The sequence below is a fragment of the Grampus griseus genome (assembly GCF_964374135.1).
Source record: "Grampus griseus genome assembly, chromosome: 2".
NCBI classification, from domain to species: domain Eukaryota; kingdom Metazoa; phylum Chordata; class Mammalia; order Artiodactyla; family Delphinidae; genus Grampus; species Grampus griseus.
The window spans coordinates 114,790,705-114,862,388 of NC_139018.1; the positions used below are offsets into that span (position 1 = coordinate 114,790,705).

The 71,684-nt window shown below is 43.8% G+C and overlaps 2 protein-coding genes, 1 long non-coding RNA gene and 1 pseudogene across 7 annotated transcripts; 2 read left to right on the forward strand and 2 right to left on the reverse strand.

Annotated features, from left to right (window-relative positions):
* Window positions 1-6,898: 6,898 nt before the first annotated feature.
* Window positions 6,899-46,094, reverse strand: HEXA (hexosaminidase subunit alpha). Of its 4 annotated transcripts, none has more exons than XM_082649201.1 (14): window positions 45,904-46,094; window positions 18,354-18,446; window positions 16,587-16,652; window positions 14,928-14,974; window positions 14,163-14,273; window positions 13,195-13,296; window positions 12,576-12,708; window positions 11,484-11,664; window positions 10,468-10,554; window positions 10,137-10,209; window positions 9,290-9,473; window positions 9,032-9,122; window positions 8,231-8,335; window positions 6,899-7,144 (listed from the first exon to the last, which is right to left on the reverse strand). In XM_082649201.1, exons 1-14 carry the CDS (start codon window positions 45,992-45,994, stop codon window positions 7,081-7,083), a joined length of 1,428 nt encoding a protein of 475 aa, XP_082505327.1. In that variant the 5' UTR covers window positions 45,995-46,094; the 3' UTR covers window positions 6,899-7,080. The 4 variants fall into 4 exon arrangements, 3 of the variants coding, with proteins under 3 accessions (XP_082505327.1, XP_082505326.1, XP_082505328.1); XM_082649200.1 differs by having other exon boundaries at window positions 45,816-46,094; XM_082649202.1 differs by lacking the exons at window positions 18,354-18,446; window positions 45,904-46,094 and adding an exon at window positions 17,911-17,928.
* A 103-nt stretch (window positions 46,095-46,197) lies between these two features.
* Window positions 46,198-53,661, forward strand: LOC309819117. The gene is made up of 3 exons (XR_014296419.1): window positions 46,198-46,776; window positions 48,657-48,727; window positions 53,322-53,661. It is a non-coding gene; the product is annotated as an uncharacterized lncRNA (long non-coding RNA).
* A 1,612-nt stretch (window positions 53,662-55,273) lies between these two features.
* LOC309819304 (NADH dehydrogenase (ubiquinone) complex I, assembly factor 6-like) lies at window positions 55,274-56,101 on the reverse strand (annotated as a pseudogene). The gene is made up of 3 exons: window positions 55,957-56,101; window positions 55,437-55,876; window positions 55,274-55,387 (listed from the first exon to the last, which is right to left on the reverse strand). The product of its transcript is annotated as an NADH dehydrogenase (ubiquinone) complex I, assembly factor 6-like (transcript).
* A 2,124-nt stretch (window positions 56,102-58,225) lies between these two features.
* Window positions 58,226-65,779, forward strand: TMEM202 (transmembrane protein 202; the record flags this gene model as incomplete). Its single annotated transcript, XM_082649414.1, has 5 exons — window positions 58,226-58,306; window positions 58,557-58,812; window positions 64,130-64,279; window positions 64,846-64,977; window positions 65,583-65,779. 5 exons carry the CDS (start codon window positions 58,226-58,228, stop codon window positions 65,777-65,779), a joined length of 816 nt encoding a protein of 271 aa, XP_082505540.1.
* Window positions 65,780-71,684: the final 5,905 nt, after the last annotated feature.

Genomic DNA, 71,684 nt, shown 5'->3' on the forward strand with positions numbered 1-71,684 from the left:
AAGCCTTTGCTGGTCACATCTTTTGCAAATATTTTCTCCCATTTCATAGGTTGTCTTTTCATTTTGTTTATGGTTTTCTTTGCTCTGCAAAAGCTTCTGAGTTTGATTAGGTCCCATTTGTTTTTGCTTTTATTTCTATTGCTTTAGGAGACTGACCTAAGGAAACATTGCTACGATTTATGTCAGAGAAAGTTTTGCCTATTTTCTCTTCTAGTTTTATGGTGTCATGCCTTTTATTTACATCTTTAAGCCATTTTGAGTTTATTTTTGTGTATGGTGTGAGGGAGTGTTCTAACTTCATTTATTTACATGTGGCTTTCCAGCTTTCCCAACACCACTTGCTGATTTTCTGCATTGTATATTCTTGCCTACTCTGTCAAAGATTAATGGACCATAGGTGTGTGGGTTTATTTCTGGGCTCTCTATTCAGTTCCATTGATCTATATGTCTTGTTTTTGTGCCAATACCACATTGTTTTGATTGGTATTGTCTTTGTAGTATTGTCTGAAGTCTGGGAGGGTTATGCCTCCAGCTTTTTCCTTTTCCCTCAGGATTGCTTTGGCAATTCTGGATCTTTTGCGAGCCATATCAATTTTAGGATTATTTGTTCTAGTCATGCATAATTTAATGGGGATCACAGTAAATCTGTACATTGCTTTGGGTAGTATGTGTAATGTCCCTTTTTTTCCCTTGACAATTTTCCTTGAAGTTGGCTCTATCTGAAATATAGCTATGCCAGCTTTCTTTAGATTAGTGTAACATGAAACATCTTTCTCCATCCCTTTACTTGTAATCCCTCTGTGTCTTATTGTTTAAAGTGGGTTTCTTGTAGACATGTAGTTGGGTCTTGCTTTTTTATCCACTCTGACAATCTGTCTTTCAGTTGTTTTATTGAGACCATTCATGTTTAAAGTGATTATTGATAAAGTTGGATTATTATCTGATGTATTTGTTATTCTTTTCTATTTGTTGCCCTTGTTTGTTGTTTCCATTTTTGTCTTCTAGTCTTTTTTTTTTTGCCTTTTATGGTTTTAATTGAGCATTTTTAATGATTCCATCTTCTTTCCTTTCTTATCATATCAGTTATACTTCTTTTTTCACTTTAGTGGTTGCCCTAAGGTTTGTAAAATACATTTACAACTTATCCAAGTCCACTTTCAAATAACACTGTACTGCTTCATGAGTAGTACAAGAACCTTATAATAGAGTATTTCCAATTTCCCCCTCCCATCCTTCACAACATTGCTGTCATTTATTTCACTTATCCATAAGGTATCATAATCAATAACATCGCTGTTATTATTTTGAACTGTTATTCATTACATTAAGAATAAAAATAAAATTTGGTTTTAACTGGGATCCCAATGAATCTATAAATAATTTTAAAATCTTTACTATATTGGGTCATCTCATTTTTGAACATGTTACATATCTATATTTGGGTCTTCTTTCCAAAGACATCTGGGTGTTTTTGAAAATTTTAATAATTTACTCTATAAAGTTCTTACATGTCTTTCATTAGATTTATTCCTAGGATCATATAATTGTTGACTCTTGCTACATGAGGCATGCAGTTACATGAGGCAATGTTATTTTTTATTTGTTCATTATTTTTGCTTAAGCCAATTTGAGTTGTTTCCCTGCAACTAAAGAAGTCTTGACTAATGCAGGTAGCGTCAGGAAATGATGATGGAGAGCTCAAGAGACACATCATCTTGAAGTCGGAGACTAACATACCTTGCTAAGTGAATTAGACGAGGGGGCAATTTGGAAAAATTAAAATCAGGAAATTGACATAACCTGACTTGCAGCTTAAAAAGATGACTTGAGGCAGGTGCATCAGGATCCTCTTCCAAGTTCAGGGTAGATGTTATGTGCTTATAAAAAGATGGTGACAGTGCAGATGGAGGGGAGTAAATGGCTCTAAGATTTATTGATACAGAGTGGGCGTGACTTGGCGACAGATTAGGAGGCAATTTTGACAGATAGGGAGCAATTAAGGATGATTCCCAGATTTTGGCTCAAATGAGTGGCAGAAGAGTGGTATAGGAGTAGAGTAGGGAGCTATGAAGAAAGGTGATGAATTCTGTCTGGCACATGAGCTTCGGGTGATATGAAGTGGATGAGTTTGGGGCTCAGAGGATATAGATATAGATATAGATATATACATATAGTTAAAGATTTGGTTGTATGTAAACGAGATCACTGAGAAGAAAGTATAGAAGAGGAAAGAGGACAGACCCTTAAAAACATGGTTGGTTGTGGGATGTGAGTTTGCTGGAAGAGTCAGTGATGCAGGTTGAGAAACAATCATGAAAGATGTAGGAGATGCAGGTTGAGAATCATGAAAGATGTAGGAGAAAACTCAGGGAAGGATGGTGTCAGAGAATTCTGGGAAGAATGAATATCAAAGGAGTGATCAAAATCTCAAAATACAAGGAAAGGTCAAGTAATGTTTTCATTATTAGTGAGAAATGTCCCTTGACTCGGCAACATGTAGGTTATTGTTGGCCTCAGTGAGAGCAGCCTTCATGAGGACTGAATGAGAAGTGGAGAAATGGAGCCAAACTTGCAGTTGGTTCAGGCAACCTGACTGAGAAAAAGCAGGCCGGAGAGTTTTTGTTTAAAGACAAAGGAGATGGGGCTTCCCTGGTGGCGCAGTGGTTAAGAACCTGCCTGCCAATGCAGGGGGACACGGGTTTGAGCCCTGGTCCGGGAAGATCCCACATGCCGCGGAGCAACTAAGCCCGTGTGCCACAACTACTGAGCCTGTGCTCTAGAGCCCGCAAGCCACAACTACTGAGCCTGTGTGCCACAACTACTGACGCCCGCGTGCCTAGAGCCTGTGCTCCGCTACAAGAGAAGCCACCACAATGAGAAGCCCGCGCACCGCAACCAAGAGTAGCCCCCTCTCACCACAACTAGAGAAAGCCTGCGTGCAGCAACGAAGACCCAACGCAGCCAAAAAAAAAATTAAAAAAAAAAAAAAGACAAGGGAGATTGTGCACGTGTGTGTGCTGAAAGGAACCATTTGTAAGGAAGAGTTTGAAAAGTGGGAGGAAATTGAGCCCAGACATAGTTGAGTACCCAGCTTTATCTGTGTGTCTGTCTGAACGTGGAGCTCAAGAGCAGGAAGATGTCTGGTTCAGTTTGGGGCTGTGGCTGATGGCAGGCCGCAGCACAGGCTAGAATTAACTAGGCGAGCTTGGATCCATAGTCCCTGAGCACAAATTCCGACTCAGCCTAGCTATCTAACCATGAACAAATCATTTAAACTGTCTATGTCTGTTTCCTTATCTGTCAGGTGAGGATAATATTGATACCTACCTCACTGGTTGGGATGAGGATTAAATAAACTAACATCCAATCGAGTGCTTATAACAGCGCCTGACACAGCAAGCACATAAAAATGACAAAGCAGGGACTTCCCTGGTGGTCCAATGGGTAAGACTCTGCGCTCTCAATGCAGGGGGCCCGGGTTCGATCCCTGGTCTGGGAAGTAGATCCCGCATGCATGCCACGACTAAGAGTTGGCATGCCACAACGAAAAGATCCTGCGTGCCGCAACAAAGACCGGGCACAGCCAAAATAAATAAATAAATAATATATATATTTTTTAAAAATGACAAAGCATTTTTGTTCCCCTGGATGGATTTCCCCAAATATCTTCACTCAGATTTCTGACTTATGTGAGTATAGACAAACATTTGCATAGTTTTCTCTGAATATTTTCCTCTTAAATATCTTCTTTTATAATAAATAATTATCCAGATGCCCCCAACATCCTCTCTTAAGTCCAGCAGCACATCAGCACAGCACAGATGTCCCTCTTCCCATGTCTGCCTGCCAGCTGGTCTATCTATACACACACACACACACACACCCCTTTTCTGAGTGGCTTCCCAAAACATCCCTTCCTAATTTGCTATGAAGTGAGCCATAAAGAATTTATTAACAATGAAGAAAAATCATAGCTAAGTATCAGATATTCCAGAGGAAGTAAGATTTGAAATAAAAGCTAGGAAGTGGTTATTTTGAGAAGCAAGAGAATGGAACCGGGAAGGGGGACATATATAATGTTTCATCTCTTAAAAAGAAAAATCTGAAGCAAATACAACTACTGAGATGTGATAAAGCTGAGTGGTGGTTATACTGTGTGTATTATTTTATTCTCTACAGTATTCTGTTTGAAACATTTGAAATCATTAAATAAAAGTTCTTACTGTGGCAGGGAAGACCTAACATGGATGTGGATAGAATATGGCTATTACTGTGAAAATAAGCAAGGTTCATGGACATTTCCATTTTTAAAAACCTCACTGAAAAATGCAGGAAAATACACACACACACACACACACACACACACACACACACAGGGCTACTTCAAAAAGGATTTTAAAAAACAACTGTGAAGATTCATATATAGTTAGAGTCAACAGTATTGAAAAAAAATCAACAAGTAAATGTTTCACTGAAGGTAGTTAATATGTATTTATATTATTTATATATTTATTAACAGTATAAAGGGACACTGATTTTCAAACTTTCAGTGTTTATTTATAAAGGAAAAAATACAGAATGATTTTAAGACAAAGACAATTCCTACTTATTTTCTTTCTTAGTGGGAAAAAAAAAGCACATGATACACAATTGTCACAGCCTGTACTGATTAATCTTGCAAGTGATATTGACAAAAACTATAAAAATCTCAACTTTAGAGTGCTAGCAATGTTGCCACTAGGCGTGTACATCTACACTGATATCAGTTAAATTCAATCTATATCATAGAATCCTTTTTTCACCTTTCCCTTGGAAAGCCAAGTATCATTTGGCTTTCCTCACCCCTTGCTGTGTCCCCCATCACTAGTGCTATGGAGCACCTGTGCTCCCAAGTCCTCTGCTATCCTATCCCTATGCTAATCCACGGAGGTGCACCTCAAAACATCAGGTTTCCAAGAAGGGAGGGGTACCTGGCTCACTGCCTCAACTCCTACCAAGGAGGTGAATGTCCTCCCAGCCTCCATTCACTCCTTTACTTATATTCCCGTTAAGGCTGCTTTGCATCCTTAGGAGATTCAGAGGAAAGCAGGGGCGGACCCTTTGTGCCCAAAGATAACTAGAGCCAGGAAATCAGTCCAGGCACTTCCCCGCCCCCTGGTGGTGAACAGAGAACACAAGCAGGCCAGAGGAGCCTGGCCCAGCGCAGGGTGGGACAGGTTACGGGAGATGAGGTGGGGAAGCAGTGATTCTGTGCATCGGAACCGACTGGGCGGTTGCTACGGGCACTGTCTCTGACCTGTCAGCAGTTCAAGGTCTGATGATGACCTTCAGGTAAATGCTGTCATGATCAGTGGGCCCAGAGATGCAGTGGTGGAGGCTGGGAATCAGCACATCCCACCACTTGATCAGGCCACACTGATTTTTTTAATTGTAAAAATAACATTAAAGAAAATGTTTACGAGACGAGTAAGAAATCATAGACCTTTACTGCTTTAATACAAGTGTTTTCATGGTCTCTTCCTTCATTGACTTGAGACTTACAACTTAGTGTCTGATCTTTTTATCCCAAACAATAGCAATATTCCAGTTATGATCAGAAAGGAAGCAGGGGCACTTGAAGTATAGCAGCATTTCTGCAGGTCCTTGCCTGGGACTACCCCAAAGGCTTCTCCAGGTAATAGAGAGTAAGGGTGCTGCTTTGGTGGGTACAGATGGTAGAGCCTTAGCTCATGTCTCTCCAGGCCAGAGCCCTGGGCTCGGCTTATCTGGGCTGTGTGAATACCCCTTCCCTAGAGGATTCTGCAGGTAGAAGGTGCCCAACCTGCCCCTATGGTAACAGTGCAAGAAGGCCAGGCTGGTGTATGTCCAACCAAGTCCCCAAAGGAGCATGATCAAGGGACTGAAGGATGCTATTTAAGGACCACATTTTACTGAGATCCCTTCTCAGGCCTGCCTTCCCCAAGTTTCTGTATCCACTAGATTGGAAACTTTCTGAAAGAAATGCCTGGGACCTCTCCTTTGTCCTTGCAGCCCAGGACCAGGTAGAAGAAAAAAACAATGGTCAAAGAAATCCTCATCTAAAACAGCTGCTGTCCACTACTGCCCAGCCTCTGGGCTGCACTGTCACTGGTGAACATGAAACCACTAGGGGGAAGTCTGGGTCCACGATGAGCCAGTTCCTCCTACGGAAAACTGGTCAACTTGTGCAAAGACACTCTTCCAGAGCCACATGCCCACCTCTTGGTCCCCCAGGGGCTTCCCTGTCATGGTCTCAGCTGCGCCATCAATTCTCTGAGAAGATGCTACTGGACTGAAAATGGGCGGGAGGAGGGGTGGAAGTTGCTGCCATTTTGGGGAGTTGAACAGGGCCTCTGGGGACTAAGTTCTTCAAATTCTTGGCACCTACCACAGTGCCAAGACCATAGTATGTGTTCAATCTTTAATAATGGTTGCATGCAGTTGAAGTAACAAGAAACGCAAAGCAGAAGAGAAGCTCTAGGGGAGGGAAGTTTGTGAGTATGCATTGGGGAGGGGCTATTCTGTGACCAGGTTGGGGCTGGAGCCCCTGCTGCTTCCCAGAACTTCTTTGGTCCCCTATGGTGTCTTCTGTCTACAGAAGCCTTGGAGGTCTAAGTGATGAGTCTAAGGATGGGGTATGTGTCTGGACTATGTGTGGGGTTGGAGAGGCATCATAACTCAGGTGGAGCAGGACAGCATAAAGGCTACAGGTTTCATTCCCAGCCCTCAACTTATAAGATCCCTCCAGGGGCAGATACTGAGCCCAACCTGGCTGGGGCCCTGCTGAGCCCTATCACCCTCAGGGGCAGAAGGCCAGTTCTGGCAGCTCCCTTACCCGAGGGCCACTCACATTTTTTTTCACACAGGTAATCCACATTCATTATAGAAAAACGCCACATCACTCTTTATTGGACACCAGCACCAACACCAGCCCCCTTGTCTCCAGGCACACAGGCACGTAGGCAAGGGGCCCCGTCCCCTGGGGGGGGCGGTACAGTGGAAGCCTGGCCCCGCTACCGCTCTCCTAGGGCCAGCACCCTCCTCGGTGCCTGGGGTACTTGCTCAGGTTTGTTCAAACTCCACGTCACAGTAGCCTACGCTGAGGGGCTGGGCCTGGACACCCCGCCTGCAAGAGGACGTAAAGAAACAGGGCGAGATGAGCCCCTCGGAAGGGGGTCGGTCTTGGGCCCCAGCAACACCTTCTCTACCACAACCAATGGTCTCCCCTTCCCCCAGTTCAGTGGATTTCAATCTGCCACTAGATACCAACATTCCTTGGGGGGGGGGTCTCACTTCCAGAGATTCTTGCTTGGGGTGGGGCCGTGTGTTGGCAAGAATCTGCAATCTGAACAGGTGCCCCAGGTGATTCTGATACAGGGACACCCCGGAACCTTGAGGAACACCTCTGTATTTCTAACTTGCCTGTTTCTGTGCCCCAGCTCCAAATAACTCAGTCTCTTTAGAAAAAAGCTGGATGCCTAAGGGGTGCCCAGTGCTCCTGGCCCACGGAGGCCCCATTAATGGCTCTAAAACTCTGTAAATGTGGTGAGGGGGGGAACCGAGGCACTGTCCAGCCCACGCACTGGGTGTGGACATGAAATCCCATCCTTAGGTCTCAGCCTCACAAGTTCCAGGACCTGACCAATCTCCTTAGGGTACCTCTAGGCATGCCTCCTTTATTACCCAAATAAGTTATGTGCTCAGAGATGGTAAGGAACTAGCTCAAAGTCGCCCAGTAAATTACAGACAGTTGAGGTTTAGACCCCACCATGCTTGGCTCTCAGCCTGGGACTCCCCTCTCTACTAGGCTGTTTCCCCTAGGGCCTCAAGACCTAGTAAGTGAATGAATCAGGGAAATGACCATCTTACGCAGGCCCATCCTAACAGGGGCACAGGTGTCATGAGAACCCATAAAATCATGGCCATGGCTACGAGCGCAGACTCTGAAGTCAGCCTGGTTCATATCGTGGTTCTGAGCAACTTTGGGCAAGTTACTTAACTGCTCTGTGCGTCAGCTGCCTACCTCTGAAATGAGGATAAAACTACATCCCCCTCATAGGGTTATGGTAAAGATTCAATGAAGCAATGCTGGCAGAGGGCTGAGCGCACGGCTTGCCCCACACAGTATGCCCCTGCAAGTGTTAGCTATTATCAGTATTCTTTTCCTGTCAGTAGGGGTCCTCAGCCCCCAACCTGCCCATGGCCTGCGTACCTCAGCAGCTCACAGCGGAAGTGTGCCAAACGTTTATAGGCAAAGTCCAGGTTGGTCAGCATCTTGTTGCTCCACAGCCTCTCGGCAACAGCCCCTGCTCTAGGCCTGCAGGAAAGGGGACATGCACCAGGTTGGGCCCTGGATCCCTGGCAAGGGTGCTGGACACCCACAGCCTCTTGTTTAGGTACCCTGGACTAGCTCGGGGCCAAGGGACGTGATCAACACCTTAATCAGAGTGACAGCCGGCTGGAGGGCTCACAGGGACTTCTAGGGCCCAGCTCCATCTTCAGCAAAATGGGGATCGTGATCCCATCTCCTCCTCTCCCAAACACATGGGAAGCAGAGTACGTCTTAAAGGCGTCGTGAACACGGATACAACAGTGGCCGAGCAGCTGTTCTCAAAATGTAAACTCTATACACCCAACCAGACTTGGTGAGGGGCTGCAGCCTCTGAGGAGACAGCATAGAGGAGTCTTATCACAGGGCCATGCACTTCAGGGTTGGATCCTGGGCAAGCCATCCCGAAAGCAACATTCTTTCAACATGTTCTCCAGGACTCCTTATCTCTATCTGTGAAATGGGGACAACAGTCTCCATCCGACACATCTATGGGCTGGAGAAGTAAATACGCAAGTCAGGCGGGAGGTGACTTACATACAAACAGGGGCAACACTGCGATGCCCCTTCTCTCCCAGGCCTGAAAGGAGGGTGCTCAGCTGGGCGAGGCTGGACGGGATTGAGCCTGTGAGGGAGAACCCACGCCCACAGGCCCAACCCTCCACGTCCCCAGGTAGCCCTTACCAGAGCCTGGGGACCAGGTTTGTGCTGTCCACATACTCTCCCCACATACAGGCCTCTCCGCCGATCACCAGAGCCTTCTGCTCAGGGCTACCTGAGGGAAAACAAGCAACCACAGGCCTCTACCGCCTTCCCAACATGGCCCACTCCTCAGATAGGTCATTTCGTCTCTTGACCTGCAATGTCCAGCCCAGAATCTCCTGCCTCCCGCCCTGTACCCCATTCAACCGCCTTTGGCAGCAAGGAGAGCTCCCTGTTTACCTTCAAATGCCAGTGGCTCCACCATGTAGATATTCTTCCAGTCAGGGCCATAAGTTATGCGGTTCAGGTACCAGGGGGCAGAGAGCAGGGCCCGGAAGCCGGCACTGGTGACCAGTTCCATCTCCTTCGTGTACCTTACAGGCATCTTTTCTCGCCATACCTGGATGACTGTGTCTGGCTGAACCTGTCAGGAAAGGTCAAAGGGCAGTAGGAGATTCCCAGGCCACAGTGTTATGCAAGCAACCCAGGCCAAGGGGTGTGTATTCCCTCTGCTCCCCAGCAGCAAAGCATTTCTCTGTGACTCCTAACAACTGAGTTTCTAGCCCAGTGCAGAGGCCGAGGGTCCCACAGGCCCTAGGAGAGCTCCCTGCTGCCTCTCCCCCAGTCCTTCTGCAGCTTCCCTGTCTACACTGAGATAGTAACACCAGCTGTGAGCTAAGGGAGAAAAGCAGTGGGGCCCAGGAGACTCAACAGATCAGGAGCTACCATGTCCAAGCATCTCCAGATGCTTCTGAGGACGGGACGAGGTTCCTGCAGAGCCCCTGACGTGGCAGGAAGCTGGGATCTTAGTGCTCAACAATGAAGGAGAAGGTAGCCCCGCTCGCAGACCTGGAAGATCCTAGTCTATGACACAGGCAGGAAAACCCAACCCATCATGCCAGTCTCAGGAATCCCAAGTAACCTAGCAGCAGAAATAACTCGTTCAGTTCACAGTGAGGGAAGACAGATGGAGGCCCTGACACCCACACCCAGGGCTCAGACCTCTGTACCCGCACAGGAGCAGGGAAGGGATGGGAGACCATGGGGAGGCACCGAGGGTGGCCCCTTCTCTCTGCCCCTGGCTCACCTTTACTTTATTATCAAACACCTCCTGCCACACCACGTAGCCCTTGCCATAGGCAGAGACGATGTCCAGCAGCCTTAGAGAGTAAAGGGAATGTCTGCTCAGTTCAGACAGGCTCTGTGCTACAGGTGCCAGTGCCCTGGGGGCTGAGCCTGCTTAGGGGCCCATTCCTGACTGACCAGGTGGGAATCAACCACTCCAACGAAAGGACATGACAAAGGACCCCTTCAGGGGCCCAGAGAGTGGTCCAGCAGGTCCTGGTCCTGCTATGGAAAGTGAGGACTTCACAGGAGTTGACCCCCAGGGACCCTGCCCTCCCTCCCTCCTTCCTCACGTCTGGATGTAGAAGGACTCCAGCTTCTTGAAGTCCTCACCAAAGCCTTTCTTCTTCATAAAGGCCTGGATATCTGGGTTGGACTTCCTGAATCCCAAAAGAAAATGAAGATTAATTCTTTTGACATCCTCAAAGCCCAGAGCTTGGGGATGTATCACCTGGCCTCCCACAACTCCTTTTTTTCACCTGAAAAACCAATCGACTGAGGATCTCAAGAGGCCACAAATTTGGGAGGTGTGGCTAAACAAAATTAAATGAAGAGGGCCACTGACATAGGCTGAGTCTGGATCTGAAGAGCTTCAAGTTCACCCTCAAAGAGAACACATATCAATCTCTCTGGGCTATGACACGTGGTTCTGAGGTCTAGGCTTGGGGCTCCGGCACACTGGATTCTGTCTTCTGTCTCTTACCTCCCACACCCTGGGCACAGTCTGCTTTTCCCTTAGTATTTATTCTTTATTCCAGTTGGATACAAGCATTGCTGTCTGTCACCCATTGCAGCTCCCTTACCCCACAAGGTCTACATTTTGTTTTTTCCCTCCTCCACCCTTTCTCAGATCCAGTGCTAGTGCCCACTTCGCCAAGAAGCCCCTGAGCCTCTTTTGAGCTAAGCAGATCTGAGGGTTGGAAGCTTACAATGTAATACTAACTAGACACTGTCATATATTAGCCTCGAATTCATATGTGTCCTGTCTCTTCAACCAGACTATTTTAAGCTGCCAAAAGCAGGGATTGTTTTTCTCTATCCTGATTTTCCCAAGACAATCTGTGCCCAGAGCTGATTTTTCTGTAAATATCTCAAGGCTATGACAGGAGGAAAGGAGAGTTTCACATTCACAGCCTTGCCAAAATCAGGTAGGGCCTCTCTGTAGGTGGAGAGAGAAAAGGCGGAAGACCTGAGCCATCAGGATGGAGACAGATGAGGAACACCTGAGACAGGTAGCTTCTCACGGGCTAACCTCTACTCTGAGTAGGCAGTTCATCAGGCCAGGATGGGAAGGTCACAGGGCTCATACCAGCAGGTGAAGTCAACCTCATCTCCTCCAAGGTGAAGATAAAAATCTGGGAAGACGGAGCTGATCTCCAAGAAGAACGCGCTCATGAACTCATAGGTATTGTTGAGAGCGGGATTCACTGGCCCAAAGGTGCCAGAAGGGTGAGACCCAGAGTAGCAAGGAGTTAATAATCCAGGGACACCTAAGGCAATAGAGAACCTCACACTAGTGTCACAAATACACAGACCCCACATACAGTCATATACATGATGACAATCACGTTCAGACATTACATGCACACAGACGGGAACACTCAGGCATTCACAGACACTGGTAATTATGAGCATTTAGTGACAATCAAAGAAATACAAGTATGTCCACAATCCTACACAGACAACTGGCACACACATACTCCTGCCTTGACACACTCTTCCAGCAGGGGTCACCCTTGGTCCCAAAGTTTGCCCTCACGTAGCCTATGGGCAGAAAAGCAGAGAGCCTGATCCAGCAAAACTGGCAAAATCTTTCTTCCACGCTAGGGCACAACAACCTACAAGGGCATCATGAGGCAAGGACGTCTGAGAAGAATTTGCCCTTTTTATTTATTTATTTATTTGGCTGCATTGGGTCTTTGTTGCTGTGCACAGCCTTTCTCTAGTTGCAGAGAACAGGGGCTACTCTTTGTTGCGGTGCATGGGCTTCTCATTACGGTGGCTTCTCTTGTTGCAGAGCACAGGCTCTAGGTGCACGGGCTTCAGCAGTTGTGGCTCGCGGGCTCTAGGGCACAGGCTCAGTAGTTGTGGCGCACGGGCTTAGTTGCTCCGCGGCATGTGGGATCTTCCTGGACCAGGGCTCGAACCCGTGTCCCCTGCATCGGCAGGCGGATTCTTAACCACTGAGCCACAAGGGAAGTCCCCGCCCATATTTTAATAGTAAGAAGCGGCCTCCTTCGCCCAAAGTAAATTCTGCCTATCTAAATTCCCAGTGGAAAAAGTTGATGGAAACCATTCTTCCAGAGACCAGGCTAAGGCATGCTACATCCAAGAGCCGACATCCTAAAGTCCCGTTGAGGGGAATCAGTAGCCTCCCTCCACCTCCAGACATTATTCTTACCTGGTCCCCATGACAGAGTGTGGCCGGGAGTGTCGAACTCTGCCAACACACGGATACCCCGAAGCCGCGCATATTCAATCACCTCCTTCACATCCTGTGCTGTGTAGATGTGGGTGGCAGGGTTGTAGGACCCCTGGAAGGTACAAAACACCATTCAGGACCTCATTTCCTGAAGGCTGGCAGAGGAAAGGATACTCAAAATGCCTTCTGGACTCCCCTGGATATCAGAAAATCTACCAAGAGCCCTTTGGTATCAGGGGTCTTCAAGGAACTTTATCATAATTTCCCACAAGCTGTCACATCTACTGTCTTATCTCAGTGCCGTGATGCCAGTGAGGTGAGTAAGGTAGTCATTATGCCCAGCTAACCAAATATAGATAAATAAAAAGAAGATGGGGCCAGGAGAGATTCTCTCCTGAAGGTCACAGAGCAAATTAATGGTGTAGTTTGGACCTGAACTCAGGTCTCCTGACTCCAAATCCAGTGCCCGCCCCCTATATGTCAGTGTGTCCCTAAAACTGGCTGGTTAGGAGGAGAGCTGGTGTCCTTGCCAGCAGGGCGCCATAGCCAGGTTCGGACTTCAAGCCATCAACTTGGTCTGGGCGAAATTAAGGCATACCTTTTTGGTGAGGTTTGGAAAAGTGAAGCTCTCATATGGGAAGGAAGGGTCATCGACCAGATGCCAGTGGAACACGTTGAATTTATTGTACGCCATGACATCCTGTAGGTCAGAGCACGCACAGTTAACTCAGCACAACTTCTCCGGCTGCAGCCCCAAGCTTGGCAGGCTGCTCCACACACGTTAACAGGCTCAACCCGCCCAGCTTCCTGCTAAGTGTTCACGGGTTCTCCCTATCAAACCTTCGCATCGGGTTGCGCCTGGCGTGGAGGGAAGGGGAAGACCCTGCACATGCAAAGATGGCCGACAGAAGTAGTATCTCCTCTTTGGGGGATGAGTTATGGTCACATCGAGAGGAGGGCTGCAGCTCCGTGGTACCCTGGGGTCTTCAGAAAGCCCCACAATACCCTGAAAACTAATATTTCCTCCTGCCATTTGTTTTGGGTTGTCTGACTAGTGTTTATCCAGACGGTGAGGTCTGTTGTGAATTTAGTAGCCCCATGATCCATAAATCTCAGATGCCAAAACTGGTGGATGTGTCCACGTCTTTGGTTCCATCAGGAGAGCAAAGGAAAAGTTAGACACGTGAGCTAGATCAGCAACTGTCAGGTCAGACTGCCCATCAACTTCAAGACAGTGAGGACCATCCCCAGCTAAGACTTTTGGACATCTCTTTCCTATGACTTTGTACTAACTAAAGTTAGCTCTGCTTAGTCAATTCCCCAAACCACTTCCTGCATCGCTGGAGATAGCCTGGACATTGGTCCTCAGTAGCCAAATGGGGTAGGTTTAAATCACTCTTGTTATTTTTTTGAATCTTGGAGCAGGTCATCTTTTACATTTTTCCCGGGAGCTCACTAAGTTATGCACATTCTCTCTGTAACTCTTTAAGAATATGGCACCTGATCTATCTGTTGTCCCATTACCCCAGAACCCTGAGGGCAAAGAAGGCCTTAAGGCCTGGTTACCAGAGTGTCCAGGATGCTAGCCAGTGGCAGGTAATGGCGAGACGTATCCAACAACAAGCCCCGGTGAGGGAAGCGGGGGAAGTCCTCAATCTCCGTCTTGTTGATATAGAACTGTGTGGACCAAACACTGAACATGTTAAGATTCAAAGGAAATTCACCAGTGGGGTGGAGGGGGATGAGAAAAGTCTTCCAAGATCCCTGAAAAGCCAACCTGTGACTATTCTGCAGGGTAACTGTCTCCACAAACACTGCACACCTCTACCTCAATGACCATAAGCAGGTACCTGTCCAGAGAGCAACTGTCCCATGCCAGCCAAATACAGGTGTCCCACATACCACTCAGCCCACACATTCCAAATTTTCACTGACTGTTAATATTTTCTTCAAAGCAGTGTGGTCTCAAGGTCATGTCTAAACAATGACTCAGGGGAACTAAGTTATACTCCAACTGGCAAAATCTACCAAACCAGTTTCCATCCATATCTCCTTGAATACTCTTTTTTGGGGCCATCTCAAGCCACCAGGACTCTGTTTAAGGTAAAATAAGATATTTCCAGGACTCTCAACATTGGGAGCAAACCCCAGAGATTGTGTGTGTGTGTGTGTGTGTGTGTGTGTGTGTGTGTGTGTGTGTGTGTGTGTGTGTGTGTGTGTGTGTGTGTGTGTGTGTGTGTGTGTGTGTGTGTGTGTGTGTGTGTGTGTGTGTGTGTGTGTGTGTGTGTCCCAGAGATTTAAAAGGAGCCCTTTTTGAGGGCCCACACTCACCGTGCCCTCAGGAGATCTCCAAATAAGCTGGCTAAAAGTCTCCAGACCTGCAGGGAAGTAGAGAGGCAGATGGAAAGACTTAGGGAGGTGGGTAAAGAGTTGGAACCATTTGGAAGGTTCCCATGTGGCACGGCACAGTGCTTGGGCACACGGCGAGAGGGGATCTAGTGTAGGCTTGATGGTTCTCAACAGTTACGAAAAGGGGATAGTAGGAAGCCAGTCTCTATTTTTACTCTGTATTTTATTTGGGGAGGTGGCAGCGTGAGGGGTTTTTGTGCCCCTCCTAGCAATACACTAACCCACATGCCTCTTATCTATACTTCCTAAGCCTTGAATTTACAAAGATATTAAGAAGAGAGGCCAAGATGTGTGCCCATGAGGACAGACGCAGGGACAGGCCAGCTCACAAGGGGTTAAAGCTTTCCATGGATAATACCCATCAGGAGCTAAGGGAGCTGAGAAAAAGGGGCCCCCAATCTGCTGCCCCTTCACTTCTCCCAGACTGAATTGTGAGAATGTGATCATTGACTTGAGTTTCATAAACTCAGTCAGAAACTTGTGGGTCCACAGCTGGACTTAGAAGACAAAGAAGCCTCCACTTTTCCTCTTCAGAGCCTGAGAAGAGAAGCAGCTATAGGGAGCTGAGGTGTGGCAGGCAGCAACTGCCCCAGAAGACTGGACACAGACTCCTAGATTCCAGCAAAGCCCAAGGGCAGGCATGCTGAGTCCAGAGCACTAGATGTTCTCAACAGCTGGGGCCTCACTTCTGAAAATCCAGCAGAAGCCCTGTGAAGGATTCCCAGAACCCTAAGTTTTCAGAATTTAAGAATTTGTGAGACTTTCATGGTCACTCAGTAGCTCATTTGAGGCAGACTTCCAGTGTACCATCTGGGCTTGTCTCCAGTCTGACTCTGACGCCTAGCACTCGGGGTCCCAGATCTCCCCTACCTTAACCTGCCTAATAGTTAACACCCACACAAAAGCTACAAGAGGTAGAAAGGGGAGTTGGCATGCTGTTTCTCCAAAACACGGGGGAGGGGAGGAGAAGCTGGGGAACAAAGACAAACCAAAACAATGTTTGGAGTTCAGTGAGAATCTCTCATCGTTCACCAGCAGACCTTTTACCAAAAGCGGTCGAGTTGTTTGGCTAAGTCTGTATCTAGGGACCGAATACATTTTCAGTAAGCCAAGAAGAAGGGCAGGGGGGCCTATCACCCGTTAGCTAGCAAAGTTCTCATTTTCTCCCCCAATAATAGAGTTCTACATATTTTACCACTCTTTACCTCTTTTTTGACATTTATCTATTCCTTTTGATCTAGTTTTTAAAGAACCTTTCCGATCACGTGTCTGAAAGGAGAGCTGAACAAGCAGTGCTTGTGGCAGAGTGGGCCTCTCTCCCCAGCTGCCTGCCCCCTGCTTCCCCAGAGCACCTGCCCAGGGGAGTGGCTGCCCCCGCACAGGCTGACACCTGTCAACTTCTGGAGACAGCGGTAAGAATACTCCCTTCAGGGAGCTGGGGAAATACTCCAACTGGTCCATAAAGCAAGCTTCCTAAGGTGGGGGTGTTCGCTGGGCCCCTAGTCCTGCCCCCTACCCGACCAGGGTCGACCTTCCCACATCATCCTTCTCTCTCTCCCAGTGTCAGCCCCATCTTGTTACCTCGGAGGGCGCCCCAGACAGTCTCTGAGAGGAGGAAACACTGCTCGTCATTTACGGTCAGGGTGTCTGAAATGACAGAAATGACCCCATTTGGTTAAGGATTTCTACCCTCAGATTACAATCACATGTTCTGTGCAAATCCTTGGATTAGAAAATAACAAAAAGAGAACAGTATGGAGGTTCCTTAAAAAACTAAAAATAGAATTACCATATGATCCAGCAATCCCACTACTGGGCATATACCCAGAGAAAACCATAATTCAAAAAGACACATGCACCCCAATGTTCACTGCAGCACTATTTACAATACCCAGGTCATGGAAGCAACCTAAGTGTCCATCGACAGATGAATGGATAAAGAAGATGTGGTACATATATACAATGGAATATTACTCAGCCATAAAAAGAACGAAATTGGGTCATTTGTAGAGATATGAATGGACCTAGAGACTGTCATACAGAGTGAAGTAAGTCAGAAAGAGAAAAAACAAATATCGTATATTGACACATATATGTGGAATCTAGAAAAATGGTACAGATGAACCGGTTTGCAAGGCAGAAATAGAGACACAGATGTAGAGAACAAATGTATGGACACCAAGGGGGGAAAGCAGGGAGGGGTGGTGGTGGTGGTGGTGGGATGAACTGGGAGATTGGGATTGACATATATACACTTATACGTATAAAACAGATGAATAAGAACCTGCTGTATAAAAAAATAAAATAAAATTCAAAAAAAAAAGAAAAGCTGTCACCCATGTGGATTTTTCCGTTATATATGGATAGTTCTCTTTCATTTAGGAATAAAAATGCAATATATTATAAAACAAAAAATAACAGCAAGGGACTTCCCTGGTGGTCCAGTGGTTAAGATTCCACACTTCCACTGCAGGGGGCGTGGGTCTGATCCCCGGTCGGGGAACTAAGATCCCTTAGGCCGCACGGCGCGGCCAAAAAAAAAAAAAAAGCTACCATTTTTTTTTTCTTTCAAAGGGGAGGCGTTCCCTGAGCAAGCAAGGCTGCACTCAGGCCTGGGGCCACAGTGGGAGGGTGGTCACCCAGTGGCTCCGAGGCCCTGGAAGACAGTGTGTGAGGAGGGGCAGGCGGGTACAGATTCCTCTACAAAGCACACCCCCCCGTGGGTCAGTTTCCCCACCGGAAACATAATTCCTGCCAGGTTTTAGCTCCAAGTATGAAGGGGAGAGGGATGCTTGGAAGGGTGAGTCCAGGTTACGACATTCCCAGAGCCTTTGAAATCACCCTCCTGTCCTTTTGTCTCCAAGCTTCAGCTACTCCATCAGGAATGTAAGGAAGAAGCCAAGACCTGAATGTTCGCTTTGCAGACTGAGACGTCCCCAAATGCCGCTGCTCAGGGAAGTCGGGTGGCAGCCACAGAACCAACGCCTTGACTTCATCTTGGTTCAAACGGCCGAAAACTCCTTCTCTTCCCAGGGTAGGGTCTCTTAGAGAAAATCAGCAAAGTGTACAAGTTCCCAAAATGCCAGTGGGATTATATTCAGTCCAGAAGGCAGGTGTCCTGTGGGACTCAGTGAATAGCCAGTGTGATGTTCACAGCCAACTGTCAGATGCTGGTTAGACTGCGTAGGAAAAATTCACCTTTGACCGCTCTGGGCACTTGGTGAGCCCTGGTCCCCACACTCATGGAGGGCTCCAGGCGTAGCATCCGCAACTTAGGCCAGGCCATCTGGAGTTACAGCTCCAGACAAGTGCTTTCTCTTCTCGAACAGGGAACAAGGCGGTACTTACAATTCTCCACAGACTCCAAAGAAGGAAACTGGTCACATCCAGGAGTGACAACAAGGATAACCAACGAATTCTTCTCTGACATATGCCATTTTCCTGCAAGGACAGGATGAACTCAGTGAGGCTGACCTGCCACCAGAAACAACAGGCAAAATTAAGGCCCTACAGAAGGGTTGCTGGCTCTGGTCTTTTCAGCTTGTGTGCCTGTGGTAAGGGAGAGGGGACGGATCTGCCCTTGGCACTGCCTAGTCATCTGTTCAACTTGGTCACTTTGGTCGTGCTCCGCTCTCCCCAGTAACCCGCCTGGCCCGTGTATGACTGACCTGGCAGCAGCTCTCTGTAACCGGGCTCTCTGTTTCTGACTTGTAGAGGCCAAGCACATGATTCGAAGACCTCAACAACTGCTTCTGAACTAAAGGTGGCTCTAGAGTACTGCTAGTCAAAGTGTGGTCTGCAGATTAGCTGCTGATCTGCAGACGGTGTTACTGGTGGGTCACCACATAGGAAGCTTACATGACTCCAGAATGTGAGGCAACTATGTCAGAGCAAACTCACTGTTTAGGTCTAACAATTTTTCATAACAAGGCTATCTTGTTGAAGGGAACAGTTTTACGTTCTGGTGCGTATGCTTCTCATCTCATTGCAGACGGGCACTTGAAGTAGCACTGCTCTGGAGGGCTCCAGATGAAAGCTTCCAACTTTGTAAAGGCTCAGGAGCTAATGTGAGCAGATGAAGCAGATGACAGGAGGATCTCCTATGCAAAGGAGGCCTGAGATGACCTAGCGGGCACTCCAGCAAAGGCACGTGGCCACCAGCCCATCCTGCTTCCTTCCTTCCTCTTCCCAAACAGGTTCTCTGTCCAAGGCAGACTTCTTCCCAACAGCGGAAAGCCACCCAGTAGGAGACAACTATATACTATCTAATATCGTTTAACAGATCCCAGTCTATGCAGGAAAAAAAAAAAAAAAAAAGCCAAAACACGAATGTACTGTCTCTTCCCACCCTCCCACTGGTGCTTCTCCATGACCTTCAGGGTGGCTCTGATGGTACCACTCCAAGCCCGAGCCTCAGTGAACCCCCACTCTCTTATTCTTTTTCTGGAGCCACATTCATCCCCACTGGCGCCACAACATCCCTGACTTCCTATGGAACTATAAAGTCAGGGGTAGGATGGCCTGGCAAAAAAGCAGGGAGAGAGGATTCAAAACCAAACTGGCAGAAGGGACCCGGGAGCCTTGAACCATCTCAAGGAAGCCTGCTCAAATCTCCTGATCACGACACCACGTGGCTGCATCTTGGCTTTCAGGCCGGCCAGGAAGCAAGCCAACCAGGGGCCCTTTCCCACCATAATGAGCAAACACGTGCTTTCCCCTGCCTGTAAATACCCTGTTGCCCCACACCAATACCTGCTGAAACCCTGGAGGCAGAAGAGAATTTGAGGCTATTCTGGGACGGGCCAATTCACAGCTCCATTCTAAACCCTGGAGACTCATCCCCACAACACAGTGAAGACTCATCCCCACAACACAGGAGGACAACCAGACTTTCAGGGCAGAGAGCAAGCTCAGAGCAGAATGTGCAGGGCCATCCCAAGCTCTCTAAGCAGACAGGCCATCTCTACAAACCCCAAAGACCAAGGAGGACTTCACTGAGAGGCAGGCGTGAAGAAAACTATAAAAGAATATCCCCTCCTTCAACCACGGCCTCATCCCTTGTCTCCTTATCCCCACCTGACCCCACACATTGTGGAGCCCCAATATCATTGTGTGGAGAGCTCATGTGCACATCTACCCAGGCGGGCATGCAAAAGAGGACAAAAGTCCTGAGCTGTACAGTCTTAATCCTCTGGACCTCAGTCTACCAAACTGAAGAGAAATCACAACTATTCATATGCAACTGCCACGGTCACTGTCCTGATGACGAGAGAGGCTGCACAAACACCAGGTTTATCTGAACTTACTTAGAAGACAAGAAGACAAGAAACAAGAAAACATCTAACAGCAGGTGTTTTTCTAAAACACACCTATACTCCATTCTCTAAATCCATGGTCTTTTAGTGGGGAAGGTCCCAGACTCCTTTGAAGATCTGACAAAAATGAAAGGATTTTTCCCCTAGAACAATGCCCTTAATTTAAGGGCTCATCCCTCCACCCCTGACCACCAATCTCATGGTGAAGAAGCCCCGTCCTAAGTGCTCTCAGTGACTCATGTGGGTTTGGGCTGATAAAGAAGACACAGAGTCATGGCTGCTGCTTAAACAAGCTCTGAGGAGGAAGGACCAGGGGACGCAGTGATGTGAGAGCTGACAAAACAGGAGGGACACTGGGTCATTTAAAGGATGTAAATAGAGATCATCATTGTGGTTTTCCGCCTCCAAGTTGCCACTCTGAAGAGAACAGGAAATAGGCAGGGGACAAGCCAGCCGCCTCTACAAACACCCACACACCCTGCGCTGGGAAGAACTGAGATGTGGGAAGCAGGGTCTGGCAAAGAGCCTGCTCACCAGCGATCGCATGGGAACGCTCGCAATGAGCCCGGGCGGGACAGCAGGAAATTCTGAAGCCTCAAGTGCTCAGGAAGCAGCATGGAAAACAGAGCACTGAGCTGGGAGATCAGGAAGGGTTAGTTCTGGTTCTGCCCCTGCTGCTGCCAAGCAGAGCGAGTCTCGGGGCTCCCACTTCCTCCCTGATAAACAATGGCAGGGTGGGACCAGGTCCCAGCTGCTCCTCAGAGCCAGTACTTCGTGATTCCACAGACAGATCACATACTCCGGGGTCCCATTCTAGACCACTGCTCCCATCTCTGCAGCTCCCTCATCCCCCATGCTTTCATGGAAGCCTGCTCTTTTCTTTGGGTTCACTGAAAAGTTTGTATTTTTTTAAATTTAAGAAGTTAAAAAAATTCAAACAGCCCAGAAGTGTTTACAGCAAAAAGAAAAAAAAGGTTATCTTTGGCACCCCTCTTGTTCTCTGAAGAGATAACCACGGTTAGTCTTCTACCCTTGTGCCCCCCTTTTAGCACAATTTAGCCTTATTCATCACAGGTCAGCTCTGGATGTGGAACTCGAGAACAAGGGAATCCTAGACCCTTTTACTACCAAAATCCCGCTGTTGAACTTTGTCCAGATGCCAGTACTATGATCCTTCCATTCCCTTTCTGTTCTCAATCCTCTCCCATCCTCACTTCCTTCACTGCTGCCCTAGATGTGGTGACCCATCACCTCAAACCCAATCTAGGCAATACTCTCAACAGCCTGTCCCTGTCTTCGGTTGCACACAGTGGGCAAAACCCTCAACCTGGATCAATCTAACATCTGCCTTCCGTGCACCTATCCTGGTCTCTCATCTTGGCTGGGCCCTTGATGCCAATCGTGAAAATCTGCTTCTCCACCACTGCTTTTTTCTATTCTCTGCAACAGCTATTTCAGACTGGTACCACTTTCTTCGAGTCCATAACTGGATCACAACCTCCTTTACTCTCAGCTGACAATCAGCAATCATCCACCTCTACCTTCCCTGCTCCTCCCTGACAAAAATACCTGCAACTCACACCTGGTCTTTACCTTCTCCTTTTCCTACCTTGGTGGAAGGGGCTTCCCTTCACCTGTGCTCTGCAACTCTCCTCAGGCTCCTCTTGTATAAGTTATCTCCCTTTCCCCCCAGATCTTCAAATTATTTCTTTTCGCTGATTCTCTCCCATCAGCATTAAAATCTTGGCAAGTCTTCCTAGTCTTGACTCCAGGTCATCTCAAACAGTCACTCTTTCTCTCTCCTTCCAGTTACAAAAAAACTCTAGAGGAAATGGAGCCTGAGCAGTTCAGTGCTGAATTTCAAAGTCAGACAGATCTGGGTTCAAATCTGGGTTCTAACACTTCCTAGCTGTGGGACCCTGAGCAAGTTATTTCCCCTCTGAGCTGGAGGTTCCTCATCTGGTGATCATGACAGTACCTACCCCATTGAGCTGTTGAGAAGATTAAATGAGTTAAAGCGTGTGAAGTGCTTAGCTCAGTGCCCGGCACACGAGAGGTGCTCATGAAGTTGGCCATCCTTAGTCCTCTCTTTGTAGCCACTTCCTGACCTCCTTTCTACTCCTCAGTCCACTATAATCTGGCTTCCTTCACCATCACTCCTTTGAAAATGCCTTCACCAAGGGCCTGTAGTTCTGCAGCTAAATTCAAGGGATCCTTTTCAACAAATTCATTCATTCATTCAAGTTATTTACTGAGCGCTTACTATGAGCCAGGCTATTCTGTGCTGGGGACACAACAGTGATCAAAACAGACAAAAATCCCTGCTGTACAGAGGCAGCATAGTACTAACACTTTCAGGACCTCTTGGCAGCATCAGACAGCAGACAGCCCTGACCGTCTTGAAACTAAACTCCCTTAGCTTAAGGGACACGGCTCTGTCTTGGTTTTCCTTCTAACTCCTTGAACATGCTTCCTTTCTCCTTTTCCTTCACCCACCCCTACGTTGTGGTATCCCCAGGGTTCCAGACTTCTCTTTTTCTCCTCACTTTATACGCTCTCCAGACAATGTCACCCACTCCCACGGTAGACTGATGATTCTCAGATCTACCTTTCCATGCCAACTCTTCTGGAGCTCTAGAGTCATACAGTACCTCCACTCAAATGTCTCAAAAGCACTTCAAATCTTAAATACGGAATTGAACTAACTCTTCATTCCTCTTCCTGGCTGACCTTCTCTCTCAGTTTGATAACAGCACCATCTACTGATTTACCCAGACCAGAAACCTCTTCCTTCTCCCATCCTTCTGAGTAGAGCGCAAGTTTATTCACTCATACTTATTGACTGTCTATGTGCCAAACCCTGTGCTAAGCACTGAGATTACAGCAGTTAAAAAGAAAGACCCAACTAAGTGTTATAACTACAGAATCCTTCCTGGCTCTTGACGTCACCACCATCTTCCCACCCACATTGGGTCAATGCCTTAATTTAGCCTCTTGTGAATTTTCACCTGGACTGTAAAAAAATCTCCCAGTTGCTCTCCCTGCCTCCATATATATCCCATTTCCATCTCTTATCCTTTGTGATCTTTTAATATGAAAATCAGATTATGAAAATCTCTGCTCAAAAGCCTACAATGGTTCCCCACAGCTCTCAGGATAAAGTGCAGAATCTGCTGGATGATTATACGAACTCGACCCTCATCTTTCTCTGCTCCTGTGGGGGAACTCTCACAGGAGCACGATGAACTCTTTACAGAACTCTGAAAATGCCACATTTTCTCCCTCTTTTTCTCTGCATGTATTGCTTCCTCCAATTGAAACAAACTTTTCGTTGCCTCCACATCTCACCTGATTAAGAAACAGCTCTGCTTTTCCTTTTCTAAAACTTTCTATCAGTCCCCCACCCTTTCCTAAGAGACCTTCCTATGTGATCATGAAGCAACATATACATACATTTTTCATAAAAGATATCTTAATATAGGCTGTTTATTTGTCTGTCTCCTCCCCAAGGCTGTGAGTTCCTCAACAGCAGGGACCAATCTCAGTGTCTTTGTATTCCCAGTGCCTGACACACGGTAGTCATTCAATAAATGTTTGCTGGAAAAAAAATGAATGACGCTAGAATTTTTTAAATGCATATTTAGTGCTACATATCATAATGATTGTGCTATACAATAATCAGGTATAAATGGCAAACAGTTAATGTAGAGATTACTTTTATACACCCAAACCTAGTATTTCTGAAGTTCTGGGACTGGGGTGGGGAATAGTAAAAAGACACCCAGACATCCAGAAAGAGCCTTTTCAGACACTGCTCTGAAGACTCCTAGGTCCACAAATCCGAAGATTCAGGTCTTTCTACTTCTCTGGAAGGGAGAACTCATTCCTGCAACAGGGTACCCAGGAGCCATGTCTTTACCTCAGTGCATAATAGCCTGTCCCTCGACCCACCCTGCTCCTCTGTGAATCAAAACATTTCCACCATATCAGTGTGTTTAATTCACAGAATCTCAGCAGCATAAAGAAAACACCACTCACTTTGGTTATAAAGTGGCATGTGGTTTGGCTTCTGGAGTGGAAACTAGGGAAGTCAACCCAGCCTTTGGCACATCCCACTCTTTCAGGTCTATCCTGCCCCGCAGTCCTGGCACTCTCCTCACTGGGGCCAACGCTGGTTCTCCACGCCCACTTTGCCCCCACCCCCCACCCTCCCCCTCCCCGCCACTCCCAGCTTCATATGCGTGGTCTCCAGGCTTCCTCTCCCTGTACTTGGCCTAATGAGAGCCCTTGGAATCATTCATTTCCCACTCATTCCAACCACGATACATGGAGCACTTACTGTGCATCAGGACCTGTTCTAGGTGCTGGGGCAGTTAAAAGGAAAAACAAGCCCTGGTCCCTGCCCTTGAGGAGCTCACAGTCTACTGGGAGAGACGAATATAAACAACAATTACAAAACACTGTGATAAAGGCTACAGTAGATATTATAGCTGCCTCTTTCCGGAGGCAGAGAGGGAGGCTTAACCTTGGAAGGGGACCTACGAGCAGGACCTTGAACGCTGAGTTGGTGTTTGCCAGCTACCAAGAGGGGAAAAGGTATTCCAAGCCTGGGAAGCAGCTGATACACAAGAGCATTGGTGTGTCTAGGGAAGAGGCAAGACCACCCCTGTCAGACTTCTCCCTGTAGAGTGGGAGTCTGAGAATCCAACTGCCCTGAGCCTGGAGCCTCTCCATAGTGCTGCTGGATTCAGTCTGGACCGTGGTGCCTCTTCCCACAAGTCCTAAGATTCTTCACCCACCAGAGACTACTAATACCTACTCAGAAATATTGATACAATCCGTCTAGCCCATAGGTGAATCCTGAATATTCTCCTTTCTGTCTTCTTTTGTAAAAGTTGTAGTTAAAAGTTTTCTTTTTTCCTTTACTTTTAAAACTTAATCTGGGGGACTTCCCTGGTGGAGCAGAGGTTAAGAATCTGCCTGCCAATGCAGGGAACACGGGTTCGAGCCCTGGTCCGGGAAGATGCCACATGCTGTGGAGCAACTAAGCCTGTGTGCCACAACTACTGAGCCTGCGCTCTAGAGCCTTTGAGCCACAGCTACTGAGCTCATGTGCCACAATTACTGAGCCTGCGCTCTAGAGTCTTCGAGTCACAGCTACTGAGCTCATGTGCCACAACTACTGAAGCCCGCGTGCCTAGAGCCCGTGCTCCGCAGCTAGAGAAGCTACGACAATGAGAAGCCCGCGCACCGCAACGAAGAGTAGCCCCCACTCACCGCAACTAGAGAAAGCCCATGCGCAGCAACGAAGACCCAATGCAGCCAAAAATAAAAATAAATAAATAAATAAATTTATTTTTTTAAAAAAGGTGAAAATCCTAACTTCTCTCCTCTTTGTGGACATTTGGGAATGCTTCTAAGTTTTCAATATTATAAACAATGCTCTAGTAAATATTCATATATATATTCTAGTAAATATTCATATATATATTCTTTGTTAAAGCAGTTGTGAGAGATTTTGGTAGGAAAATTCCTAGAGGTGGAAATTCTAGGCCAAAAATATTAAAGTTTTTAGTTTTGATGCTGCCAATTACTCTTCCAAATTACTGTACTAGTTTATCTGAGCCAAAATATATGGGCCCATCTTTTCATCCTTCCAAAACTAGACTACGTCACTTCTGTTTCATCTGTGCCAGCCTGATTGATAAAGAAATACAGCATTGTTTTAATTTGTATTTCTTTAATAATGATTGAATTTGAGCATTGCTTTGTATTTACTGGTCATATTCTTTGTACTTTTTTTTTCCAACAGAAACATTTTTTTTATTGAAGTACAGTTGATTTACAATGTGCTAATTTCTGCTGTACATCAAAATGACTCAGTTATACACATATATATATACATTCTTTTTTTTACATTCTTTCCCATTATGGTTTATCCCAAGAGATTGGATATAGTTCCCTGTGCTATACAGTAGAACCTTGTTTATCCATTCCATACATAATATCCAAACATATGTAATAGTTTGCATCTACCAATCCCAAACTCCCAGTCCATCCCTCTCTCCACCCACTCCAATTGGCAACCACAAGTCTGTTCTCTATGTCTATGAGTCTGTTTCTGTTTTGTAGATAAGTTCATTTGTCTTTGCACTTTTTTTTTGCGGTACGCAGGCCTCTCACTGTTGTGGCCTCTCCCGTTGTGGAGCACAGGCTCCGGACGCGCAGGCTCAGAGGCCATGGCTCACGGGCCTAGCCACTCCGCGGCATGTGGGATCTTCCCGGACCGGGGCACGAACCCGTGTCCCCTGCATCGGCAGGCGGACTCTCAACCACTGCACCACCAGGGAAGCCCCTTTGCACTTTTTTTAAAGGTAATTTTCTTTTATTGATTTGCAGAGTTGTTTCTAGATTTTATCCTTGTCTTTTAAGGTTGCAAATGTTTGCCTCATTTTGTCTTTAACCTATGGGTTCTTTTGCTTTAATCTGTATGTAGTCAAATCTGTTAGTCTTCTCCTTTATGGTTTCCTTTATTGGCTTGCTTAGAAAGGCCTCCTCTACCCTGGGACTACGTGAATCACTCCTTTGATTCCTTCTAATAGTTTTACGGCATATCCTTAGATCTTTAATACACCTGGAATTTACTTCTGTGCTTGACATGAGGTAAAGATTTAAAAATTTTCCAAATGGATAACCAGTCACCCCTACATATTTATTGACTAATACATCTTTTCACTTTTGATTGGAAATGCTTCCTTTGTCATCTAGTAAATTCTCACGTATATATATACACGTACATACACATACATACATGAACTTTTGCTTGCCTCTGGAACTTGTTTCCTTGGCATGGTTTTATAGTCATGGAAGTCTACTGTGTCATATTGCTATCATCCTTTGTCACTCTGCCCAGTACATAAACACCTCTGCTCATTTCTGGGTCGACACTCCCATCTCTCTAAGGGTTGTTTCCTCTTCCCCACCAAGCCACCTGTACTACACATCGTCCATCCCTGCCAACCCTCTGGAGCCTTACTCCATGGTTATTCAATTACCAACACCCACAGCCTTTTCTACTTCCTCCTTAACAGAAGCCTGGCTCTCCCCAGGATACTGCTGCCCCTACCACTTGCTCTGAGCGGCAGCTCCTCTCACATTCTGGGGTTGAGCTATGGGGCTGCTTCCAGGCCATCCACCCTCTACAATCAAGGGCAGCAACAACAACCACCACCTCTCTTCTGTGGCTCATGACATTCAGCTGTAAAATCTTGAGCCTCTCCTTGTCACGACACTCTGCAACTTCCTGTCACTTCTTTATTTACCCAAGACTTTGGATTCTGGTTTCCAGTCTTTCTCTCCATCCGGAGGCTAGCTATTATCCTAGGTGACTTTTGGACTCGGAAATGTCCCAACTCATTCTCTCAAGCTTCAGTACCATATAGCTAACTGTCTGCTAGAAAACAGACACCTCACACTCAACAGGTCCAAAATCAAACTGACTTTTAATCATTCCCATCGCCTCTAAAGCTCTTAATCAATCTCTCTGTCTGTCTCTCTTTTCACTCCTTCCCTCCTTCCCTTGCTCTCCTACTGTTTTCCCTATCCTTGTGAATGGCAGCTGAACACATTCAAATTACTAAGTCACAAATCTGGAGCCATGCTCACACCCCCTCTCCATCATAACCCCCACCTTCAAGCATTCCACTTCCTGAATTTTTTTTCTTTTAAAAATTTTTTTTATTTTATATTGGAGTATAGTTGATTTACAATGTTGTGGTAGTTTCAGGTGTACAACAAAATGATTCAGTTATACATATACATGTATCAATCTATTCTTTTTCAGATTCTTTTCCTTTATAGGTTATTACAGAGTATTGAATAGAGTTCCCTGTGCTATACAGCAGGTCCATGTTGATTATCAATTTTATATATAGTAGTGTGTATATGTTAATCCCAACCTCCTAATTTATCCCTCCCCCCACCTTTCCCCTTTGGTAACCATAAGTTTGTTTTCTATGTCTGTGAGTCTGTTTCTGTCTTATAAATAAGTTCATTTGTATCATTTCTTAAGATTCCACATATAAGTGATATCATATATGATATTTGTCTTTCTCTGTCTGATTTACTTCACTTAGTATGATAATCTCTAGGTCCATCCAGGTTGCTGCAAATGGCATTATTTCATTCTTTTTTGTGCCTGAGTAATATTCCATTGTGTATATATACCACATCTTCTTTATCCATTTATCTGTCAATGGACATCCACTTGCTAAGTTTTTCTTCAATCCTTCTAGCTTTCTTTGTCTGTACAGCCGTCAACCCACTTCAGCCACTCTTATCTCTTATCTAGACCACTATAAGAGCCTTTTAACTGGGTTTCCTGCCTCTAGTCCCATTCCCCACCAATCCCCAATGCAGCCAGAGTTTAGTCACATCACTTATCCTGCTTAATGGCTTTTATTGGCCTTCCTTGATCTTAGGATAAAGTTCATATTTTCATCAGGGCTCACCAGGCCATTTCATGACCTTGCATCTACCACCTCACTAGCTTCAGAACTTGCTGATCCATCAAGTTCAGTGCATGCTTCACACTGACCACACTGACCTTGAGTTTCTTGAATATGTCACGGAAGCTTCTTCCTAAAGGCCTTTCCTACATGCATTTCTTTCTGTGTGGATTAATAACTCCACCTCCATTAACTCCTTTCAGATCTCATTAGACAGCTCTTACTGGAAGTCTTCTCAAAATGTACCCCCTGTACACACACACGTCAGGTGTTCCCAAAGCACCTGTACCTCAGTTATCAGCAAAATCACACTTTACCATATGTCTGTGTTTCCACTTCCAGAGACTGTAAATTCTTTTAAGTCTTTTAAAAAATTAATTTAGGGCTTCCCTGGTGGCACAGTGGTTGAGAGTCCGCCTGCCAATGCAGGGGGCACGGGTTTGTGCCCCGGTCCAGGAAGATCCCACATGCCTTGGAGCGGCTGGGTCCGTGAGCCATGGCCACTGAGCCTGCGCGTCTGGAGCCTATGCTCTGCAACGGGAGAGGCCACAACAGTGATAGGCCCGCGTACGGCAAAAAAAAAAAAAAAAAAAATTAATTTAAAAAATTTTATACTTTTAAAGGTTACTTTCCATTTAAGGTTATTACAAAATAATAATGTAACCTGGCTACATTCCCTGTGTTGTACAATACACCCTTGAGCCTGTCTTATACCCAATAGTTTGTACCTCCCACTCCCCAAACCCTATTCTGCCCCTCCCCCTTCCCCACTACTAACCACTAGTTTGTTCTCTGTATCTGAGTCTGCTTCTTTTTTGTTGTATTCACTGTTCATTGTATTTTTTAGATTCTGCATATAAGTGATATCATACAGTACTTGTCTTTCTCTGTCTGACTTACTTCACTTAGCATAATGCCCTCCAAGTCCATCTATGTTGCTACAAATCACAAAATTTCATTCTTTTGTATGGCTGAGTAGCATTCCACTGTGTGTGTGTGTACACACACACACACACACACACACACACCATCTTCTTTAGCCATTCAACTGTTGATGGACACTTAGGTTGCTTTCATATCTTGGCAATTGCAAATGATGCCGCTATGAACACTGGGTTGCATGTATCTTTTCTAATTAGTGTTTTTGGTTTTTTTCAGATGTATACCCAGGAGTGGAACATGCTGGGTCATATGGTAGCTCTATTTTTAGAGAAATAGAAATTTTTGAGAAACCTCCACACTGTTTTTCACAGTGGCTGCACCAATTTACATTCCCACCAACAGTGTAGAAGCGTTCCCTTTTCTCCACATCCTTGCCAACATTTGTTATTTGTGTTCTTTTTGATGACAGCCATCCTGACAGGTGTGAGGTAATACTTCATTATGGTTTTGATTTGCATTTCCCTGATGACTAGCAATATTGAGCATCTTTTCATGTGTCTGTTGGCTATCTGCATTTCCTCTTTGGAAAAATGTCTATTCATTTCTTCTGCCCATTTTTTTATTGGGTTGTTTTTTGATGTTGAGTTGTATGAGCTGTTTACGTATGTTGGGTATTAATCCCTTATCGGTCATTATCATTTGCAAATATTTTCTCCCATTCAATAGTATCCAGTCTTACATTTAGGTCTTTAATTCCTTTCTGAGTTTATTTTTGTGTATGGTGTTAGAGAATGTTGTAATTTCGTTCTTTTACATGGAGCTGTCCAGTTTTCCCAGCACCACTTTTTGAAAAGACTGTCTTTTCTCCATTGTATATTCTTGCCTCCTTTGTCATAGATTAATTGACCATAAGTGCGCCTGTTTATTTCTGGGCTCTGTATCCTGTTCCATTCAAATGTGTTTGTTTTTGTACCAGTACCATACTGTTTTGATTACTGTAGCTTTCTGGTATGAGACTGTAAATTCTTTAAGGACAGGGGCAGCTCATTAATATTCCTTGAACCAGTGCTACTGACAAATTATTGTTCCTTAATAAAAACTGCTTGTACTAAGGATGAATGGAAGGGAGGAAGCCAGCTAGAAATACTACTGGAATCTGAAAACAATGGGCCAGGGATCAAAGTATTTAGAATTTGAGTGCTAATGATTAAAGCAATTAGATGTCAGAAGTTACTGATCAGGGTTTAATCCTACCAGAGGCCAGTAGTTTTCCAAATGGTTAATTGGTATAACGCTTGGTAAAAGTATTTATGAGTAGACTGCCCTAAAATTGCACAGTGAAAAGAGCAAAATCTTGGTAGACAAAGAGACCAGACTGGAATTTCTGCTCCACCACTACTAGCTGTGTAACCCTGGACATGTTACTTAACCTCTTTTGAGTCTTAGTTCTGAAAGATGAGTATAACACTAATCTCACAGAGCTGTTATGAAGATTAGATGGCATAACATACAGCAAGTGCCAGATAATAAATGCTAGTTTCCTTCCATTTTCTACTTCCCTTTTCTTTTTCTTTATTTTTCAAAATTTATTTATTTATTTATTTATTGGCTGTGTTGGGTGTTCGTTGCTGCGCACGGGCTTTCTCTAGTTGCGGCGAGCGGGGGCCACTCTTTGTTGCAGTGTGCGGGCTTCTCATTGCGGTGGCTTCTCTTGTTGCAGAGCATGGGCTCTAGGCGCGTGGGCTCAGTAGTTGTGGCTTGCGGGCTCTAGAGCACAGGCTCGGTAGTTGTGGCGCATGGGCTTAGTTGCTCCATGGCATGTGGGATCTTCCCGGACCAGGGCTCGAACCTGTGTCCCATGCTTTGGCAGGCAGATTCTTAACCACTGTGCCCCAGGGAAGTCCTACTTCCCTTTTCTTAAAAAGTCATGTTTGCCACTTGGCTGGAGGAGCCCAGGGGCAGGGTGCCTTGTGGGATAACCACACCATAAGAGCAGCTTCCCTGAGGGCTTTTCATGAGCTTCTTACAGAAGCCTGAGGGCTCCACTACTGTGTGATGCCACCCTGTATGGCAAACAGGCTGACACTCCAACATATAAAAGGGACATGGGCTTGGAACTCTGAATCTTCCTCATACTAGGATTGTGGCCCTAGTCAAAAGACCAAAGCCACAAATGTGGGTTCCTAGTTATTACTTACTACCAGGACAAAGTTGAATAGGACAGCAGTTAAACTTTTCATCCAGGACACAGTGTACCTGGTGAGCCATCTCCCTTGCTCCCAACCCAAAGCTTTACAAAAGAAAGGGAGGCTACTTACTGACACCCGAGCTGACAAGCACCCTGCCATCTGAGCATACACTTCCAGAGGAGAGAGCTCCACACCAGACCCAAGCCGCAGCCAACCTCAAGATGTGGACACAGCGATAGCACCCCACTGCTGGCTAGAGATCAGGGTTGAGTGCATGGCCAGAGAGCTTAAGCAATAACAGCAGCTTAAAAGGGATGCAGGGGAAATAAAAGAGAGAAGTTCCTGACCCAGTAAAAGGTCTTATTCACTACAACCAGGGATAGAGAAGAAAAGCAAACCCATTTCTCTATTACAACAGATTACAGAACCATAAGCCTTGAGGAAGATCATAGAATATCCTTCACATATACACCTCTCACCTCTACAGACCCAACCTCCTCCTTTTCCCAGAGCACAGACTGCCTCATTCCAGATCTCTGCCCTGAACTCCTATCAGGGTGTGTTGAGAAGGTCAGCGACTGCAGTGGCTAATCACCCAATCCTTGTAGAGCTGGAGGGCGAGTGACATTCTTTAGGTAACAATTATACGGCTGACCTTGTGTTCAGTGGCCCCACAAAGGTGGGAGAAAGCTTCTCATCCGATTGGTTACACCTCTAGGTGATGCACATTGACTCTAATCTTGTCACTTGTTTCTAGGGCCAGCAGAAGAAATTTTGGAAAATGCAGAAACATAAGAGTAACCTCTTTCATTTCTAAAAGAAGTATTGGTTGGGCAGCAAAACTCCTTTCCTTCTGTATAATTGTTACCTGAAGAATGTCACTCACCATCCAGCTCTACAAGAATTGGGTGATTAGCCAATGCAGTTGCTGACCTTCAACACACCCTGACAGGAGTTCAGAGCAGAGATCAGGAATGAGGCACTCTGGGCTCTGGGAAAACTGGCAGAACACGGCTTCAGATAGTTAGATATTTTCAGGAGAAAATTTTATAAATCCAATTTCTTGCATCTTTCCATACTTAGAAAAGCACTAAAATCATTAAGATATCTGTTCCTCGTGACCAACAGCAACCTTCTACCGAGATGTGTGCTTGACTGCATGTACCCCTTTCTCCAAAATCACATATATGCTTGCTGATCTCCCCGGCTACCTCTTTGGAGCAGTTCCTCAGAGCTATTAGAGAGGCTGTCTCCTGGGCTTCAGTCCTCAGTAAGTCCCCAAATAAAACGGAAACTCACAGCTCTCACGTTGTGCATTTTTATTTCAGTTGACAAATCATTAGGAAAAGGACTGAGGTTTATGCCTTCAACAGGCTAAGAAATCGACAACATGCCCCAGAAAGACTGAGTAGCTATAAGGAGGAAAAAAAAATCCCACACCTGCTGTTGAAAACAAAAACAAATCAAAAAAGAAGGTATCAACTGGAAAAAGCTGCCCTGCTTCACTCTTCTGTGTGGAGGTAAGGAAGTGGAGTGGAAGGAGATGGGAGGAAGGGCAGCTCTGTGGCTTAGACGTTTTATTTGTATTTTGTTTCATTTTTAAAATCACCAAGTTCTTCCTTGTGCTGTGTATCCTCCAGCAAAGTTTGTAAAAACACTCATCATTATCTCCTTGTTATCCTCAGAAATGCTTGGAATGTAGGCACGTTAAAAAAAAAAAAAAAAAGCAGCAGTAGGTGCTTGCAAGTTAGGCGATTTGCCAAGGGCACATAGTTAAAGAAGTGATTAATAAACATTCTCTGGCTGACTCCTGAATAAATCATGTTTCAGACCCTGAGTCCTCTACTGAGATAGGTCTTCAAGCAGGGTGAGGGGGAAGCAACGATAGCTCAAGGAAATAAGACTGGAATTTTTCATAAACCAGGCCCAGACTACCCACACACATCTTGACCAAGCTGAGCTTCTTGGGTTCAGCAGTGAGAAGAGAGGCTGGTTGAGGACTGCAGGCCTAGCTAATCTAGGCCCAGGAATTCAAAATGGAACACAATTATTTTGCCCCTCACTAAAAACGATGCTCCTGCAACCTATTCTTCCCAAATCACTGTATTTTTCCTCTTTACGTATCCCTCCATCCTCCGCATACCCCTTCACAAGAAAAATAATTCTACTACAAAACTCTCTTCCTGCATTGTATTCTTCCTCTTTGCTTTTAAGACAATATATGTAAGGCTTCTGCAGGACTATGCCTTGTCCTTGTCATGGGAAAGGTTAAAGTGTACAACAGCCACTAGTCCAATTAGAGCGGAGAAAACTAATCAGCATTACTCTTCTCCCCAGCCGGGCTGCCCCTTATCGGTTTTCTTCCTACACTCTCTAGATGCATTTCCAATGCATCTCCAATTCTGTGATGGGTTAAGGGCAGCTTGAGTTAGGACCACAGCATAGTGTGATCCTCCTTTCCGTGGAGTCACATGCTAATATTCCAAATTTGAAACTTGAAAGGAAAGACAATCAATTCTAAATGAAACCTGCAAATCATCTCCTTTTTGATGATCTTAGAAATAAACAAAAACCATGACGCATTTTTACAAACTTTTATACAAAGCAGCCCTTTTAAGTTAATTTTAATATATCCAACAAATAATTAAGTATCTATTATGTTCCGGGCGTCAGTATAGAAGGAATGGCCAAAGGAGGTATTTTAAGAGATTCAAATTATAATGAGTTATGCCACTTATTAACTTGGTCACTTAATATCTGAGGATGAGCAAATCAAATATTGATAATGGCTGCAGAAGGATACAGATACTCATACAATAATCTTCCTTCCATTCTAGAATAAAAGGGCTGGGGAAGGGTGGTGGGAATTATTTTGTTCAGGGACAATGGCATCCTAAGTAACTCATATGGATGTGCGTGTGAACATCAGAACAGGATTGGAACTTTATAATAACCATTAAGGACTATGGATTCAATCAACTAGTTTCAGGAAAAGCAAAGAAGAATGCAGTCATATGACATAATCAGATTTAGTCACTTTACCTGGGCTTTATCAACTCCATCAAGCACCCCAAAAAGTATTTGGGGCAACATTAGTTGGGTGCAATCCCAAATAATCAGGTCTTTGATTTGCAAACATGATGTGGCTTAATAATCAAAACAGAGAACTAGGCTTATTCAAATATCTAAAATAATTCCATTTAACAGGTTTAAAAACATGCAACACACACCCTCCAGTTGGCAGAAACACCTGTGAATTACAAAACAGGTAGCAAATACTAAACACTTCCACAAATCATTTACAATTAATGACTACAGCTAACCCTTGGAGGAAAACTCAGAATGGAGTTGAACCTCAACACTAGACTTGGTTTTTAGAAAATGTTAAGTATGAACTTCACTGAATTCCAGGATCAGATCAAAACCAGAAGCTGTGCTGAATTAAGAAAGACACTGGCCCATGGAACTTCCCTGGTGGTGCAGTGGTTAAGAATCCGCCTGCCAATGCAGAGGACACGGCTTCGAGCCCTGGTCCGGGAAGATCCCACATGCCACAGAGCAACTAAGCCCGGGCGCCACAACTACTGAGCCTGCGCTCTAGAGCCCGTGAGCCACAACTACTGAGCCCATGTGCCACAGCTACTGAACCCCATGGGCCTACAGCCCGTGCTCTGCAACAAGAGAAGCCACCGCAATGAGAAGCCTGCACACCACAATGAAGAGTAGCCCCCGCTTGCTGCAACTAGAGAAAGCCCGCACGCCACAATGAAGACCCCATGCGGCCAAAAAGAAAAAAAAAAAAAGAAAAGACACTGGCCCATGGGACTTCCCTGGTGGCACAGTGGTTAAGAATCTGCCTGCCAATGCAGAGGACACAGGTTTGGGCCCTGGTCCGGGAAGATACCACATGCTGTGGAGCAACTAGGCCCATGCACCACAACTACTGAAGCCCGCGCGCCTACAGCCCATGCTCCGCAAAAAGAGAAGCCACTGCAATGAGAAGCCCACGCACTGCAACAAAGAGTAGCCCCTGCTCACAGCAACTACAGAAAGCCCATGTGCAGCAACGAAGACCCAACACAGCCAAAAAATAAATAAAATTTTTAAAAAAAACAGACACTGGAGGAGAGATTCGTTCAAGATAGCAGAGTAGAAGGACGTGCACTCACTCCCTCTAGCGAGAGCACCAGAATCACAACTAACTGCTGAACAATCATCAACAGGAAGACACTGGAACTCACCAAAAAAGATACCCCACATCCAAAGACAAAGGAGAAGCCACAATGAGATGGTAGGGGGGCACAATCACAATAAAATCAAATCCTGTAACTGCTGGGTGGATGACTCACAAACTGGAGAACACTTATACCACAGAAGTCCACCCACTGTAGTGAAGGTTCTGGGTCCCATGTCAGCCTGCCCAACCTGGGGGTCTGGCAACCGGAGGAGGAATTCCTAGAGAATCAGACTTTGAAGGCTAGTGGGACTTGACTGCAGGACTTCAACAGGACTGGGGGAAACAGAGACTCCACTCTTGGAGGGCACACACAAAGCAGTGTGCACATCAGGACCCAAGGGAAGGAGCAGTGACCCCATAGGAGACTGAACCAGACCTACTTGCTAGTGTTGGAGGGTCTCCTGCAGAGGTGGGAGGGTGGCTGTGGATCACCATGGGGACAAGGACACTGGCAGCAGAAGTTCTGGGAAGTACTCCTTGGTGTGAGCCCTCCCAGAGTCTGCCATTAGCCCCACCAAAGAGCTGGGCAGGCTCCAATGTTGGGCTGCCTCAGGCCAAAGAACCAACAGGGAGGAAACCCAGCCCCACCCATCAGCAGACAAGCAGATTAAAGTTTTACTGAGCTCTGCCCACAAGAGCAACACCCAGCTCTACCCACCACCAGTCCCTCCCATCAGGAAGCTTGCACAAGCCTCTTGGATAGCCTCATCCACCAGAGGGCAGACAGCAGAAGCAAGAAGAACTACAATTCTGCTGCCTGTGGAAGGAAAACCACATTCACAGAAAGATAGACAAAATGAAAAGGCAGAGGACTTTTATACCAGATGAAGGAACAAGATAAAACCCCAGAAAACAACTAAATGAAGTGCAGATAGGCAACCTTCCAGAAAAAGAATTCAGAATAATGATAGTGAAGATGATCCAGGAACTCGGAAAAAGAATGGAGGCAAAATCAAGAAGATGTAACAAATGTTTAATAAAGACCTAGAAGAATTAAAGAACAAACAAACAGAGATGAGCAATACAATAACTAAAATGAAAAATACACTAGAAGGAATCAATAGCAGAATAAGTGAGGCAGAAGAATGGATAAGTGACCTGGAAGACAGAATGGTGGAATTCACTGCCATGGAACAGAATAAAGAAAAAAGAATGAAAAAAAAATGAAGACAGGGCTTCCCTGGTGGCGCAGTGGTTGAGAGTCCGCCTGCCGATGCAGGGGACACGGGTTCGTGCCCCGGTCCGGGAAGATCCCACATGCCGCGGAGCGGCTGAGCCAGTGAGCCATGGCCGCTGAGCCTGCACGTCCGGAACCTGTGCTCCGCAACAGGAGAGGTCACAACAGTGAGAGGCCCACGTACCGCAAAAAAAAAAAAAAAAAAAAAAAGAAGACAGCCTAAGAGACCTCTGGGACAACATTATACACAACAACATTCACATTATAGGGGTCCCAGAAGGTGAAGAGAGAGAGAAATGACCCAAGAAATTATTTGAAGAGATTATAGTTGAAAACTCCCCTAACATGGGAAAGGAAATAGCCACCCAAGTCCAGGAAGCGCAGACAGTCCCAGGCAGGATAAACCAAAGGAGAAACATGCCAAAACACATAGTAATCAAAGTGACAAAAATTAAAGACAAAGAACAATTATCAAAAGCAACAAGGGAAAAACGACAAATAACATACAGAGGAACTCCCATAAGGTTAACAGGTGATTTCTCAGCAGAAACTCTACAAGCCAGAAGGGAGTGGCACAATATATCTAAAGTGATGGAAGGGAAGAACCTACAACCAAGATTACACTACCCAGCAAGGATCTCATTCAGATTCGATGGAGAAATCAAAGACTTTACAGACAAGCAAAAGCTAAGGGAATTCAGCACCACCAAACCAGCTCTACAACAAATGCTACAGGGACTTCTCTAAGTGGGAAACACAAGAGAAGAAAAGGACCTACAAAAACAAACCCAAAACAATTAAGAAAATGGTCATAGAAACATACATATCGATAATTACCTTAAACGTGAATGGATTAAATGCTCCAACCAAAAGACACAGGCTCGCTGAATGGATACAAAAACAAGACCCATATATACGCTGTCTACAAGAGACCTACTTCAGACCTAGGGATACATACAGACTGAAAGTGAGGGGATGGAAAAAGATATTCCATGCAAATGGAAATCAAAAGAAAGCTGGAGGGGTTTTCCTGGTGGCACAGTGGTTAAGAATCTGCCTGCCAATGATAGGGACATGGGTTCGAGCCCTGGCCCAGGAAGATCCCACATGCCACGGAGCAACTAAGCCCGTGCTCCACAACTACTGAGCCTGCGCTCTACAGCCCGCGAGAAACAGCTACTGAGCCTGCATGCCACAACTACTGAAGCCCGTGCGCCTAGAGCCCGTACTCCACAACAAGAGAAACCACCACAATGAGAAGCCCGTACACCACAACGAAGAGTAGCCCCTGCTTGCTGAAACCAGAGAAAAGCCTGTGCACAACAACAAAGACCCAATGCAGCCAAAAATTAAAAATAAATAAATTAGAAAAAAAAAGAAAGCTGGAGTAGCAATACTCATATCAGATAAAATAGACTTTAAAATAAAGAATGTTACAAGAGAAAAGGAAGGACACTAAGTAATGATCAAGGGATCAATCTGAGAAGAAGATATAACAATCATAAATATATATGCACCCAACAAGGAGCACCTCAATACATAAGGCAACTGCTAACAGCTATAAAAGAGGAAATTGACAGTAACATGATAATAGTGGGGGACTTTAACAGCTCACTTACACCAACGGACAGATCATCCAAACAAAATTAATAAGGAAACACAATCTTTAAATGACACAATAGACCAGATAGATTTAATTGATATTTATAGGATATTCCATCCAAAAACAGCAGATTACATTTTCTTCTCAAGTGCACATGGAACATTCTCCAGGATAGATCACATCTTGGGTCACAAATCAAGCCTCAGTAAATTTAAGAAAACTGAAATCATTTCAAGCATCTTTTCTGACCACAACGCTATGAGATTAGAAATCAGTTACAGGGAAAAAAACTTAAAAAACACAAACACATGGAGGCTAAATAATACGTTACTAAATAACCAAGAGATCACTGAAGAAATCAAAGAGGAAATCAAAAAATACCTAGAGACAAATGACAATGAAAACACAATGATCCAAAACCTATGGGATGCAGCAAAAGCAGTTCTAAGAGGGAAGTTTATAGCTATACAAGCCTACCTCAAGAAACGAGAAAAATCTCAAATAAACAATCTAACCTGACACCTAAAGGAACTAGAGAAAGAAAAACAAACAAAACCCAAAGTTAGCAGAAGGAAAGAAATCATAAAGATCAGAGCAGAAATAAATGAAATAGAAACAAAGAAAACAATAGCAAAGATCAATAAAACTACAAGCTGGTTCTTTGAGAAGATAAACAAAATTGATAAACCATTAGCCAGACTCATCAAGAGGGAGAGGACTCAAATCAATAAAATTAAAAATGAAAATGGAGAGGGGCTTCCCTGGTGGCGCAGTGGTTGAGAGTCCACCTGCCTATGCAGGGGACACGGGTTCATGCCCCGGTCCGGGAAGATCTCACATGCCACAGAGCGGCTGGGCCCGTGAGCCATTGCCGCTGAGCCTGCGCATCCAGAGCCTGTGCTCCGCAACGGGAGAGGCTGCAACAGTGAAGAGGCCCGCATACCGCAAAAAAAAAAAAAAAAAAAGAAAAAGGAGAAATTACAACGGACACCGTAGAAACACAAAGCATCTTAAGGAACTACTACAAGCCACTCTATGCTAATAAAATGGACAACCTGGAAGAAATGGACAAATTTGTAGAAAGGTATAACCTTTCAAGACTGAACCAGGAAGAAACAGAAAATATGAACAGACCAATTACAAGTAATGAAATTGAAACTGTGATTAAAAATCTTCCAACAAAGAAAAGTCCAGAACAAGGTGGCTTCACAGGTGAATTCTATCAAACATCTACAGAAGAGCTAACACCCATCCTTCTCAAAGTCTTCCCAAAAATTGTAGAGGAAGGAACACTCCCAAACTCATTCTTTGAGGCCACCATCACCCTGATACCAAAACCAGACAAAGATACTACAAAAAAAGAAAATTACAGACCAATATCACTGATGAATATAGATGTAGAAATCCTCAACAAAATATTAGCAAACAGAATCCAACAACACATTAAAAGGATCATACACCATGATCAAATGGGATTTATCCCAGGGATGCAAGGATTCTTCAATATATGCAAATCAATCAATGTGATACACCATATTAACAAATTGAAGAATAAAAACCATATGATCATCTCAATAGATGCAGAAAAAGCTTTTGACAAAATTCAACACCCATTTATGATAAAAACTTTGCGGAAAGTGGGCAGAGAAGCAACCTACCTCAACATAATGAAGGCCGTATACGACACACCCACAGCAAACATCATTCTCAATGGTGAAAAACTGAAAGCATTTCCTCAAAGATCAGGAACAAGACAAGGATGTCCGCTCTCGCCACTATGTTCAACATAGTTTTGGAAGTCCTAGCCATGGCAATCAGAGAAGAAAAAGAAATAAAAGAATACAAATTGGAAAAGAAGAAGTAAAACTGTCACTGTGTGCAGATGACATGATACTATACATAGAGAATCCTAAAGATGCCACCAGAAAACTACTAGAGCTTATCAATGAATTTGGTAAAGTTGCAGGATACAAAATAAATGCACAGAAACCTCTTGCATTCCTATACACTAATGATGAAATATCAGAAAGAGAAATTAAGGTAATAATCCCATTCACCACTGCAACAAAAAGAATAAAATACCTAGGAATAAACCTACCTAAGGAGGTAAAAGACCTGTACTCAGAAAACTATAAGACACTGATGAAAGAAATCAAAGATGACACAAACAAATGGAGAGATATACCATGTTCTTGGATTGGAAAAATCAACGTTGTGAAAATGACTATTCTACCCAAAGCAACCTACAGATTCAATGCAATCCCTATCAAATTACCAATGGCATTTTTTACAGAACTAGAACAAAAAATCTTAAAATTTGTATGGAGACACCAAAGACCCCAAATAGCCAAAGCAGTCTTTTTTTTTTTTTTTTAACATCTTTATTGGGGTATAATTACTTTACAATGGTGTGTTAGTTTCTCCTTTATAACAAAGTGAATCAGTTATACATATACATATGTTCCCATATCTCTTCCCTCTTGCGTCTCCCTCCCTCCCACCCTCCCTATCCCACCCCTCCAGGCGGTCACAAAGCACCGAGCCAATATCCCTGTGCCATGCGGCTGCTTCCCACTAGCTATCTACCTTACTACGTTTGTTAGTGTGTATATGTCCTGAGGGAAAAAAACGGAGCTGGAGGACTCAGACTCCCTGACTTCAGACTATACTACAAAGCTACAGTAATCAAGACAATATGGTACTGGCACAAAAAGAGAAATATAGATCACTGGAACAAGATAGAAAGCCCAGAGGTAAACCCACACACCTATGGTCAACTAATCTATGACAAAGGAGGCAAAGATATACAATGGAGAAAAGACAGTCTCTTCAATAAGTGATGGTGGGAAAACTGGACAGCTACATGTAAAAGAATGAAATTAGGGCTTCCCTGGTGGCGCAGTGGTTGAGAGTCTGCCTGCCGATGCAGGGGACACGGGTTCGTGTCCCGGTCCAGGAAGATCCCATATGCCGCGGAGCGGCTGGGCCCATGGCTGGGCCCATGAGCCATGGCCGCTGAGCCTGCGCATCTGGAGCCGTTGCTCCGCAACGGGAGAGGTCACAACAACGAGAGGCCCGCATACCGTAAAAAAAAAAAAAAAATGAATGAAATTAGAACACTCCCTAACACCATGCACAAAAAAAACCTCAAAATGGATTAGAGACCTAAATGTAAGACCAGACACTATAAAACTCCTAGAGGAAAACACAGGAAGAACACTCTTTGACATAAATCACAGCAAGATCCTTTTTGACCCACCTCCTAGAGAAATGGAAATAAAAACAAAAATAAACAGAGGGGACCTAATGAAACTTAATAGCTTTTGCAAAGCAAACTACAAACAAGACAAAAAGACAACCCTCAGAATGGGAGAAAATATTTGCAAACGAATCAACGGACAAAGGATTAATCCCCAAAATACATAAACAGCTCATGCAGCTCAATATTAAAAAAACAAACAACCCAATCCAAAAGTGGGCAGAAGACCTAAATAGACATTTCTCCAAAGACATACAGATGGCCAAGAAGCACATGAAAAGCTGCTAAACATCACTAATTATTAGAGAAATGCAAACCAAAACTACAATGAGGTATTACCTCACACCAGTCAGAATGGACATCATCAGAAAATCTACAAACAACAAATGCTGGAGAGGGTGTGGAGAAAAGGGAACCCTCTTGCACTGTTGGTGGGAATGTAAATTGATACAGCCACTATGGAGAACAGTATGGAGGTTCCTTAAAAAACTAAAAATAGAATTACCATATGACCTAGCAATCCCACTACTGGGCATATACCCAGAGAAAACTATAATTCAAAAAGACACATGCACCCCAATGTTCACTGCAGCACTATTTACAATAGCCAGGTCATGGAAACAACCTAAATGCCCATCGACAGACAAATGGATAAAGATAATGTGGTACATATATACAGCGCAATATTACTCAGCCATAAAAAGGAACAAAATTGGGTCATTTGTAGATATGTGGATGGATCTAGAGACTGTCATAGAGAGTGAAGTAAGTCAGAAAAACAAATATCGTATATGAATGCATATATGTGGAACCTAGAAAAATGGTACAGATGAACCGGTTTGCAGGGCAGAAATAGAGACACAGATGTAGAGAACAAACATATGGACACCAAGTGGGGAAAGCGGCGTGGGGTTGGGGTGGGGGTGTGATGAATTGGGAGACTGGGATTGACATGTATACACTAATGTGTATAAAATGGATAACTCATAAGAACCTGCTGTATAAAAAATAAATAAAATAAAATTCAAATATTAAAAAAAAAAAGAAGAAAGACACTGGCCCAAAGCCTACAAGGAAGTAAGTTATCTGGAGGAGAAGCTTTAGCTAAGTTTTAACTTGCATATGTTGTTTTCTTTACTAAAATCAACCCCATAGGGAAATATACTACAGTCTGGGCTTTGTTGATGTTGTCTTCCTCCACAGATTTTCCTTCTTTTTGCAGAAATAGGATTATGGCTCAAGTCATTTGAAAGCCTCTCCAGGAACCTGTATTCCAAAGAGAAGACTCCATAGGAGGAACATCAGAGAAAGAAGTTACTTGTCTATCTTTGGTAATGTTCACCCAAAACACCTTTCATTCTGTCATTGGATAAGACCCCTCAACTAACAGAGCAAATTTATTTACAGGGAGGTAATAAATTGAAATGAACATTTTATTTAGTTTCTTGTCTGTCTCTAAATCTGTTTCATTAGGGAATTTACAGCACACCATTGTCACATAACCTCCCTATTTCTCTTTTCTTGATTCAACTCTAGTCCTATAGCAATGCAGGTAAAGACTTAATTTTTAGAAGTATAGGAATTATCCTAATTTATATAATACTAGTAAACATTCTAATTACCTTTTAAGCCTTTTATTTTAAAGTATATTTGATTTACAATGTTGTGTTGGTTTCTGGTGTATAGCAAAGTGATTCAGTTATACATATGTATCGATACATATATTCTTTTTCATATTCTTTTCCATTATGGTTTATTACAGGATAGTGAATATAGTTCCCTGTGTCTGTTAAGCAATTTAAACACACTGTATCCTTTTGCTTCATATTCCCCAGTTGGACTGCAAAGCTTGGGACTGGGTCATATATTTTTCCTGTAACCACTGAGTGCCCAGCACTGGAATAGGCAGATACCAAACCACCAATTAGGTGACAGATTTAAGTCAGTCCCTAACTTTTCTATACCAAAATAAACATATTCTGAGTGCCAGTTTTATGTGAAGCATTCTATTACTTGTCATGAAAGATTCAGAGAAGTATGTGATCGACCATGGACACAAGAGCATACCTTTTATCCTCCTTGGCCTAATGCATCTTACCAGTGAAGAACTACCTTTGATGCTATTTCTTTACCTAAATCATCTGTCACACTCTAAGTGCCATTTTTTTGATTAAATACTTTTAATTCTACATATCAAATGACAACACTTTTTAAACATCTTTTTAAAAATTAATTATATTTCTTGGCTGCATTGGGTCTTCATTGCTGTGTGTGGCCTTTCTCTAGTTGTGGTGAGTGTGGGCTAATCTTCGTTGTGATGGGCGGGCTTCTCGTTGTGGTGGATTCTCTTGTTGCGGAGCACAGGCTCTAGGCATGCGGGCTTCAGCAGTTGTGGCACACGGGCTCAGTAGCTGTGGCTCGTGGGCTCTAGAGCACAGGCTCAGTAGTTGTGGTGCACGGGCTTAGTTGCTCCACAGCATGTGGGATCTCCCTGGACCAGGGCTCGAACCCATATCCCCTGCATTGGCAGGTGGATTCTTAACCACTGCACCACCAGGGAAGTCCCTCATATGACAACTTTTGAAAGTAATTTAAGCATACTTAAAATGCCAGAAAAAATGACACTACCATACGGCTCAACCATAAATATGGCTTCCCTCCATAAACACCTATACCTCATAACCAGAGAACTAGATTCCAGGAGAGTTTCGAGAAAATTCTAAATGTTAAGCCCATAAGCTAGAATTTTATTTCTTTGCATTGCTGACTCTATTCATGAGTCTACTCTTCTATTCGCTGTGAAATAACCATCCTCAAACACAATTTTCAGCAGCTGCCTTAAAGAAAACTACCGGCCCCTGCTATTTCAGATGAAACCCATATCCAAAGCACTCCCGACTCTTCATTTCAATCCCACACTCGCCCCAACCTCACCCCTCCCGAGCCCCCCCACCCCACCCTCATGACACACACCAGCCAAGAACTTTGAGCTCAATCATAACCCTTTGTGCTTCTGCCTAAGCCTGCCTTCCTTCCTCGAATACCATCCTTTCCGTCCTGGCCAATTTCTGTACATACACCACCTCACTTTCAGTGGCTGCTCAAAACACATTTCCTTATGCAAGCGTTCTATGATTTTTCTCACAGTTTAAACATTTACCTAATATGTTATGTGTCAGATACTTTTATGTAATTTTGCTTATCTCTCGTCTTGTCTTAACCAATTTTGAGTGTCAGCTCTGGTCTCCTCTCCCCAGCCCTGGTCACAGCCTCACTAGGACCCTCGACACTTGAACATGGTCAGATGTCTACTGGCACCGTATTTTCAGTAATTTGCTATCCTGAATGAACTGCAGTCCTAAAGCAGAGATTTTTGGTGAAATACATAGCCCGAGGACAGGATTCCGGATAAGCCCTGGCCGCAGAAGTCAGCTCAGTGAATGGAGGTGGGGGACTAATCCTTGGGGAGGCTGACAGGACAGCTGGGGAAAAAGGGCAGGTGGAAGTGGAGGCTAGAGGACTGGGATAGACTAGAGCGTTGGTCAAAAGCCAAAGGAATGGCGTTTCAGGAGGTCTGGGGGAGTTGTCCCAAGGAAGGCCCTCTCGGAGCCCGGGAACGAGACGGGACAGGTCCGACTCACCCATGGGTTGGGGAAAGTGGAAGGACACGGAACCGAAGAGCAGGTCACGGTAGCGTTGGAAGGCCTCGTCGAGGACGGAGCAGCCTACCTGCGCGGCCGAACTGACGTGGTACTGGAATTGGAAGGTGTGCGGGAAGATGGTGTAGCTCTGCTCGGAGGTTTGGATGTACTGGGGCCATGGCCACAGGGCCGTCGCCCGCCCTGCGAACGCTGCCGCCAGCAGCAGCGAAAACCAGAGCGCGGAGCCTGCCATAGCCCGCCGGTCTCCTCTCTCCCAGAGGGCCGGGCCACGTGACACCCTGGTCAGGTGAGCCGCCCCCGCGTGATAACAGGCGCGTCACGTGACCGAAGGCAGCTCTTCATCGGCGACCCCGGAAGACGGATTACCCGTCCCTGCAGTCCCGGCGTGAGCCGGGAGCTCCTGTGGCGTGCAGTGGATGGTGCGGGGCATCGGTGATGGTTCAGGTGCAGGCGGTTCACGGGCCTGGTGGAGCAGTAGCTAAATGCACCACCGCAGGTGTCAGGCCTGCGGTCACAGAACTTTAAGCGCACCAGAGGGTAGAAGCCCCACGTGGGGAGGCTGAGTGGGCGAGCGAGAAAGGAAAGTTTCCCGAATCGTGAACACGGAATTAGGGCTCGCGAGGCCTGCTGGGAGGTAAAGGACGTCCCAGGCCCAGGGAACTTAAGAAACAAAAAAATGGAGGCTTAAAAGCACAGCTCCTTTTGATGCTGTGGGTCAGAAAGGGTCTGGAATTAGGTAGTGAGAATGGCTCAGCTAGAGAGGGCATTATAAGATCACAAAAATGGGATCTACTTACGACTGGGGAAAAAATGTGTACTTTCACAGCAAGCTTGAGGCGTCCCATTTCCAGCCTCTAGTGTAGGCTCTTCCTTTAATGGTTGATAATCTCCTAGTAACCGCCCCCAGATCCTCTCCTCGCAGACAAAACTCCGCGAACAGGTAGGTCCTGTACTTACTGCAAGCAGTAAGACATTGCTTGAACTTTGGGTGCAAGTTCGACAATACCCAGAGATAAGACAGGTCTTATACCCAGAGAGAAGTTCCGCAGGGGTTTACGTAGAAGTCCGAGAGTCAGGACTTAATTTTGTGGGCAATTGAAAATCAGCCCAAAGATTTGCATTTTAGAAATCTCATGTTGAATAGTCGGATGGATAAGAAACCAGTTAGGCAGAGCTTTTTTTTTTTTTTAATTGGAGGTGGAAGATAATAAGACCTTGAACTATAGCAGTGGGACAGGAAGAGAGCTGTAGATCCAGAAAATAGTGGATCTGCTCAGAAGCAGAGGGGTTAGTACACGAGAGGCTTGAGGGCTGATCAGTGAGAACACAGTTACTTACTGAGTCAGGGACCCTGTCTTCCTTGCTCACCACTATATTATCAGAGCACAGTACCAGGAGAGAAGTAATTTACATAGAAGAGTCACAAAATGAAGGAACTGGACCCAAATAAGGAGACTGTAAAAATTACTAATGAAAATACTTAGAGATTATTGTTGAGAGAATATTCCAAACATATTATTCCAGTTATCCTCTCTCTGACAGTATGTCAGACAATCAGAAAAGTAATGAACAACCATTAAAAGTTAAAAAAAATCATCATAATACAAGTAAATGTTCAGAGCCTAGCATAGAAATAGTAGCAAAAATTAAAATGAACAGTTATTTAACATGATAAACTGTTTAGATTCGTATATACACAACATTGCCATCAATTTTGACAATAGATGAATAACAAAAATAATGACACAGATAATATATAGTATATAATATCTGGTTGTTTTCTCTGTTTTTCTGTTTACTAAAGACAACCTGTTAAATGAATAAAACATGATTTAATTTCCGTTATCTATAGCATCTAATAAAATTACGTATCAGAAAAAGAATTCACTGTCAGACAATGTGTCCAGACTTTTGGTTCATAAAGTAGAGTCATCAGCGTAGGAGAGAGGAGGGAATGACTAATTTTGCCTGGGGAAGTCTTTCAAAGAGGAAGTGGCTTGAGCTGGCTTCCAGAACATGCGTTGGCAGGGAAGGGGAGCATGGGCAAAGCATAGAGGTGTGGATGAAGATGGCATATTGAGCATAGGGTTTGGGGGGATAGCAAGGTGAAAATGTGCCGTGATTATCTCACTTCTACCATATTCCCTTCTCCTTGGAATGCCTTGCCCACCTCCCACTCCCACCACTTACTTGAAGGTCTAAAGTTAAATTTTACCATCCTGTAAATCTCTGACTTCTCACACCTGGGTAAGATCCCATAGCCCTCTGAGCTTATCTCCATCAGAGCACTTACCTCAATATTGTAATTGCCTGTCCATTTGTCTGTATCCCTTAAGTAAAAGTTCCTTAAGGGCAGGTTCTGTGTTCACTGTTGTATTCCTAGCCCTGGGCACAGTGTCTGGCACATAGTAGATTCACTAAATAAGTAGAAAGTATTTATATAATAAAGTATTTATATAATAAAGTATTTATATAATAAGTATTTAGTAGATTCACTAAATAAGTGAAAGGCCCGGAATATCTCTTCTCCTATTTAGCATCTACTTATCCTTCAGGTGTTAGTCTAGACCAGACCAACAAGTATGTTGTGAATGGAGTACCAGTGTGTTGAGACAGTGACCACCCCCTCCCCTCAATCCTTGGGGTGGCCAGGCAGAGCCTGGGGTAGCTAGACATCCTGGTCAGTCATCTCCAGCCAAGAACAAACACCTGTGTGTGCTCTGATGTGAGAAACTCTGGGAAGCACTTAGACATCTCCCCTAGGATGTTTCTTTATGGCACCCTCATTGCAGCCTCTTTACTTGTCCATGTTCTCCACAGACGACATGCTGAATGAGTGGCATCTTTTCCACAGTTGTATCCTTACTGCCTGAGTCAAGAATCTGCACATAGTAAGTGTTCAGCAAGTATTTGTTGAATGAATGAGGAAGCATTTGTATTAAATTTTGAAAGACAGAATTTCATTGTGTAGGGGAAAGAGCAATCCATGGAGAAGAACTGCAGTCTAGAAAGAAAACTCCATCTAACTTGTTCACTTTAAGATCCCCAGGTTCTGGAACAGCACCTGGCACATCATAGTCATTTAATGGATATTTTTGAATGAATAGCATGAAATGGCAAACGAACCTAGGCAGAGATCTCTGAAGAATCTGGTGTGATACCAGGGATGTGAGCAATTCTGTTTTACTAGAACCAATAGTGCATAAAGAGAAATACGGATAAAAATAATTTTAGAAAAAGTAAGTTGAAGCTGGGTAATGAAGTAAGGAAAGGAGGAAATTATTGATCAAGGTACTGTGTACTAGATACATGTTATCTTCTTTATCTCTCACAACAACTGTGTGAAATTGAGTATCATCTACATTTTACAGATGAGGAAGCAGGCTCTGATAATTAAAATAACTTGACCAAGGCCCCATAGATAGTTGTCAGAACCAGTATTTGGACCCAGGTCTTCTATGCCAAAATCTATTGCTTTTACATCTATCATACTTCCTTGAAAGCTAGTCTGAAGATTGTATTGGGATTTTACTCTTGAGTCTGTGGGAAGCTAGTGAAATTTCTTTAGCTGAAGAGTGACAAGACCAGAGCTGAAATTGGCTAAGATTAATCCATTAACGTATATAGGATGAATCAAATGGGGAAAGCCGTGTGCAGGTAGATTGGGGCTGAGGCTGAGGTTGAGGTTGAGGCTGAGCCTGTTGGCTCAGAGCTCTCTAAAACAACCTGACCATTCTCACATGCTATGGGGCTCAGGAAATGCAGACCCCAATTCACCTGAGATCGATGGCTTCATTTTTCCTCTTCCACATTGGCTAGCCAGACCAGTGAGACTTAAGCTTTGTTTAATTTGTCAAAGTTTACAGAAGTGGAGATGGTCCAAATTATCCATGCTCCCTGACTCTCTTTAGACCCATCGCAATTCACATGGAGCCATCCCTACCTCTGCTGTACCCTGTTACCTCCAGCTCCTCCCATGCTGTTTCCAGAATTACAGAATGCTACCCAATTTACCACTACTAAACATGTACAGCATTCCTTGGGGATACTAAAAATATTTCTGTGTCCAGTTTGTCTTTTCTTCGAGCCTTATCCCCTCTTCTCTCCTATTTAGTCGTATAACTATTCTAGTTATCTTTTCAGGCTTACTCCCTAATTCTTTTTTGGTTGCACCGGGTCTTAGTTGCAGCAGGCAGGCTCCTTAGTTGTGGCTCGTGGGCTCCTTAGTTGTGGCAGGTGGGCTCCTTAGTTGAAGCTTGTGGACTCCTTAGTTGTGGCATACGAACTCTTAGTTGCAGCATGCATGTGGGATCTAGTTCCCTGGCTAGGGATCGAATCCAGACCCCCTACTTTGAGAGCGTGGAGTCTTAACCACTGCGCCACTGGGGAAGTCCCTCCCTAATTCTTAACAACTTTCCCTAACTCTAGACATACGTTTCTTGCAATAACTGGCCTTGTCCTATATCTATCCAATCCTAGCCTACACATAGACTTTAAAAAAAAAAATTGCCTGGATATTTACACAGGTGGTTTTCTATGGTCAGATAATTAGAAAAACTAAAGCCCTGAGGGAACTTTCAATAGATCTGATGGGACTTCCCTGGTGGTCCAGTGGTTAAGACTGTGCTTCCAATGCAGGGGGCTCAGGTTCAGTCCCTGGTCAGGGAACTAAGATCCTGCATGCCACACAGCATGGCCAAAAAATTTTAAAAAACAAAACAGATCTGAGCAAAAGGAGTGACAGTGGGAAAGGGGGATATGGGTCAAATGCAGTAATGTTTCAGATACAAAATGACAGAACTCAGCAACTAACTGGGTGAAGTAGGGATGGGGTCAAGGGAAAGAAGAGAGAAAAAGGTGTACCAGTCTGGTTTCCTGAGGGAATCATGGTGCCATTAACTGAATACAAAAGGAAGAGCCAGTTTTGGAAAAAAGATAATGAGCTCTGAGACATGCTGCTTTGGAAGAGGCGGAAGAACAGCGGAGTTGGAATGTCCAGCAGAGCCAAGGAAATACAGGCTGGGAGCTCAAAAGAGAGCTCTGGGCATCGTCTGCTCAAAGATGACAGTTGAGATCATATGAAATAGTCAAGGGAAAAAGGAAGGAAGGTTAAAAATTAGGGGGAAAGAGGACTTTGGTGAGAGAGAAGTTTGTGAGAGACAAAAGGAGCACAGAGGAGGGATGGCAGCTAGTAGAGTAGGCTGAGCTCAGAGATGTAGATTAGGATAAAGGGCTTACCAGATAATTTGACTTGCCTCTTATCTTTAAATGCAGGTCTGTCATAAGCCCTCACACTGTCACAATATGTTGATTTTATCTCCATGACATGCCTTTTGCTTGCAAGGAATAGGGACTCATGTTATTTCAGGGAAAAGGAGGTCTACTGAAGTGATACACGTAACAACCCAAAAAAACAGAAAACCAGACCTCAGAAAGAGCAGAAATCAAGGGTCTGACTACTCATGACTGTTCTGTTCCTCTCTGAATATCTGCTTCTCTGGTCAGTTTTCCTCTTTGCTTGTCAGTTACTTGAACTTCCTTATAATATCTATTCCCTCATGACTTGACATTCATTGCACAAGACCCAAAATTTTCCATGACTTTCTAGCCCCAGGGTCTTCTTATTCTCCTATCTATGCCTCTGGAGACCCCACTATCTTCCAAAGCTCTGTGAAATCAAGATTCTATTAATTTTGGCCGTGCTGTGAGGCATACGGGTTCTTAGTTCCCTGACCAGTGATCAAACCCGGGAACCTGGGGCCCCGGCAGTGAGAGAGCTTAATCCTAACCAATGGACCATCAGGGAATTCCCAAATCAAGATTCTCTTGATCTCCCCAGAAGAACAAAAGAATAGTGCGCATGTTGCATAATTTAACCAATTCCCTATGATGCACATTTAGGTTGCTTCCAAGTTTTCTCAGTTGTAAACAATGCTACAATGACCATTGTAGAGGGTACTGGTTGCCATGCCAACATCTGTTTTCATCCTTTCTCACCAAGAATACTTGGCTTTTCATTTGGAAATTTCATCGACATTGGTAGCTTGGATGAGACTGAGATAGCCCCAGGCCCTCCCTGGTTTAAGCCACGTAATCAGGGCTACTTTCCCCACCCCCTCACTATAAACACCTGGAAACATGGGATAAGATTTTACATTCCCACCAATAATGTGTAAAAATGCCCATTTCATTACTCTCTTCCAACATTAGTATTTATCTTTTTATTGCTACTGTTGATGCCTTGAAATTAATTTTTTAGATGTATCTAATAAAATTGACAGATAAGCTCTAGCAAGATAGAAACAGGATACATGACTTCCACATCATTACAGAAAAAGAAGCTGGATCATTCTGGAAAAATAAAAGGTACGGGAGGAAGTAACATGAATATATAATTAACCAAAAATACAAAGAATAAGAGGGTAGAAATAAGCCCAATCTATCTAAACTATCACCCTATATGTAAATAGGTTAGATCCCCCCATTAAAAGACGAAGACTCTCAAATTGAGCAAAGAACAGTCTAAATGTTGTTGATAAGAGACATTTTAAGTGAAACCAAAATGATGACACTAAAAGAATGGTCTGAGATGTACCAGAAAAATGCAAACAAAAAAGAGAGTGAGGAAGGCATTTATTAACATGTGAAAAAACCCAAGACACACAGAAGTTAATTGGAACAAAGAAGAATATTTTTAATGATAAAAGGTACAATTCACAAAGAAGAGAGACATCATAAACCATTAGACACCTAACAAATATATATATATAAAGCAAAAACCAGAAGAAATATAAGGGAAAAGAAAAAATTATAATCATAGTGAGACATTTAACATTTCTCTGAGAATATTTTATCAAGTGCAGAGAAAATAAGAATAGGGACATCTTGAATGATATCATTAATAACTTAATTATAATAGGTTTAGAAACTTATATCCCCCAGAAATACATTTAAAATTTTGTGTCTCATAAGTTGTTATTAAATGTCCACAGGACATTTAGAAAAACTGGCAAAAAGGTAAACATTACTTTTTTGAATTCTTATAGGACATGTTCTTTGACCATAATGTATCAAAATTAAGGGGAAGAAACAAATCTAAACATGTAGATATACTTTTAAAATTCTAAGTACTTCTTGGGCCAACTATAAAAACAAATACTCCTAGAAGTATATCAGAAGATTAATATATCCTGTCCAAACATATTTTACTACAGGAATGCAAAACTAGTTAAACAATATGAAACATATTAAGGCAATGTTTATGTTAAATAGGTTAAAAAGAAAAGACCATATGGTCTTTGATACAGCTATTCTAAATTAGAAATCTTGATGAAATAGAAATAGAATGAAACTTTTTTAACATGAAAATGAATGTACATATGAAACAAAAAGCAATAGAGTTCATTCCACTAAAGTCAAGAGTAAGATAAGCATGCCCACTATCCTTAATAAAACTGTCTAATCAGGGCTTCCCTGTTTGCGCAGTGGTTAAGAATCCGCCTGCCAATGCAGGGGACATGGTTTTGGGCCCTGGTCCGGGAAGATCCCACATGCTGCGGAGCAACTAAGCCCGTGTGCCACAACTACTGAGCCTACACTCTAGAGCCTGCGAGCCACAACTACGACTAGAGCCCATGCTCCGCAGCAAAAGAAGCCACCGCAATGAGAAGCCCACGCACCGCAACGAAGAGTGGCCCCCACTCACTGCAACTAGAGAGAGCCTGTATGCAGCAACGAAGATGCAACGAAGACCCAACGCAACCAAAATAAATAAATAAATAAATTTATTTTTTAAAAAAAGTGAGTCAATGTATGTAAAGCACCTAGCACAGTTCCTAGTAGATAAGGTTATATAAATAAGCTATAACAATAAAATATTGATTTTATAGATTCCTAGAGGTGAAATTACCAAGACAAAAGATACATTTTTAAGATTCTTCACTTAAAAAAAGATTCTCGATATATGTATCTAATTTTTTTAACTCTTTGTTAAAGTATAGCATAAATATAGAACTCTGGTAATCAGTGCCCAGATCAAGAAATAGAACATCTCCAACACCCCAAAAGTCCCTTGCATGTCCCCTCCTAGTCCTTAGTCATTTTCCTCCCAAGGATATTTCTGACTTCTGACAGCACTGATTTGCCAGGTTTGCCCTTCATTTGAGTGGAATCATACATATGTACTCTTTTGTGTCTGGCTTCTTTTGCTCAGCATTACGTTTATGAGATTTATCCATACTTCATGTGCTTGTAGATTACTCATATTGCTGTATAGTATTTCCTTGTATGAATGTACCACAATTTTCCATTCTTCTGCTGCTGGGCAACTGGGTAGTTCCCAGTTTGGGGCTATTATAAAAAGTGTTGCTGGGAGCACTATACATGTCTTTTGGTGGACATAAGGACACTTTTATTTTGCGTACCTACGTACATTGAAAAGGGCATGTGTTTATTCAGCTCCAGCAGATACTGTCAAGTAGTTTTTCAATGTGATTCTACCAATTTACACTACCAAAAGAAGCGTATGAGAGTTCCAGTTGCTCCACATACTTTCCAATACTTTTTCATTTGAGCCATTCTGATGGAAGTGTAGTGATATTGCATTGTGGTTTTAATTTGCATTTCCCTGATGACTAATGAAATTGAGCACCTTTTTATATGTTTATTGCCCATTTTGATGTCTCGCAAAGCATTAATTAAGGACTTCGCTCATTCTCCTAGTAGGTTGTTTTCTTTCCTATTGATTTGTAAGAGTTCTTAATATATTCTTGCTACAAGCCCTTTGTTAGATATAAACGTTGCAGTATCTTACCCCACTCTGTGGATTGTCTTTCTACTCTCTCAATGGTATCTCCGGTGAACAGAAGTTCTTAAGTTCAGCATAATTCAGTTTATCAAAATTTTCCTTTCTGGTTAATGCTTTTTCATGTCCTGTTTAAATAAGGCTTTGATAGCTAGCCTTTCTTCCTTCCTTCCTTCCTTCCTTCCTTCCTTCCTTCCTTCCTTTCTTGGCTGTGTTGGGTCTTAGTTGCGGCATGTGGACTCTTTGTTGCAGTGCATGGGCTTCTCTCTAGTTGTGGCATGCAGGTTTTCTCTCTCTGGTTGTGGTGTGCAGGTTCCAGAGCACGTGGGCTCTGTAGTTTGCAGCACGTGGGCTCTCTCGTTGAGGCATTGGGGCTCAGTAGTTGTGGCGCGCAGGCTTAGTTGCCCCACAGCATGGGGGATCTTAGTTCCCCAACCAGGGATCTAACCCGTGTCCCCTGCATTGGAAGGCGGATTCTTTACCACTGGACCGCCAGGGAAGTCCCTTGTGTCCTGTTTAAAAAAAGAAAAAATCTTGGTCTACTTCAAGATCACAAAGATGTTACATTACGTTTTTTCTAACCAAAATTGCTTTTTTTTTTCAGTACCATGAAATTATTTTAATATCTTTTTCTCTATGACTGAGTATACAAAGATAATGGAAGTAATGTATTTTTCTGCTATCAAGATGAGTAGAATATATCAAAATCCACCTATTGAATTTTCTTTAAATAGTCCTCCAAAGCATCCTGAAGAAAGGCAGGAAGTTTTCACTTTCACTTTGTGGAAGGACCTAGCATGCTTTAAGTACAAATATGCCCGGCTAGTAATGACGTATATTATGTCTCTCACATTTTTATCATTGGTTCTTCTGTAGAAAACCCTCTTGTGAAACACCATGTGCTGTATTTGTCAAACACACAAATATCTGAGGGAAGGAACACCGTTTTTCGGCCACTATGATAGGACATTGCTCTTACGTATATGACAATTCCTTGTGCTTTTCCAGGGTGACTTGTGGCATGACCTGCACCAAGATCCTTTATACCCAGTACTTCTAGTCTTAAATAAGGAAGAGAGCTCTGTGTGTTTTCTGCATAACTGTACAGTTTCTGTGTATTATGATATGCAGTGTCATCCAAACTTTTTTCTCCTTCATCAATGATTTGGAGAAGCCATTTTTTGGTCAGATTATGTCTTTTGACAGCAGCTTCCCATCGACTTTTTCTTCTCAGTCCCTCATGTGGGGCCCTGGCTTTCCATCTTCCTGGGGCTCTGTGAAGTCAGTCTGGGGCCCCTGCTCTGCTGGTGTGCAGACCTGCTGCAGTTCAATAGCCACAGGCTGATGGGGCGGATTATCACAGTATATTTAGTCCACAGTTTTTTTTTCAAAACTGCATTCACATCAGTCCAATTGTTTTCTCAGAGGCCGAGTCTTTAATCAGCCTGAGCCAGTTCCACATCGAAGGCCCTCAATGCAAGAGCAGAGCTTTGGGATTCTGCAGGGAGCAGCAGGGAACATAAATAGCCATCATGATATTGTTTCTGCAGCATCTCCACACAGTATCATTCTGTGCTCAAAGCACTCGGTCCACCGTCCACGGCCATGCTTCCCCTGGGGCACCGCCGGCCTGGAAGCGGAGGTGGTGGCACAGACTGGGGACCCCAAATTGCTTTTTAAAGTAGGTGAATCACAATATACACAGCCATAAGATGTGAATAAATGCTTGTTTTGTCATATGCATCCCAGGCCCTAGCAAGTTCCAAGCTGGCCTGAACATCTGCCTTTTTGGTAGTGCTGAAATAGGCCTTGAAATAGGCCTGGGAGTTGAATGGTGCCTGACCTATTCCTTTAATAGCCAGAGGGTTGCATCATTTGCCAAATCAGACACTGTTCACAAAATGACCTCCTTACATCAGTATCATCCCTTTGGTAATGTGCTTGTTTAGTGCTGCTACTAGAGGGGTGAGGGGTGACGCATCCTTTCCATTAACACGAGTATTTCATCTATCTCACGGTGGCCTGTGCCAAGGCCATGCTCGAGCAATCTTGGAAAGACAGTTAAAACATAATAATAATAGATAGTATTTAGCAAGCACGTATTAATTGCTCACCATTGATAGTATATTTATCAATAATATCAATATCCATCAATAATAATATTTATTGTGCAGTTATGAAGGCACTGTGCTAAGAGCGTTATGTGTGTTATCTCATTTCATCTTCACATTAATTCTATGAGACAGGAATGATTATTATCCCAGTTTTAGAAATGAGGGAACTGAAGTTCAGTGAGGTTAAGGAAATTTCCCAAAGGAACTTGGCCAGTAAGTGTCAGAACTAAGTAAGTGCTCAACCAGGATGGAAACACAGGCCTGTCTATTCACAGCCTATGTTAGCTCTCTAGCCATACACGTGTATCTAACAGATATGCCGTACAAGTCAGTTTGATGCAGCTGCAAAATCTTTCTTATAATCATGCCAGTAGGGCTAGAGTATTCCAGCAATTAAAACTTCACAATATAATTGCATAGCATGGCATAAGACTCTTTGTGATCTAGCCCGTACCTCTATACACAACCCTCAATCCTCATCTTTGATTTTGCACCCAGTAGAACCACCCTGCTTCTAGTGCCCTGAGAACTTCATGGTGTTCATGGCTTTCTGCCTTGAGACATACTATTCTCTTTGTTTCACATTCCCTTCCACTTGTTTATTTGTCAAATTCCTTTAAAATCCAGCTAAGACATTGTCTTTTCCAGTAAACCTTCCCTAATTTCCCTCTGACAGTGCTAAACGTTCTGTTCTCTGTATCAACCTCTTCACTTCCACACAGAACCCAACTCTGCTGCATTATCTTGAGGGGTAGCCTTCCGCACGTTGGCTGGTAGCCCCCTGGGATAGGGATACTGGCATTTTTACAGGCCCTGTGTCAGCAGTGGCCTTGGCAGAGGCTGTACCCTTGAATGGCTTCATGGGTAGAGGGTATTGAAGAGGGGGAACCAGAGCAAAAAAGGAAAACAAAGGTGGATGCCGAATGAAGGCCTATGGCTGACAGACTGGTTCTTCCAACTATGAGACACACCTGGGGTCTTCCACTTAAAACTGGGGCAAGAACATGAATTCTGGGCTGCTGAGATATATCTATATACATAAACATATTTGTATTTATATATCTTGGTAGATTAAGATCATATAATCTTAAATTATAACCACAAACTATTGAGTCCTGGAGACATCAGAGTTATCCTTTTTTATTTGCTTTTAGGGAACTATATCTTATTTATCTTTATGTCCCAGGACCTATCACAAAGCCTGACTGACACACAGCAACTGGTGACAAAATATTTGTGGATTTATTTAATAAAGGAGTTAGGAGGAGTCCGAGAAGGAGGGTGAAGAGCATCACACATACATGCACATGCTTAGAACGTGACGATTTCTTCCTGGTCTGACCAGACCCAGAGTATGAAGCAGAAATGGGATCCATAGATCCCACTTTCCAACCCCTTTGGATTCTGTCCGTGTGTATGAGGACATGCTGAGACAAGTTCCGTGGCAGTTAGAACGTGAACTGGCTGCCAAGATGGAGAGGAAGGAGCAATTAACCTTTACCTTCTACTGTCCCAAGGTTCCCAAAGTCAAGGGGTACCGGAAATACCAAAGGGTGAGGAGGTACCCAATTGTAGTTCAGATGGGAAGAAGAGGACTTGTTTAAAGGCGGGTCTAGACAGAGTGTCCTAAAGATAGGGAAAAGATGACCCAGAAATGTTTGTTTTTTATAGAAGGGGTAGGGACAGCTATCCACCAATCGAACCCACGTGGGGGTACTTGAGGCAGAAAAGAGCAGGAGACCCTGGGGGTCAAGGGTTATCTTTTTGGGTAGGCAATATCTCCCTCATCCCTCATCCTTGTAGCCTACCCTCCCCACCAACCAACATCCGGGTGCCTCGATGCCACCCCAGAGGCTGCAGCAGCATGTGGACCAGACACACGCCTACATCCGAATGTTCTGTGGCAGCCTCTGTGGTTTTAGCCTCCTAACGCTGATCTGCATGTCCCCACTGAACTGGGTGCAGTTCCTGGTGATCAACGATGGCCTTGAGCTCTACGCAGGACTCTGGATCTCATGCAACCATGAGCTGTGCTGGAGCCACACACCCAAGCCACCCTGTGAGTGCCACTAAATTGAATGCCACAGGCCCCACAGTTCCAGAGTTTTCTGCCACAATGGCCCTTCATCTTTCTTCCTCCAAGATCTTTTGCCCCTCACCTCTCCAAGTCTAGGAGGGATCTCAGCCAGACTGTGAACATGGCCGTTCTTCTGTTTGGTGTCCTTGGTGTACCCTTTCTCCCTTCTACCCCAGGTTGTTTCCTCTCCCAAATTATGAGTTGATAGTCTCTTTACCCTCTGGGAAGAACTCGTTTGTCATTTATGATCTGTTCCTGTGATGAAAAGAGATTGTTATTCTAATGTGGTTCGCAGAAACAGAAGTGATTGATCATAGCTGGGAGATAGAGCAAAGTGTCTCAACCTCCATCAGATTTAACTTTCAAGGTCAGTTTGTTCTTATGCTAGCAACAGAAGAGAAGTTAAATGCATGTCAGATATGTAGTATAACAAATCCCAGCTATTTAGAGACTAAATTGTCAAATTTTATGTGAATTTAAGTAAATCTGAAGTTGCAACACATAATATTTAAAAATAAATGTCTGGGGCTAGAAGATACCATATGCATGAGGTTTTTCAACCAGAACTAAGACTTACAGGAAAGCTAAAACTACACTAAAGAGTTTCCCCAACATCCGCAAGAGAAACATTTACACAAAGAACAGGTATTGCGAAAGAAAACATACATGAGTAAAGTGTTTATTTCACTTCTTAGATAAACAGGAGTCCCAGATTTGGGGGGAGGGGGGACCTAGGCCCAACCCTGAAGTGGAGCATCACTTATTTGGCGTGGGCTCACGCTTTGTATTTGGAACTAAGGAGCGGGATCGTAAAGCGAGATCTTCGGAAGAAACTAAACTCCAAGGCAGGCAGAGAATTCAACTGCATCTTCAACTGAAAATAAAAACTAGAGAAAATAATTGCAACAAATATGAAAGATAAAAGGTTAATGGCCTTAATATATATATATATTATATACAAATTATTATTACAAAAAAGACAAATACCCCAATAAATAAATTTTTTATAAACAATTCACAAAACAGAAACTACAGATATCTAATAAACATGGGAAAAATGACTTTAACCTCAGTCAGCCATTAAAGAATGGCAAATCAAATGAACGATGAGATAGGATTTTTCAGCCATGACATTAAAAGAGATTTGTAAATGATAATACACAATGCTGGACACTCCCATACACACTGAGGACACATAAATAGGAACAACCAAAGCAATATGATTATGTGCATTCAGAGATTTACACTCACTGATTCCATTTCTAGAGAAATGGAGTGAGAGATATAGGCCTAAAAATTAAGCTGCAATTGTATTTATGTAACCCAGGCTAAACCTCAGGCCTTGAGATTATTATTTAAATCTTGAATGAGTCAGAATCTTGAAATGTTGTCACTTAAAGCAGTTTATTTCTTGGAGCCTTAAATTCACCTATGAGGCCAACTGTTAATCATTTGGAGAATGTCAACTAAGTGAGTCCTTAAGTACACAATTGTAAGTCAAGTATCCACCCTGTTTCCAGTGTTAACTAGTCCTAATTCTAGGGTCAGTTATCAGTCTGCAATACAGATCTCATAAGGAACTCCCCAAATATAATCAGTATGTCCAGGCCTCATCAGCCTGTAACAATAATATGTTATTATTGCCCAAATAGATTATTGCCCAAGTTCAAGAACTTCAAACTTTTACCTACTGGATTGCAAGAATTTAGCCCCCTCTCCCATGGAGTCCCCAGTCATTTCTTTTCTTTTTTTTTTTAATAAATTTATTTATTGGCTGCATTGGGTCTTCATTCCTGCGCGGGGGCTTTCTCTATTTTCAGAGAGCGGGGCCTACTGTTTGTTGTGGTGCGCGGGCTTCTCACTGTGGTGGCTTGTCTTGTTGCGGAGCATGGCCTCTAGGCGCACGGGCTTCAGTAGTTGGAGCACGCAGGCTCAGTAGCTGTGGCACAAGGGCTTAGTTGCTCTGTGGCATGTGGGATCTTCCCGGACCAGGGCTTGAACCTGTGTCCCTGTCCCCTGCATTGGCAGGTGGATCCTTAACCACTGTGCCACCAGGGAAGCCCCCCAGTCATTTCTGAGACTTTCACTGGGGCTATCTCAAGTGGGCTCAAGTACATGTGTGCTCATGTTCCTCTGTCCTGGACTTACTTCAGGCCATTGTTCCTCTGCATCTGTCTTCCCCTGGTTCTAGATAACTGATAGCCTCTGTGCCGTAGCTATTGGTAATGGGATGAAGAAAGGATGGGAGTAAAGGACACCATCCTTCACTTTTACTACTAGGTCACAGCATGGAACAGACCTTTCTGCTAATTTCCCCCATAGCATAGGTGAGATCAGACCATAATGTAAAAGAATGTGTTGCCACAGAGAGTAACTTGAACTGTCTTTTTTGCAGAGGGTGGGGAAGAAAGCATAGGTCTTTGGTCCAGAGCCAGGACCCCAGGAACCATCACACAATAAACACCCACAGGCTGTGTAGGGATGATTTATTCTGATGTACCAACTGTTTACAAGGGAATCTAAATACTAAGAAGATTTCAAAGCTTCCTCTCCAGGGTTCTGTGTATCCATCCAGGATCTTTTCTATTCTTACTGAGACATACAAGTAAGGCCTTTTATTAATGGGTAAGCTGCTATAAAGATTGCTGTTTAAAAGCTGAAATAGGATTTGCTCTTACAGGAGGTAGAGGCTTGAATTCACCTTTCAGACCTTTGTTTTGTTTTGTTACATGAATTTTAGAAGACTATGAAGTTAGCCAAATGCAGCTGTTTTAGACTCTGAAGGTAAGTGTTTAGTTAGTTTGGTTAGATAATTTTTTGCATATCATTATGACTGGTAGACTTGGTTCCTTTGAGGCGTTAGACTGTACTATGCTGCAGATATTTAGTTGTTCCTGTGGACTTGTGAGTGATCTTGTTTATGGGGTTTTCAGGAGGTGAGCAGCTAAGACTGAGAAGATTGTAAGAAGAACGTGAAGGTCCATTCTTCCCCTCATGATAGAAGAAAGACTGGACTGTAACATATCTTAGACAGGAGTTGGACTGAATATCTTAGTACTCTTTTGTTTTCTAAATATCAGAACCCATTTGAAATAGCATAAGCTAAAGAGCGAACTTCTTTATAATGACTCAGAAGCATCTCATAGACTCCCAAAGGCAGGAAGTTTTCTGGACCTCAGGGAATTCCAGAAGAGGCTGTGATCTCAGGCAAAGAAAATCAAGCCAGACAGTCACTCAGTCTGTCCAGAGCTCCTTTGTCACTCAACTTTGTTTATGCTTTATTTTATCTCTACAGCTCAGCTTTTCCTGTTTATTAGTATGTAAGTGCCTGAAAAAGGGGATATACCAGGCTAGCTTTATATCTTCTTGGTTCAAGCAAGCAAAAGAGGAAATTAGCATCAGTCAGTCCCAAATCCAGATATCCAAGGATCAGAGTTAAATTGGTACCCTTCCTTGGTCCTACTAGCTATAGTCAAGGGATCTATAGGCAAGGATCCAGGGCTCTAGACAGGGACTGCTAAGGCCCATGGAGGACTGGGGGCTCAATACTGCAAAAGATGCCTATCACACTGGGCTTCACGCAGCTCAGTCTAGGCTGATGGTTCTGACTGGCTAATTCTGAATGACCCAGTTTTCAGAAAACGTGCTGCCCTTGGGTTATCGTGTTTTAATGTGGCTAACTTGTTGGGGCCACATAGCACCTGACCTCTGTGGGTAGGAGTGTGGTTTCTCTTAATGGAAATTACTGTTATCGATTGTGTTAACCAGTGATGTGTTCTAGAGAACAAAATAAAACTTAAGAGGCAGTTTGTCAACTGGGATAAGCTTGGTACTCTTCTCTCTGGGTTACTTGGAAGATGGACTTGGATTCTTAGACATTGAAGTGCTTAGAGAACTTTCAGTGGTAGGGATGACCTGGCCCTTGTTACACTGAGACAGAAAATAAGCTAGACCAGGAGGCACCTTATAAAGCAGTGGTCCCCAACCTTTTTGACACCAGAGACCGGTTTCGTGGAAGACAATTTTTCGAGGGGGGGAATGGTTCAGGCGGTAACGTGAGCGACGGGGAACGGCAGATGAAGCTTCGCTTGCTCGTCTGCTGCTCACCACCTGCTGTGTGGCCTGGTTCCTAACAGGTGCCCCGGGGCTTGGGGACCCCTGCTATAAAGGATATTGAAGATAGTGGCGGATCCGTGGTATCTCAGAAACATACATCTACATGTAATTGTAAGTTACTCTATTTCTTAAATCTGTAAAACATTGCTGGGGAAGTCAAGGGAAGGATCTATTCCATGTTAGGGATATGGTAGCCAAAAGTATGGGCTGGCATGCTCCCTCTTCTGCCAAAGAGAGCAGAGCTCTGGAGCCAAGAGATAAGAGAGAGAAGGAGTGTTGTAGCACTAGGGTAAGGGCATTGGAGCAAAATAACTTTAGCAGACCTGTCCTCAAACACATGTGAGACGGGACCTTGAGAGACTCTCAGGAAAAAAAGGAGGTATTTGTGGGGTGTTAAATTCCTGCAGTCCAGTAAATTGGGTCTTGAAATCATTACAGTATGGGAGTTCAGGTAAATATGACTTCATTTTATAGTCACAGGCTGACAGGGACTGTACACGCCAGACACATTTGAAAGAGAAAAAACAAATAGAAACGAACTCCAACAACGATAAAATCATTAAGCAAAGTGTGTTGATATGATAGACTATCTTGTAGCTATTAAATATGATGTTTACAGCAGGTGATCTGGGGGAAATCTTACCATATAGTCCTCTTAAAAATCACGAAATTCAGTATCATATCCACTGTGTACAGAGGACAGAAAAATACCAGAAAGAAGCCAAATAAAATGCTAACAACGGTTGTCTTTGGATAGTGGGATTGTGGCTGATATTCCTGCTGCTTCTTGGTACTTTTCTAGTCTCTCCAATGCTTATATTGAACATGTATTACTTTTAGAATTAGAATTAGGAGCAAGAAAAAGGTTAAATTTGTGTTGTGATGTTAGAGTCACACCTCTTATAAGCTAGTTTACATCTAAGTTAATGTGTTAATGTACCCAGAACTATTTGTATAGTACCTTTAGTTCTACAGTGAAGGTTTTGCCTTCATAGTGAAAAATTCCAAGTATCAATGAAGAGCTGGGAAAGAAGATCCTTATTTGTGCCCCGGATGCCACATAGCAAGCTCAGCTTCATCCTCTTTCGTCTTCACTCCCTTCTCTAAGACTCTGTCTGGCTTTCTTAAGGAGAGGTCCTCCACTGGACTAACCAGGCCTTTCCTTTCTCCATCTCCTTGGCAGATTACCTCCAATATTCCAGGGCCTTCTTCCTCATCTCTGTCCTCACCATACTTGTTGCCCTTGGCTGGCTCTTCAGAGCTTGCCTCCCTAGAAGAGGAAGAATGACTCCTAACTTGGATCTGAAGGTATCCATGCTCAGCTTCATCTCAGGTACAGACCTAGATGGCAGGGTAATACTATGGTAAAATTGTTGAGGGAACATAGTTCCTCTGTGTGGGCTTTCATCCTCTTTTTCTTGTCCCTTTTCTCTTCTTCATTATTACATCAAGTTGCCAGCTACCTGCCTTGTCTTATTGTATAAAACATCCATTAGTGGGCTTCCCTGGTGGTGCAGTGGTTGAGAGTCCACCTGCCGATGCAGGGGACACGGGTTCGTACCCCGGGCCGGGAAGATCCCACATGCCGCGGAGCAGCTGGGCCCGTGAGCCATGGCCGCTGAGCCTGCGCGTCCGGAGCCTGTGCTCCGCAACAGGAGAGGCCACAACAGTGAGAGGCCCGCGTACTGCAAAAAAACAAAACAAAACAAAACAAAAAAACATCCATTAGTTAACTTATGCCAGGCTCCTTCTCTCTCCCACCTTGGTCAGTCCTTGAATTCTTATCTTCTTGATCCTTTCTATACAATATGGTGTCTGGAAGTAGACGAAGAGTTGGGGGTGGCTGTTGAGGCAGATTGAAGACACTAAGGGATATGACGTATTTTCTTCTGCTCCTAGCCTCCTGCTTGCTCCTCTGCCTCATCCTATTTCTGGCACAGGTTCACTGGCATTCTAGAGATGCCATGGAATCAGATCTCCTATGGACCTATCATATTAATTGGGGGAGTGACTTCTTATACATGTTTGCTGGTGAGTCAGTCCCCTCCCTGCTTTATGCTAGAAGGATAGAAGGGGAAATCACTTCTTGGAAGGGAGGTGGAATCTAAGAGAAATAGAAACATTAACTGTTCCTGTTAAGAACACTTATACATCTAGAAGCAGAGTGGTATGGTAAAGAAAGCACAGATTGGGAATTCCCTGGCGGTCCAGTGGTTAAGACTCTGTGCTTCCACTGAAGGGGGTGCGGGTTGGATCACAGGTTGGGGAACTAAGATCCCGCATGCCGCGTGACGTGGCCAAAAAGCATGGATTTTGGAGTCTGAAAAGTTAGAATTAGTAAACTGTTCTACCACTAACCGAGGCACAGACAGGTTGAGTAACTTGCTTAAGACAATACAGAAAGTAGTGAAACTATGATTTACATCCAGGAGGTTCTAGCTTTGTTCCAACCATGTAAGAAGTACAGTAATGAAATGGAAGCACAGAAGGATAATGGAAGCCTGTTGGGGGAAGGAGGGTTGGCTTCACTGAAAAGAGGCATTTTGAGCTGAGTATTTAAAGAATGAGTTAGAATTTTAAAAGCCAAAAGGCCATCTGTCTCTTGAAACTCACCTCGAATTCTTCTCTCCCCCTAGGGATTATCTCCTTCCTCAACCACATAACTTCCAGATCTCCTCCCCTTGATCAAAATGTCACTGCAGTTCCCATAGACAAGTCAAGGCTGGGGATTGGTCCAGTGACTACAGTACCGCCTGCTGAAGATGCTGAGTCAGGGTTTCAGACAAAATCTACAAGTGAGAAAGAGAAAAAACTATCAAGTACAGAACTGTGATGGTGATAGGATAACCCAACTACTTCCTGTCTTAAAACAGGGGAGGAGAAGCTAACTGAGTAGGGAATGATTGTGCAGATTCGAGGAAACTCTCCTAATACCATGGCCATATTGCTGAAGGAGAGAGCATTAAAGCTGATGAAATGTCCTTTGTGTATGTTGCATCTAAAATATGTATGGTAGTCATAAAGAAGATAATGAAAACTCACCCGAGAAAAAGTTTCGAAAAGAAAACATCAGTGTTTAGGGTCATGAATGAAAGAAACTAGCAATAGATGCAGTGCGTGGATCAGAGCTCTCTTTGGGCATCAGGGATTTCATAGACCAGAATGGTCAATGTAGAAAAATGTCACCAAATTTTGTTTGAAGTTTTCTTTATCGTGTGTGGCTTTGGGAATACCCAGGATGGAAGGCATCTGAATAATATTGTTGAATCTAATTGGCGATCATTACCAGAAATGGAATGAACAACAATGGCGATAATACCTACCACCCAAAGGAGGTGAGAGGTGCTGGGTAGATTCTGGGGAATTCATGACATCCCACTTCTTATGAAGATTGGTAATTTGAAAACCTTACAGTCTATTAGGTAAACCAACTGCTTCTCCCTAAGCTAGAGGTTATGTTAACCAAGCATCCATAAACTCTCTGAAATTCTATACAAAACTTGTGTATGCTCTTTTCTGTGAAGAGGGCCATACATTCAATCAGATTCCTGATAGGCCTATGACTCTTTTGATTCCTTAGATTATGTTTTACTGAGCGAAATGAGGCTAAAGGACTTTCTTCAGCCTAAGTATATACATGGACAAAGTTAAAATTTTTTCCATGTTTTGTATACTGTTTAAGACTGAGTAAGGGTGGGGGAATTCAGGCAATCACATGGATCTTTTGATGGCTAAAGATCCCTTTTAAACTTAGACCAGATTCCATGCAGAAGGTCCCTGGCCTTCATGTTGTCCTTTATTCCTTTAGTAGCTGCCACTAGTCTTTTGTTTGTTGAGGTCCATTCTTCTTCTTCTCAAGCCTGGCAATGGAATGGACTATAGTGTCCAGTTTCACCCCTTGCTGCTCTTAAAGGTAAGCCCAGGACTTCCCTGGTGGCGCAGTGGTTAAGAATCCACCTGCCAATGCAGGGGACACGGGTTCGATCCCTGGTCCAGGAAGATCCCACAAGCCACGGAGCAACTAAGCCCGTGCGCCACAGCTACTGAACCTGCGCTCTAGAGCCCGCGAGCCACAGCTGCTGAGCCTGTGAGCCACAACTACTGAAGCCCGCACGCCTAGAGCCCGTGCTCTGCAACAAGAGAAGCCACTGCAATGAGAAGCCCATGCACTGCGACAAAGAGTAGCCCCCGCTCACCATAACTAAAGTCTGTGTGCAGCAAAGAAGATCCAACGCAGCCAAAAATTTTAAAGCTAAATTAATTAATTTAAAAAAAAGATAAGCCCTGGGATCCTTTTGTTTTAATTTAGAGAGTCACTGGTAACCTTTGTAGAAAACAAACTTAACAGTTCTTATAATCCTGGTCCCTGGTCAGTCATTCCCAAACATTTCCAGATGATGACCAGAAGACTGTTAGGTTAATACTTCTGCTTTTATTCCTAAAGGTAGGAGTTTAGCAGCACATGCATGTGTGCACCCACCCATAGAGACACACACAAAAGCACGTATATACACACACCCCATTTTGACCCTGCCTTAGAAAACTCTTTTCTCCATGTTGGCTCCTTCTCTCCATGTTGGCGATCTTAGTTATTGCAGAGTGACTGGTGTCTCGTTACTTCAAGGGACCTCATTTCCGAGGCTCTTCAGGCTGTTCCTGGGCCTTTGTTTGTTGTAAGAATAGACATGTAGTCAAGTCCAACTCCCCCTCCTCCCATCACCACTCACCTGCTAAGTATACCCCACATATTGACTAATTAAGAACTTACTGAGTTCACAAGAATTATTTATAATTCAGTTTGAATACTATAATTATATGACTAAATTGACAGGGAGCTGAGTACTGATGACTCTACAGGGAATGGAAGTTTTAAGTGGGGTGAGAAGAAGGAAGCAGGTGTGAATGAGAAGGGAGGATGCTAGGTATTCAGAGAGTAACGATCAAGACCCTGGCTATTACAGGAGAATAGACAATAATTATAACTAAGTTTCTACTTTACTATCAGAGAATGATCTTTAAGCATAGTCTTTTGCTGCTCCTTTAGAAACTGAATGCTCTATTTTCTTCTCTCTTTCTTTGCTTGTAGAAAATTCCTTTAAAAAACTTAAGTAGACTTCCAATAAGATAGCTCATTAAATGACCCTTTGATACATCCCTTCTGCTCCAGATACATTACATGATAGATGAAGTGGAGAGGGATACGGGGGTGAGGGGGGATATATATGTATAGCCAGGTCAAAACAAGACAAGCATTTTCACAGACTGGAAAAATAACAAAACCCACAAAGCTATGATTGAGTTAAGCCATAGACTTAATGGGCTCTAAGTCCAAAAGTAAGCAGAGGTGAACAGGAAGACAGGAAGACAGGTCCTGTGGAGTGAAAAGGATCAGAAATGCTTCTCAAGATATGGACTAGAGCCAGATTCACAGCTCTATCTCAAACTAGGGACTTAAGAAAAGAAGCTGAGGGCTTCCCTGGTGGCACAGTGGTTAAGAATCTGCCTGCCAATGCAGGGGACATGGTTTTGAGCCCTGGTCCAGGAAGATCCCACATACCGTGGAGCAACCAAGCCCGTGCGCCACAACTACTGAGCCTGCGCTCTAGAGCTCACGAGCCACAACTACTGAGCCCACGCACCACAACTACTGAAGTCCACCTGCCTAGAGCCCATGCTCCACAACAAGAGAAGCCACCGCAATGAGAAGGCCATGCACTGCAACGAAGAGTAGCCCCCACTCGCTGCAGCTAGAGAAAGCCCGCGTGCAGCAACGAAGACCCAACATAGCCAAAAAATAAATAAAATTTTTAAAAAATCAAAGAAAAGAAGCTGAACAAAAGCTACTGCCAAGCACAGACTGGGGCTGTAGCTTATTTGGAACCACAGACCGAAAGAGGTAAAAGGATACAAGTACAACCTTGCTCAGCCAAGCTGTGCGTTGGTTCATTAACTGGGTCAGAACAGAACAGGAAATCTGAAATACCATCTTATGAGACCTGATTCTGGAGTGGGTCCTTTGGCCAAAGTAAGGAAACCCCAAAACTACCAGATGGAATGAGCATAGAAGGAACGAAAGAAACAGAAAAGCCAGCAAAATTATTTTGGTACCTGCGAATAGGAATTCCACATGTAAAGAAATGTTCATTTCATTTCACTGATTATCTGCTCTAATTTTTATAAATTTTTTTCATTTATATCTACTCTAATTTTTATTAATTTTTTCCTTCTGCTTCCTTTGCATTTAATTTGCCCTTCTTTTTCTAGTTTCCTAAGGTGGAAGCATAGGTTATTGATTTTAGATCTTTTTTCTTTACTAATACATGCATTCAATACTATAAATTTCCCTCTAAGCACTGCTTTCACTGCACCCCACAAATTTTGGCCAGTTGTATTTTCATTTAGTTCACACAATTTTAAAATTTCTCTTAAAAAAATTTCTCTTGAAGTTCCTTCTTTGATCCATGTGTTGTTTAGAAGTGTGTTATTTAATCTCCAAATGTTTGGGGATTTTCCAGCTATCTTTCTAATGTTGAATTTTAGTTTAATTCCATCATGATCTGGGAGTATACATAGTATAATTTTAATATTTAAAAAATTTTAAGGTGTGTTTTATGACCCAGAGTGTGGTCCATCTTAGTGAATGTTCTACATGAGCTTAAGAAAAATTCTCCTGCTGTTGGATGAAGTAGTTTAGAGTTGGCAGTTATATCCAGTTGATTGATGGTGTCCCCACTCATGTTCTGCCTGCTAGATCTGTCCATTTCTGAAGAGTGTTGTAGTCTCCAACTATGATAATGGATTAATCTATTTCTTCTTGCAGTTTTATCAGTATCTGTCTCATGTTCTTTTGTTAGGCACATACACATTAAGATTGCTGTGTCTTAAAATATTGACCCTTTCATCATTATGTAACACCCTTCTTTATCCCTTATAACTTTACTTTCTCTAAAGCCTGCTCTTTCTGAACTTAATAAAACTACTCCTGCTTTCATTTGAATAGTGTTAGCATGGTATATTTCTTCATCCCTTTACCTTTTATCTATGTGTGTCTTTTTATTTAAAGTGGGCTTCTTTTAGATAGCATAGAGTTGGGTGCTGCTTTTTTATTCACTCTGAAAATCTCTGTTTTCTAATTGGTATATTTAGACCATTGATGTTTAACTTGATTTTTGATATGATTGGATTAATATCTACAATGTTTGTTACTATTTTCTATTTGTCGCCCTTGTTTATTGTTCCTATCTTTGTCTTCCACTCTATTTTTGTCTTTTTTGGTCCTAATTGAGCATATTATATGATTCCATTTTCTGTCTTTTCATAGAATATTAGTTATACTTCTTGTTTTTATTACTTTTTTTAGTGGCTATCCTTTTTTTTTTTTTTTTTTGGTGGTACGCGGGCCTCTCACTGTTGCGGCCTCTCCCGCTGCGGAGCACAGGCTCCGGACGCGCAGGCTCAGTGGCCATGGCTCACGGGCCTAGCCACTCCGCGGCATGTGGGATATTCCCGGACCAGGGCACGAACCCGTGTCCCCTGCATCAGCGGGCGGACTCTCAACCACTGCACCACCAGGGAAGCCCATAGTGGCTATCCTTGAGTTTGCAAAATCCATTTACAACTAATCCAACTTCCACTTTCAAATAACACTCTACTGCTCACAGGTAGTGCAGGTACCTAATAATAACAAAATAATCCTAACTCCTCTCTACTGTTACTTATATCATTGCTGTCATTAATTTCACTCAAACATAAGCATATGTGTGTATATACACATAAGCATATATAAGTGATACATTGTTGATGTTATTTTGAACAAACTGTTACCTGCTATGTCAATTAAGAATAAGAAAAATGAAAGTGTTTATTTTACCTTCACTTATTCCTTTTCTTATGCTCTTCCTTTCTTTATATAGATTAAAGTTTCTGACCTGTATCATTTTCCTTCTCTCTGAAGAACTTCATTTAAAATTTCTTGCAAGGCAGGTTTATTGACAACAAATTCTGTCAATTTTAGTTTGGGAAAGCCCTTATTTCTCCTTCACTTTTGTTTTTTTAAATTTATTTTTGGCTGCGTTGGGTCTTCGTTGCTGCACGAGGGCTTCCTCTAGTTGTGACGAGTGGGGGCTCTTCTTTGTTGCGGTGCGTGGGCTTCTTATTGTGGTGGCTTGTCTTTGTTGTGGAGCACGGGCTCTAGGCACGTGGGCTTCAGTAGTTGCGGCACTCAGGCTCAGTAGTTGTGGCTTGTGGGCTCTAGAACACAGGCTCAGTAGTTGTGGCGCATGGGCTTATTTGCTCCATGGCATGTGGGATCTTCCCGGACCAGGGTTTGAACTTGTGTCCCCTGCATTGGCAGGCGGATTCTTAACCACTGCACCACTGGGGAAGTCCCTCTCCTTCACTTTTGAAGGTAATTTCATAGGCTACAGAATTCTAGGTTAGGGTCTTTTCTCTCTCAACACTTTAAATATTTCACTCCACTCTCTTCTTGCTTGTATGGTTTCTGAGGAGAAGTCAGATGTAATTCTTTTCTTTGCTCCTTTATTGGTAAGGTGTCTCCCCCCATCCCAGCTTCTTTCAGGATTCTTTATCTTTTTTAAAAAAATATTTAATTTAATTTATTATTTTTTTTGGCCATGCTGCACCGCATGTGGTATCTTAGTTCCCCGACAAGGGATCAAACCCATGCCCCTTGCATTGGAAGCGTGGAGTCTTAACCACTTGACCAGCAGTGAAGTCCA

What these genes read in the sequence shown, in the direction of transcription:
- HEXA (XM_082649200.1), bottom strand. Translation starts at nt 46,068, where the DNA reads ATGGCAGGCTCCGCGCTCTGGTTTTCGCTGCTGCTGGCGGCAGCGTTC. An exon ending in GGAGATCTCCTGAGGGCACG is followed by an intron (nt 14,274 to 14,927) that starts GTGAGTGTGGGC and finishes TGGTCCACACAG; the next exon opens with TTCTATATCAACAAGACGGA. An exon ending in TGTTTGATAATAAAGTAAAG is followed by an intron (nt 9,474 to 10,136) that starts GTGAGCCAGGGG and finishes CTTTCCTGACAG; the next exon opens with GTTCAGCCAGACACAGTCAT.